This window comes from Zalophus californianus, chromosome 2, assembly GCF_009762305.2.
Source record: "Zalophus californianus isolate mZalCal1 chromosome 2, mZalCal1.pri.v2, whole genome shotgun sequence".
Taxonomy (NCBI): Eukaryota; Metazoa; Chordata; class Mammalia; order Carnivora; family Otariidae; genus Zalophus; species Zalophus californianus.
This window is the reverse complement of record NC_045596.1, coordinates 68145889-68217977: the sequence shown is the minus strand read 5'-3', so window position 1 is coordinate 68217977 and position 72089 is coordinate 68145889. Positions and strand designations below refer to the sequence as shown.

Below are 72089 nucleotides of genomic sequence, written 5' to 3'. Positions count from 1 at the left end.
GTAGGTCGGTACCCCAAGCCGCTGGCCGAGCTGCCCGGCCGGACGCCCATCTTCTGGCCAGGAGTTATGCAGAGCCCACCCTGGAGGGACGCCCGCCTGGCCTGCACTCCTCGTGAGTACGATCGCCTGAGTTGTGCGTGTTCTGCCCACTCTCGGGTCATGGCCCCTGGTGTGCATGGGGATCCGTGCACCCTCTTGGCCCCCCAGTAGGTTGGCAGCGCCAGAATCGCACGATTTGGGCTCTGCCAGGGCATTCATTGAGGGACTCTGGCTTCCCTGAGCTTGCGTCCAAGGCCCCCCTCCCCCCGCGCTCTCCAAGTCTTGGGCACGCCTCGAGGAGCGGGTGTGCATGAGTCCGCGTTAAAAACAACGCGGTGCTAGGCGTGGGTCTCACCCGAGGCCCCGGCTACTCTGGAGCAGCCTGACGACAATCTCAGGCCCTGCCTGGGTTAAAGAGGTGGGAAGGGCAGGAGAGGCCATTGAGACCCCGGCTACACACATTCTTTCCTGTCTCCCGCCTGTCGGCCAGGGCCCCACTCCACCTACGCCAGCCTAACTGGCCTCCCTGCGAACTGATGGGGAACGACCGCGGCAAGCCCTCGACAACCCCGGCCCGAGTGCGTGTATTTGCTAGTACGTCTCGGCCCAAGGTGTCCCTACCTAACCTCTTCCCCTTCGAGGAGCTCCCCCATCCTCCCCGCCCCAGTACAGTCGGGCCGGGTGAGCCCATTGAAGACAGGCCCGCGGCAGCCGCAGGAGCAAGCTCAGTCACTTCGGGCCACTCCCCTCCGCTGGGCTCTCACTTTCCCACCCGCCTCGGCCCCGGGAAGGGGGGGTGGGGGTGGCGAAGGGCCGGGACATCCTGGGCCTGGGAATGTTGAAAAGCATCGTGGCCCTCAACATCCTAACATGAAAATGAACCAGAGGAAGAACGAGGCGGCGACAGAAGGACCGGGGAATATGCACATCCCACCAAGACCTTGCTTGGAACCAATTGAGTTGCCCCGCGATCCGTCCAATCTTCTGGGTAGTTGGCCACCGCCGCGGAGGCTCCTAGTCTTCCAAGTGGGGTTCGAGGCCCAGCCCAGGTCTTTCTCTTGTTCGGTTCTTTGCTCTTGACCGAGTCCCCCAAGGCTCCATACCTCTTTCGTGTGGCTTAACGGCAGTAACTAAGGGAAGTTGCGGGAGCTAAGTAGAGGCTCCTTTGGGAAGCCTCAGGATGGAGGGCGGCCCGGGCGGGTGAGGGTGTCGGGGAGACGCTATTGTATTGGTTTTGATGGCCACGTAGGGACCTCCAACAAAGGCGGCACCCCCTCCCCCTCGGCCGCAGAGGCGTTAGACTTGGGGGCGATTTAGCTCTCTCGTGTGCAAAAAACAAGGCGCCCTTTGTTGTGCGGACACAGGTTAAGAAAGCGTTCAAGGAAAGGGAAAAAAAAAAAAGGAAAGAAAAAAAAAAAAAAAAAACTAGTCATCCTCAAGCAAAGTCTCCGGGGCCGAGCGAGCACTGACTGGACTGGGAGGCGAGAGGGGCCTTTTCCCGGCATTCCTCAATTTACTGGGGCCTGGTGATTCGGCCCCGGCAAACTTCAGTAATGCGCTCCCTCACTGACGTCTGTGTTCGGCAGAAGGTTACTTACTGCGGCTCCAAACACACCCGGCTTTTAAAAACAGGTGGGCGTAAAAAGGCCAAGGGAGGCGCGCGGTGGGACTGGAAGCGCCAGACACTTCTGATGTCTGCCGCGGAATAAGCTTTCCAAAAAACATCGTGTTTTGAGTTCGTTTCTGTTCAGTGGAGCCGCTTGTAACCGATTGTTTTTCCCCTTCCCTTTTTTATCCGTTCTCGCAGATCAAGGATCCATTTTGTTGGACAAAGACGGGAAGAGAAAACACACGAGACCCACGTTTTCTGGCCAGCAGATCTTCGCTCTGGAGAAGACTTTCGAACAAACGAAATACTTGGCGGGGCCCGAGAGGGCTCGCTTGGCCTATTCGTTGGGGATGACGGAGAGTCAGGTCAAGGTGAGTAGACTTTGCAAACCTCGAGGGATGGTCTCCCAATCCCCAGCGCGCGCGCGCGCACACAGACACGCACACACAAGGGCACGCGCGCGCGCACACACACACCCCTCTAACAAACAGCCGCTCGGGGGTGCGGATCTGAGGAGCCGGGGGAGAAGATGAAATCAGCGAAGGGGGTAGGAGTGGGGGTTACAAAGGCCCTTGGGGTCTCGAGGCGGGCGAACTGTTGATGAACAAAAGGAATCAAGCCCCCGCCTTTGAAATTAGGTTAATCTAGATAGCAGCATGTGCTGGGGGAACTCGCCATTATTGGAGAATAAAAGCATGACCGAAATATCAGCCCTTAGAATAGATCACGCCAGTTAGATAGCTTCTATTTATTCAATCTGTAAGGATATTCAAGCTTTTGTCAATGCAAGCTCCGCTAGTTATATAATTTCCTGATGTAGATCAGCCTTATAGTGCCACTAAATTAACTTGTAGGTTAAAAAAAAAAAGGTCCACAGGATCCAACTTCGCAGGACATGAATCTGCTTTTAGTTTACCTGAGGACCAAAACTTTGGAATAGCAATTTTCCAAATGAATTGACAAGATTATTACTGTATTATGAAAGAATTCTGTTTAAGTTCATCAACAGATGTACGATATTTTACTGTTTGTGACAATTTATAATTAAAATGTCACTTAGCTTATAATTGAGTTGTATAGTTTATTTCCAGGGAATCAAATTTGAGAAATCTTTCCCTGAAAAATAAAAGGATTGAACCAGTAGGTAAATTAAATCTAGTGGTTTCCATTATTTCTAGTATTCTTTTTTTGTGTCTCTTCTTCAATTTATTATATTTGGGTGTTTTTGGAGGGGAAGGAGTGTAAGTCTGTTTTCATTAGTAATCTTGTTGCTCCTTAACTTAAGTAGGAATAACTGTTAGCCACGTCTGCTGGTTAGAGTGTATTTCCTCCCCAGGCAAGCATCATAAAATGCATTTCAGGAGTGATTTTGTACGTGACCATTAGAATACCATCACAGTTAAAATTATTTTTGCAATGGTTGGTACAGAGCCTACCACAGTAATCTGGAAGTCTTCATTGTCACCGTAAATATGTCTGTGTGGCTAGAAGTGAATTATTATAGCTGTATAAGGAAAATAAAAATCACTTTCTTAACAATTCTGATTCTCTAGATAAATACATAACGGATGAGAAAATGGATGAGTAGCATAAAAAGAGGATAATATCTTTGGGAAATTGGTTGCTTATTGCTGATGCTTTAGGTTAAATTATGTGTATCAAACACGGTGTCAAACATCGTGAATAGCTTAAAATATTTGTTATATAAAATAAATGTCTTAGAGAAGAACAATATTAAAATAATATTTGAGAGACTAGGAATGCTAACAGTGGGAAATAATGTAATTGGCAAAATTTCACTTTAAAAAATAACTAATGAAAATTTCAGCTTGATTTTTGGTTTTATGAAAAACATTAAACCACAGAGAAAGACTCACACACAAACTACTGTGATGATTTTAGCTAACCTATTCAATATTTTCAAGCATTTATGTTGATTATTATTAGTGATTTGAGGTTTCTGTTTTGGCAAATCTTTTTCTTTTTTCTTTCTTTCTTTTTTTTTTTTTAACTTTACATGGTACATTACAAGTGTAAATGGGGAGGGGAGTGTTTACCTACCATGTTTGTGTGGATTCAGACTTGAGATCCGTGAAACAGACAAATATCCAAAATGAAAAGGAGAACGGAGGTAATTGGGGTAAATGCCGTACTTTCCCCCACAAATCACACTAAGAAGCAAGTACACTTCAAGATGTTTCAAAGTCTTAATCTAAGAAAGTAAACAACAAATAAAATCACAGTCATTATGAGGCAAACGTAGGAAGGTGAGAAGTTTTCTACTTCAAACTACAAAGTAGGAAAGCGGGCTCATTTTTAGGGAAACTTTAAGTTTCCAAGTTTGTTCTCTTCTTAGAGATAGCTCACTGACAACGTCTGTACTCTTGTGTTACTATCGCTATGGCAACGGCAGTCAGTTTCCTGGTGCCGGGTACTCGGAGGAAGCTGGGGCGTTGGAGACGGACTTTGACGGCCCGAACAAGGGAGGTCTCTGAGGGAGGGTGGCAGGCCGTCAGGGGCCCGCCCGCTGGAGCCACCTGGGGGCCTGGGAGAGGCAGCCTTGCCTGGATCCGCTCGCCTTCAATTCCTGTCCCCCTGGCTTCCCTCTCCTCCCCTTTCTTGGCCCTCAGGTCTGGTTCCAGAACCGCCGGACCAAGTGGAGGAAGAAGCACGCGGCCGAGATGGCCACGGCCAAGAAGAAGCAGGATTCGGAGACCGAGCGGCTCAAGGGGGCCTCGGAGAACGAGGAGGAGGACGACGACTACAACAAGCCTCTGGACCCCAACTCGGACGACGAGAAAATCACGCAGCTGCTGAAGAAGCACAAGTCCAGCAGCGGCGGCGGCGGCCTCCTGCTGCACGCGTCCGAGAACGAGAGCTCGTCCTGAGCGCCCGCCGCCCCCCCGCCCCCGGCGCCTGCCGGGCCTCCGGCCGCCGCCCCGGGGACCGCGCGCGCTCCGCCTGCCCGTCCCTCGGGGCCCGGAGGACCCGGCCCCAACTGCCGGGGCTCTTTGCTATTTTCTGAGATGTACATATCTATTTTTTTAACCTGGAAGTTGAGGGGGCCGGGGGAGAGAGAGAGAGAGAGAGAGACTCGGGGGTTGGATCAGAAGGCAGAAAAGACCTCGAAATGCACTGCATAGATAAGGCAACCGAAATTCGCAGCTGGGCCACCCTCCCGGCCCCGCTCGGTTCCCTAAACCCGTCCCCCCGCTGCGCGAGCCGCCGCGGTCCCCGCACCGGCCCCTCCCGCCTGGGCCCCCGCGGCCGGCCGGGGCGGGGCGCGGAGAGGGGTTCTTGAAGGCTCTACACCCACCGCAGGGACCTCGGAGCCACGCGGGCGGGCCACCGCCACAGATGGGAGGAGAGAGGGCGGCTTCTCCTCCCACAAACTGCTGTGCCGACTAAAGCAACCTGTTGAAGGCTCTTTGTAAATAAATCGTGAGTCACACTGACTAGAAGTTACTTTATTGTGAATATTTAAGATGTAAAATGCTTTTTTTGAATTTGGTATAAAAAGATGGCCCTCCTTCTTCCTTCACTCCGCCCCCCCCCCCTCCTTTTAAGAGTTACTCAAACCACACGTTTCCCTTTTATTTGGAACTTAATTTGAGAAGCGAGACAAGAATGTTCTCCACCCCCGCTCTTCGCCCGGGTTTGGGTTTGTTCAATCTCACTTTTCCCTTTGTCCCGTTGCTCGTCCCTGACCACCCCCTAGCCAGGCGTCCCGCTGCCACCTCCAGGACTCGAAGTAGAAGACGTGGAACCAGGGAAGGCCTCAGACCTGCCTCTCCGTCCCTCTCAGAAATTGCACAGTCGTTCGTTGCTATTTATTAGTGATTTAAAGAAAGTATGGGGGAGGGAGGGGCTACAATAGCTTGTATTTAATTTAATTCTTTTCTGATAAAAATGCGTGTTAAAGTAGATGGTGGGAATTGTTACAACTGCTCTGGGTCAGAAACATAAAAATTCATTTAGTTGCTGTAATTGAATTTGAAGTGTTTTGTATCATAAGAATACTATAGACTATGTATATTGTTTTCTTTTTTAAGCTAATAATGGTGATATATTAGCGTCTTTAACATTTATTAATTTATATAAGGAATTCGGTTTGTAAAGAGAAGAGAACCCCCCTTTGCAAGACCAGTTAAATGTAATGCACTTTCTGTTTCAAAGGATAAATCAAATTAAAAAACAGTTTGAAGACATCTGTTGCCTTGAATGGAAGGGTAGAGATCATCTGAGCTCACCAGAGATCTCAAAAGTCAAGACCACAGAATTACTATATTGGTTCCTTGGGTAAAATAGCTGCTATTTATTTATTTATTTATTTATTTAAGAGTAGGGTCACATCTCTAATTCTCTTGGATTAGGAAGATAAAAGAAATGTAGCCCCACTCGTGGGTCTTCTTGAAGAGACTTGTCTAACAGGCTGCTTCTGATGTCTGTGTTGTCTAATTTTTTCCTGATCGCTTTTTCCTTTTCAAAGAAGTCCCTGGAGGGTTTTGGGAAGGCCTCATTTCCATATATCCAAGATAGCTCCTTGGTGGAGCCCTAGCTCGCTTAGCCGAGAGGAGGCTGTGGAGCTTGCTGGTGCAGCAGCCCTGCTATTTGATGCTAATATTTACCCACACTCTGTAGTTTGTAAGACTGTAGAAGTTGTTGGAAAGACAGGAACCTTGATTTTGCTAACCATTACAATAAAGGATGAATTTAAAGAAAGCTTCTTCTAACTGATGCGAAAGTCTTTAGGGTTATGGAATCAATGTCACAGCTTCTGCAGCTAAATTTGCAGGGGGGAGAAAAAGGAATCCTACCTAGGGAGAGGGCTGTATCACTGTCTTGGGATCTTTTTGTTTTCAGACACTCAGTTATAGGGTTGGTGAAATATAGTTATCCCCTTAGTGTTTCAGGTTAATGAGCTTGTGTTCAAAGAGAGAAAAATCAATAGAATTCAGTAGATTCTTCAGGCTAGCCTTAGGTAAAGAAAGTGTGGGTCTGTTTTGTTCCCTTGAAAATTAAAAAAAAGAAAACAACAACTGAAAACTGGGAATATGATTGCCTGAGGAAATTATTATAGAATATATTCCTGATGGCATGGTGTAATGGAAAGAATGCAAATCTGCCCAATTTCTTTTCTCTAGTTTGTCTGTGAAATTCTCAATAAGTTTTAAACTTCTGAATTTTTGCATTCTTAGCAAGACTGAGGTGTGTATCCTATAGAGCGGCAGCTATTTCAAAAGAGGTTTTGCTGTGCTGGAGTGATGAAATTTGAGTCTTAGCTATAAATAATAAGAATTTCCTTCCTCCCTCCCTCCTTTCCTTTTTTCCTCCCTCCCTTCCTCCCTTCCTCTCTTCCTCCCCCTCTTTTTATGAAAGAACCTGGGGAGGGGGTATTGTGGAAAGTCTATTATCTGCACTTTATTATTTGTTAATTTGCAACGAGTGAAAGTGTCCTATCTACTTTATTAACTACTTTTTAACCTTTTTGACTTGAAAAGCCAAGCAACTTTTTAGTTATTCCTTCTTCCTAAGAAAACAAAAATTCACAAGTTAATTAGAAATGCTATTCTTGGAATATAATAATAACAACTATTGTTGTTGTTAGTAGTAGTAGTAATAGTAATATAGTAGTATCAATCATAGAAACTTGGAACCAAGACCGAAGCTTTCTCTCAAGAAGCAAATAGGGTTACAGTATTTATTCCAAGTTAGAAATGTGGAAAAACCTCTTCCAATTCCTTTAGGAAGCATTTCCTCTGAGCTCTTCGCCTTTACACTGAAAGCATCTGAGAAATGGGAGCTGGTGGCCTGGCCTCCACCATACAAGCAATTATGCAAAGGTCTTCCTGCTTGCACGTAAGTGCTCTGAGTTGTGTTGGGCTCTTCGGCCATGCTGCACTGGCATTCTTTCCTTTTTTCCAGTTGACTGCAACAGTGACTTGACGTTTCCAGTTAATTTACTTCCACCCAGGATTCCAGCTGGACACCAGTTGCAACTGGCCCCATAAAACTGGGAATGAGGGATAAGTGGGTGGGGGGACACTTTACTTAGGTGTTCCTTTATACTGGTTGGTTTGATTTGGTTCTGTGTATGTGCAACAAGAATTTTTTTAAAGAGCATGGTGGGGAAGCTGAGGAAACACCTCAAGCACAGCAGAGTAAGAATCATTTTCCATTTGGACTCGAAATTTTTATGGCATTAACCAGCCATAAACATCTGATTAAGGCTGCCACCCAGTTATTACAGCTAAAGGGGTCTGATTTAAAAAACAAAGTAACAGCAAGTGACCTGATGGACTACTTTTATTTTTAAAATGTTCCCACTTTTATTGAGATATAATTGGCATATAACATTGTATCCATTTAAGATACAATATGATTTGATATATGTATATATTGTGAAATGATCACCATAATAAGTCCAATTAACATCCATCATCTCACATAGTTAGTTTTCTTCCTTGTGATGAAAATTTTTAAGATCTACTTTCTTAACATCTTTGAAATATACAATATTGTTAACTATAGTCACCATCACATCACCAGATGTTTTCTACCTTTGACCACCATCACCCATTTCCCCCGCTGCAGTCAACCTCTACTTTTAAAAATGTTTGCAGGCGACAAAATGTCGACATGGAAACATGAGAAATGAGAAAAACAAGGATTTTTGTGAAAGGAAGGGTAAAACTGCTTTTTCATTTTTGTTTTATCATGTGTTTCTTTTTCTGAAAAGAGAGTCAGTGAGGTTGGGTGAGAGACACAGAATGGAAGGGAAGGGCCCTATATGGGTCTCTCAGATGTCCCAACAGCATTTACAATTCGCGGCTTCTACAAAGTTATTTTCCTAGTCTCCAAAGCCCAAGCTCAGTTCTCCATTGGTGGCTAAACTCTTCGGTTCACATTCAGAGGATTCTGTAACTTAGAGCTCTATGCCTTCTTTCCCAGAAGCTGTGGTATAGTGAGTGGCTTTCCAAGTTTGTGAGCACTTTAATCCACTTTTTCTTTCACTCCTTGGGAGACAGTGGGAAGGGGGAAACTGAAAACCACTCATTCTTTTCTGGAAAGATGTGCATTTCATCACTGCTTAGTTTGCAGGCAGTTTGGACTGGAGGCCAGCTCTTCTTCGAAATAATGTGCTAGGCAACAGAGTCTGAGGGTGCATTTGAAACCTTTTGGAGCCTAATGTCATATACATGAGTATGTTATTAGACCAGCATCAACTTGGCTAGATCTACACTGTTTTGTCCTGTAAGCTGGTCATCAGTGGACACACACACACACACACACACACACACACACACACACACACACTGGAGAGGTGAAATTCCACTTGGGAACTCCTAGCACTGAATAGCTTAAAGAGACAGTGGCTCCTTTGTTAATCATTGACAATACGATCATGTAATAACAACGGAGGTAAGCAGTAGATTTCATCTATAAACTCTATTTTAACCTGATTTGAACAGCTTTCTCCACACTAAATTTCCTTGCTCCTACCATATGCACAGATACGTGCACAAATACTCTTCTCCCCTCCTCAGTATGACTTTTAAAAAAGCCAGTTCCTCAGTACACTTCCTTTTTTGACAGGAAAGTCTGTATTTTGTTCTGCAGTATTTAGACTGCAAGCTTCACAGAGAAATACATTCTTCCTAACATAGCCCTTTTTCAGATCTGCAGAAAACACAGTCGTACAATACCTCCCCACTGTTAATGTAAAGTCTGACTAGGGAGCAGAGCAATGGTGTGAGGGGATGACAAAGGGATGGGCTATTTTCCCAAATTCTGGCCTTCAGGATTCCATAGATTGGCTTGGGGTTGCTCCACAAACTGGAAAGTTTATCTGAAAGCCTCAGTTCACTCTCAGCTCTTCCTCTTTCATCCAGCAGATCATTCACCCCAAAGATGAAATGTTTAGATATGCATCCCTTGTTTTCTGGCCCAGACAAAACGTGTTCTTTGAATACCACACTTGAAGACTTGAAAAAGTAGAGCATGATGTCTCTGTGGTGTTTAATATCTATTGGAGCCTGGCCAGGATCCTGAAACAGAAGCCTCATCCAGAGCTTCTATTTTCATGTATTTTGAATACTAAAGGCTAGTTTGAATGAAGATATATTCAAGGATGGATCCCTTCCTCATTCTAGGGAGAGAAAGAGTTTTTTTTCTACAGAATTGAAAGTAAGCATTATTTTTATAGAGGAGCCCTACCACTTCTCTAATGTTATTGCCTCTATCTATCTTGGTAAAGCCAAAGGAAAACTGATAATATAATTATCAAATATATTTGGTTATTACAAGGGAGACAGATATATCAAATTGAGAAAGAAAACCAGCACACCTCTGTAATACAGTTTTATTTTTGGATATGTAAAAATTATGAAAAAAACTATTAATCACCAGTAAATTGTTTGGGACCAATCTGCTTGTATAGATCACAGAAAGGCAAGGTTGCTGAAAAAATCTACTAACTTTATTACCAGACGGTCTAACCACCTTCAAATAAAGGCATCCAAGTTTTCATGCCTCCAATCTGAGCCTTCTCCATGCGTCCATGGTTTGTAGTAATTCCACTAGTCATCATGGGTAGCTTTGGTTCTTATGCTTGAGGCTATGGCTCAGCTCTATTTTTTTTTTTTTTTTTTTTTTTTATGGCTCAGCTCTTGAAGATAATTTTGTAAACCTTTTCTCTCTGCTCCTCCCCCCCCCCCACTGGATTTTTCCTCTTTCCTCTTTGAGCCCCTTACTTGGTTTGTAAGGGTTTGCCTAATTTTCTCCCAAATCCAGATGGTCCCAAGTGAATGAGAGGGTCTGAGAAATGTTCTACCTTTGCCACAATCAGATCACATAGTGGTTGAGAGTAGGACCGTGAAGCCAGATTATTTGATCTGAATTGCAGTTCTATCACTGACTGGTTGTGTGATCCTGGTCAAATGACTCTACCTCTTTATGCCTCAGTTTTCTCATCTGTAAGATGGAGATAACTGTATCTAATCCATAATATCGTTAGGGGAAGTAAATGGAGTAATATATAGAAGTTCTTGGGACAGTGCTCAGCAAATAGTAAGCTATGGAATTCTTAGCCATTATCACCACTATCATGATCATCATGAAAAGCCCAGTCTCTGGTTGCTCCTAGCTTGGACCCTGCTGTCTTGTGTAGGATAACTACTTAACTGAGGAAAGGTTATGAAAAGTGAAAGTGGGACGAGAAGGAAGCAAGGGATATTTTCTTTTTATGTGAAACTTAAAGGCTAACTGCTGGTAGTGGTTTCCAAATATTTCTAAAAATTGTTCGATGTTCCTTCCTTTTAAAGGTGGAGCCTAATCCCCCTCTTCTTGAGTGTGGCTGTATTTAATGACTTTAATGAACAGAGTATGGCAGAAATGATGGTGTGTGACTGGGTCATAAAGGCATTATGGCTCCCTCCTCTCTCTCTCTTTCTCTCTAAAACACTCACTCTGGGAGAAGTCAGCTGCCACATTGTGAGGACATTCAAGCAGCCCTATTGGGGGGGGGGTCCACTTGGTGGGGAACTGAGGCCTCTGCCAACAATCAGTCCTAATCTGCAAGGAGTATAAACAAACTCTGGAAGCTGGTCCTGCAGCCCAGTCAAGCCTTCACATGACTGCAGACTTGGCCAGCATCTTCTCTGCCACCTTATGAGCACCAAGGCAGAATCACTCATCTAGGCTCTTCACAATTCCTTACCCACCCTGTGAGATAATCAGTGTTTATTGTTTTAAGCCATTACATTTGAGGATAAGTTGTTATATAGCATAGATAACTAATACAATATCTAACAGACCTATGTCTGTTCTCTGAATAAAGAATAGCGTATTGAAGACAGACTCTTGAGGAAGGCATCTTTCATGATTACTTAAAGTCATTTGAAAATGCCACCAGAATGACCCCATGTGGTATGAAAGAAGCCTTTGGGTAACTTCATCAGGGTCAAAAAACTTGAGCCCTATTGCTAGTTTCTATTTCTTGATGGTAACTTGACCCCCAAAAAGTCACTTTACTTAAATAAGCTTCCATTTCCTTATCTATAAAATCATCTTAATAATAATTACTACCTCACAAAAAATGAAACAAGAGGAAACCAGAGAGAGAGACAAACCATTAAGAGACTCTTAATCTCAGGAAACAAACTGAGGGTTGCTGGAGTGGTGGGGGGTGGGAGGGATGGAGAGGCTGGGTGATGGACACTGGGGAGGGTATGTGCTATCGTGAGCGCTGTGTATTGTGTAACACTGATGAATCACAGACCTGTACCCCTGAAACAAATAATACATTATATGTTAATAAAAAAAGTAAAAAAAAATTATTGCCTCACAAAGTTGCAAAAGCAAAAGGGCTTCATAAAGTATAAAGTAGCACATAAATGTAAGAGGTGATGACTGTCCTGTAATAAAGATGTATAGTTTGGTTAAACATGTCATACTGTTGTTTCCCATAAAGGAATCTCAGACATGGAAAAAGCCTGAATCTGGCTTTGCAAGGCAGTATTATTTCTCTCCCCATGGAACATGACCCAGATACACTTTCAACTTTACTCAGACTGGTTGGATGCTGGGAAACCCAGGGCGGGAGGAGAGCTCAGGAAAAGAAAAAAAGGTGCAAAGAAGAGAAGGGACCCTGGGTTTCAAGTTAGGACTGAGGGTTTGGAATTGTCCCCTTTACCTTTCCTTTGAGAACTAGGGACATGACTCTTTCCAAGACGGCCCAGGTTGGGAGAAGGCAGTAGAGAGAGGGAGTGAGTGAAGCTGCTGCTGGTTACTTGGGGTTAAGGAACAGAGGCAGCAAGCCCCTAGGAAAACAAAGGAAACCTCCCCCACCACACCTGGCCCCAAAGTCAGGAGAGCTCTTGATTCAGAAGAAAGCTCCTGTAGACCTTGCTCCTTCCAGGTTGCTTGGACATCATTTGCCAATTGAAGTTAATGGGCACAAAGTTCCTCTTCTCTGCTTGCCTACTTGACTCCAGCACACCCGTTGCAACAGAGCAGCAGAGAGACATCAGTGCACCAGGGGAACAATAAAAACTGAAAGTACAGTTGAAGACTTGGGCTTCATTGCCTCTGGTGTAAGAAGCCATCCTGGTGCCTGTCTAGGTATTCTGTTAAAAGCAATTACAGAGAAAAGGGACTGCAAAGGCAAATATGAAATCAGCACCTTGTCGTTAACTTCCATGAGATAGAAAGTAAGGCAGAAGTGGATGACTTCAGGGACCTTGCTTTCAGCAGCCTTTAGATGACTGTATCAGCCAGGGACCCATGCTCTACCTGGAGATCATGATGGCTTTCAAGGTGGACAGTCTGCCTGCCACCCTTCCTCCCTCCCTCTCACCTTTCTCTCTCCCCTTTTCTTCTTCCTCTCCTTCTTCCTCTTCCTCCTCCCCTCTCCCTTCTCCTTCCGTACAGTATAGTGCAGTGCCATTTCACCCCAGGGGAAGAATGTGCCTCTGAGAGACGTGAAGACCAGAGTGGGTGACAGTTTGGAAGAGCTGTAACTGTACTACCTCTTGGAAAACTGAAACCCAGAATAGTCGGACTGCAAGGGCACAGGACTATACGATCCTTGCCTACTGTTGTATCCCCAGGACATTGCCTGGCACAAAGAGGGTGTTCAAGGAACATTTTTTGAGTGTCTGCACTCCTGCTTGAACACACACACATAAACACCCACACAATGAAGCCACCGGGAACTTTGCATTCTCGTGCAGGGTTTTGTTTTGTTTTGTTTCTCTCGTGAAGATTTTAAAGAAAATGATAGACCTGTAAGGTCACCCTTTCTCGTCTCCCAACCCGGAAGCAGAGAAATGATCTCCAAACTATCAGGAGTCTCTTTTAGCTGTGAGTATATATGTAAATATCTGACAAATTGCTGTAAAAATAAGCACGCACAGCTTAAGTAGCAAATGGGTGAGTTTAATGCAAAGATTTTCCTTGGGAAAAATGGAAGATCAAGTAAGGGTATTATAATACATTCATTTATCAGCTCACAACAGTGAGCTGATAAAATAAAATAAAATCTTCAGGACAATCATCATTTGTAGAAATATATGTCAATTTCCAAGGCACATGGGTTAAAATAATGCATAGAGCAATAAGTAAGAGGACTTATTGGCCATTTAAAATACACTTTGCAGTTGAGATTCATGTCTTTCACTGATCCCATCAGAGAGTAATACCAAACTTAGATTTTCAGCAATATTTTCCCTGAGACAAAAATTTAGGATGATATAAATTCATACAACTAACTCCTACATATTTTAACTAGGCTTCCCTCTCTCTAAGACTTGGAAGCATTTCTCTTGACCACCTTCTTCAATTTGTCTGTCTCATGTCCATCTTAGTACCTGAAAATTCTGGATGCACTGTGGAGACCTCGGCGTCTTTAGAGCCCCTGTTGTGGTGAACTGATTCTTAGAGGCTGTGTGAGGGCTAAGAAGCCTGAAGCAGAACTTGGGGCAGTTAGGTGGTGGTGCGGCTGGAGTCAACTTTCTCTTACCCTGTTGGCCAAGGTTACAATTAAGGCTGTTTTCTTTAGCTCACTCCCTTCCCTTTCCCCTAGAAAGGGAAATTAGGAGCTCCTGGTTTTTTGTTTACTCTTCCCAATTAGCCTCTGTATTGAAAGCCAACTTCCAATGACCACTTCTGTTTCCAAGGGGAAGGTTTAAAAAAAATCCCACTCCCCAGGTCATGAACAAATTTAGGGTCCAAGGAGGAGGAGAAATGAGTAAGTCCAGACCTCAGGTCTTTTAAATAAGACTATACAACCAGCAATACCTGCCACTCAACAGTTCCCCATCCCCACCCCCTCCCCAAAGGGGTTTGCATTCTTCACTTTTAAGGGCTTCATCATTCAACTCCTTTTTTTCAGTACATTTTCTGTGTAGCTGATGAGAGCAACAGCCCCCTCACTGTCCCCTAGAGGCCTGGGCAGCCTAGAAAAGACCTGTGTGGTGCCTTCGCTCCCTTCAAATCTGGGCATCCTTTACCTGGGGAGTGGCAGCACGGTTCTCAGGTTTCAGTTCTACAGCTGAAGTCTGGGCTCTCTTCCTTCACCTCATTCTATTCAGCTGGGCCGAAGACCTGCTTCCCTTTCAAGGAGCTATTTCCCGATCCCACCTTTCACCTGACACTGGCACAAATAAGGCTCTCTTTAAAGAGCCGGTCTATATACTAGCAGAGAATGAGGACACTTGGCTTCCCTAGGGCGGAAAGGGCCATATCTGGGGAGGAAAGACTTCCCAGACTGGGACATCTGTTCCTAAGGGTAAAGTCTGGAATGTGCTCAGCGGTCCCATCTATGGGCTGGGGCTGCAGTAATCTCCCCGAATGTCTGGCCCAGGCCTCCCTACACTTTCCTTCCAGGTGAGGGGAGGGGGAGCCCCCCGCCCCCCGCCCCAGGGCCTAAAGGCCCGGACCTCCCAGGGTCCTTCCGGTTCAAAAAGGGCCTGGAAGGAAAAGATGAGGAGTTTAAGGGTCTGAGGTTCCCTTTAAATCAGAATCCGTCCTGAGTAAATGGGAAGACAGCTTAAAAAACGCTGTTTGCCTGTGTCACGCCATTTGCTCTGAAAGCGGCTCCCCACGGGGGAATCCTATGCACAGGCTCAAGCCGGGTCCTCTCCTGTCTTTCTGATTTGCACACTCTGGGTTCCTGAGTCCACGATTGGAAAGGGAGGCAAGAGGGCAAGAGCGTTTCTGTAGGGTGCGGTTTAATGGTGGTACTCACTACGTGCATCATGCCGGGACATTGGCAATTAGGGACGCCTGAATGGGTTTGCCTCTCTAGTTTGTTTATTGACACCTTTAAGCTCAGAGGGTGGTGCCTCTGAGGACACTTGCATTGCACATCCCACTTGCCCAGGAAGTGCATGCCTACACGCAGAGGAACAGGCGCTGCAGATTCTGGATCCTTCCAGAAGATCCCCCCCCCACACACACACCTAGAACCAGAAAGGGCACCCGTGGCCGCTGCCTTCCGCCATCGAGCTGCCCCTTATTTTATACACCCCCTCTTCTCGTGTTCCCTTCTCTGCGGTTTGCATTGAGCTAAAATCCAGTCACTGGACAGCGGGTCTCAGGGAACTCATTTCCACACAGCTCCAGACACTTCCTACCACATTCTCTCTTTTGGGGATCACAAGGCGCAGGAAATTCGAGAGAATTCGGAAGTGGCAAACACCGTATTTCCCTTTCTGGTCCTGGTTCTGCCTTCGGCAAATTCCTTCCTGAGCCCGGACCCCTCAACCCTGGTCGCTGGGCACACGTCTGCGGGGGCCTGTGGGCTCCACTTGTTCTCGCCAGGTGTGCTCAGTCAGTTGGGGACCCCCCCCCAGGACGGCCTTCCCCCTGAAAAGAGAGGGTTTGAGCAGCCCCCCTGGGGACTCCCTAAAAGTCCTCTGGTACTATCAGCCCTTGATACTGCCTTCCCCAGGACGGACCCCATTCCTGCCAGGCACTTTACGGCGCGGCTTCACAGAGGAACCAAACCCGGGTGTCCAGGGCATAGCGGATCCTAGGCAGCTCCCGCGTTTGTTCCCACCTCGGGTTTTTAGCCCCAGCGTGGAGATGGGCGCTGAGCCTCGGAAGCCTGACCTTGGAAGCCCGCACGTCGGCCCACCGAGCCCAGGGCGCGCCCCCTGCAGGCCGGGCTGTTTGTTCCCGCGCTTCGGATCCGGGCCCAGGCAGTCCCCACAGAGGCCGAGCGCCCCAGGGTTGAACCCCCAGCGCCGTCTGCACCTTTCCTGCCCCCCACCCAGGGAAATGGTCGGCTTTTTTGGGCCTCCTGGGGTCACTGAGCTCCAGCCCGGGGCGGGTCCTGCAATTTGCAGACAAGTGTGGGCCTTCTTCCCCGAGCTCCTCGGCACCGAGACGCCCTGTTCTCGCTTCCGCGGAGTAGTTTTCTGTCTTCTCTCTCCCTTGCTTGGCTTTACGACAAAACCATAAAGGCCACCACGGCTATGCTGGACCTCACCATTTTAGAAACGTTATTAAACGATATATTTAAAGTGTGTGCACACGTGTGTACATCTAGCTTCACACATACATACACACACAAACCCGATTTCCTCTCATCATTCCTGCCTCCACCTCCCTCCCCTCACAGCTCCCAGCAGGTATGTTCTAGAACAGACACAGGTTACAGGTTGCCTGCGCCGTCTACCAGCTGTCCCGAACATCCGGTACAAATCTCCGCGAGGGACGAAAACATCTGTTCGGGCAGAGGCTGGAAGCCGTGGCGGCGGGTGCGGCGCTGCGGGACGCACCCCACCCCAGCGTGGCGCCAGGGGAGAGGGCCCCTGCCGGTCGCAAATGATTTTCGAGACCTCAGGTACCCCAAGCCGCAGGGCGCGGCGACACCGCCCGAAATGGGCGAGGTGGGGGTGTTCCGCTGTTTCTCAGATCCTATGCTACCCACCTTGGCCCTTTGTTCTTATTCCACCACCCACTAGGCTGCGGGTGGGGGCCTCTCCTCCTCCACTGTCCTCGTCCGCTCGAGGGGAAGGTTTGCACCCGCGCCCCGGGTCGCGAGCGCGCGGACCCGGTGCGGGTGGAAGGGCGCGGCGCGGTGGCGGGGCACTGTGGGCGCAGAGCTGGGGCGCTAACCCCCCGTGCCCCGCTCGGAAATCCCGCGAGCGAGCGCGTCCGCGCAGTCTCTTCAAAGTCAAGGAGGAAAGGCAGGGCCGCCTTCAGTTACAAATAAGTTTTACACTGTCTGCTTATACTTTACTAGGTAGTACACACACGATGAAAACAAATTTAAACAGGACAAAAGGACGCACATGCAAGCAGGTATTTGAATATATTCTCTTGGGTGTCTTATCTAAAGAGCGTCTGAGCTCTTGGATCTCTGGGCTCAGAAAGACTTGTCATGGGTCCGTCCATGTGCCCACAAAGCCGAGAGGATCATTTCCTGAATCTTCCACATCCACCGACAGTTTCTCGCTTGGTGGTTTCTCATCGCTTCTGCTCAGCAGCAGTTCGTCTTGCGGTTCCGGGGAGAGCCGCCGCTTTTCCTGCAGTATTCTAGGTGAGCAGAGCCAGCCCTCTGACTTACGAAGTGAGGGCTCCTGGTATCAAACGCTCATTATTGGCTAATGTGGGTGAGGGGTATATGGGGAAAGGGGCGGCTTCATTTTTCTTTTTTCATTGCCCCCGATCCCATTCACATTGAACATTACGAACGGTGAATAAAATGTAGTTTGCGACCATAATATGGGGACGGACTGGTCCCAATAAATGTCACAAGATATAAGACAAAAAAGTACCCTGCAACTGTATGCGGGACTGTATTGCTCTCAGTTTTGGCTACGGATGCACTAAAATAACCTGTTAACACACACCAAAGTGCATCCCTATAATAACCTCCTCAATCATTTATTAAAAGTCGTGTCAAGCAGGCCCGTATAATTCATTTCTATGCAAATACATCAATGTCAGGCCATTAGTGTATTGCTCAGGTTTTTATTAAAGTGCATTCTTTTTAATTCAGCCCCGTAAAATACGAGCCCCATTGCTCAAGAATTATAGCAACTATTAGAGTAACATATGGGCAACATGCACTCAGAAAATAAAAACCAACAGATAAAGTGGCAGGGTCACATCGCAGGAGCAAACACTTAACAAAATGGCAGTGGGGTAATAGATTTTTTTTTCTCCCAGGGCTTTTGGCGAAAGGGTGTCATGGGCACCCATACCTCGGAAAAGGCAAAAGGCTCGAGGTTACTTTGCCCTGTCCCAACCCCAGAACCAGCCCCGGATAGATATCCTCAGAGTTAGGAGAGGAAAAGCTTCCAGAGCTCCTCCGTACCTCGCCTCATCTTTCGGCACAAGGATTTCAACATTCACCAGAAAGAAATGTCAATGTAGGGTTTATGGCTGAAACCATTCTCTCCCTCCCCAAATCTCTCTCGCCTTCTCGCTCTCTCTCCCTCTCTCGCTCTCTCCATTGCCCCCAACGACGCTACTTCTTAGTCCACACAAACCGCACCGGGAGCCCCACCCCACCTCGAGTACTTTCTGAAATGCTCTTTCCTCCCTGTCACAAGATTGAGAAGGAGCAAAGGAGGCCCAAGAAGGCCCGGGGACTTGCTGGCAAATTTCCCCCTCGTGTGTAGAAGCCTGGGGAAAAACTTTCTATTGAAAAATAATTGCTGGCTAAATTATAAGAACATCTCCTTTCAGTTTCGACTCAGAAGAAACATAGGTGCCCCTCCGCCGGCTCCACCCCTTTCTCTCCCCCCGCCCCCTGTCCCCCCCACCTCTCCCCCGGCCGCGCGTTTCCTGGTTAGAGCGCTTTGCTATAAATTTTGCTAAACCAGGGAAAGCGCTAGGCTGATCCCGGAAGGACTTTGCTATTTTACGTACCGAGGACAGAGTGGGGGCGGCAGTGGTGCCCCGCATCCCTTCAGCCAACGCCTAGGTTTGAGGTGGAGAAAGCGCAAGGTGGGCGGGCATGGATCTGAAACAGCAGCTGACAAATCCCCTGGAGAAGTCAGCAGCATCAAATTCAGTTTGTTTTTTTTTTAATTTTTAATTGCCATTGGAACAATCAATTTCCAGAGGCCTAAAAATAAACCTCAAATCCAAAACACAACACAGCCCTCACAGAAAAATAGAGAAAAGGGGAAAAAACTAAGAACTATCTCCCAGATTTAATGAGAGAGTCGCCCACATCCTCATCACCCCAGCATGGTAATTGAGCAGATCTATTAACTTGTTACACTAGATTTGTTTAAAGAGACTATTACACAGTCATTTAATCAATTTGTTACACTGGAGGTCCTGACTTATGAGACACTTGCCTTATGATTCCTTAATGACTGAATTAATTTGTTTTAATAAAACCAACATTGTGTACAAGTACATTTCTAGAAATGTAATTTGGGAGACAGAACAGTCCAATGCTTCATCTGATTAGGTCCTTTCTATGGTTTATCAAAGTCTGTAGTTTCTGACATAGCTGCTTGTATGGAGTATTTTTCTTTTTTATAGCACCATTAATTTAATATGGATCATTAGTTCTTTATACACATGCATGTTCTGACAAATGTACCCAATGAATAATGCAGCTAATGTGCTTAGGCCCAAATGCATCACATCATAAACAGAGACCTCTGCAAAATAACAACAATGAAATAAAACACCACCTCTGGTCTCCGTGGTCATCATTAGAGTAACATTTTGAGTTTTAAGTCTTGTTTTGCAGAGCAAGACATGTTTGGCCCCACGATTGTATCAACATAGCAAACTGGGTCTAACTATGTAGTGAACACAAATAGATTTATGGTGAATTAAGGTTGTCTTGAGAGCAGATGCAGGACAAGAAAATCGGTTTTGCTCTTGATGGAAACTGACGTGTGTAGAATAAAATGTAAATAAACAGAAAGTCCCCAAGAAAAGGGACTTGATGTTATTGATTATGTAAAATAATTAGAACATTACAAATGATAATGCACTACAAATAGTTGGCATTTATGTCTAGATTTTTTGTAGGAAGAAACGATTTAGGCTCTGAAACACCACTTGAAAAATGGGGCATGATCTGAGGGGCAATAAAAAAATTAATAATGGAGGGATTGGAATGATCAGTTTGTAACCAATAACTGATATAAATGATAACTGAATGAGCCTGCTGCAGAGGTAAACATTTGGGCTTAGAGAAATACAAGGCGAATGATAGCCCTACATGATCACTGGAGGCATAAAGAGCTTCTGCATAATGTGAGTAACTATGCACAGATGCCAGATATTGACTAAATAGCTTAACAATTATTACAGGGAAGAGGGAGAAGCTGGGTATATTTCCAATAAGGTGATGCTTTCTTTACAAATCTTCCTTAACAATGCTGGACAGGCAGGCGTTTGAACTTGATTTCATTTTGAAAAGGACTCTAGACTGCACACATATTAACAGTATAGTTGAATGCTTTCATGTCCTCCTTTTGGTGTCCTTTTGAAATGTAAATGGACATTAAGGTGATGAATGGAATTTGTAAATAAAAAGATACGGCTACTTGTGCTGTATCAAGAGTAATTATGATTATTACATACGATGAAACTCAACTCAGAGTTTTACGAGTAGAAAGAAACCTGCTCTACGAATGGTGTGGGAAAAAACTCCCGCCAAGATTTCAATAAGAAGTACAAAAATCAGATGTGGTTGTATTTACTGGCTTTGGTCAAACAATGTATGTAATATTATTCATGGTTGGGATTCTCTTTTGAAACTAATTTTCCCAACGTGGTTCTGTTGATCAAAGAGGCTATTTTTGAGTCATTCATCCTAAAGCTTGTGGATAACATGGAGGATGCCACTAGAGTTTTGGTTTTTGAAGCATAAACATTTGTAAAACAAGAAAGAGTTTTAGAAATCATATAGTTCTGCAGTTTTGACATTTTCACAAGCTACATTTATCTTTTCCCTTTCATCATAGCTCAGTGATTTCTCTGCCTGAGACAGGAATGTTTATGATGATAAATCAGTGTTGTTTAATTAGATGCATCTTTACTTCATTTTAATGTTAGCTGGAAATGTATTTCTTTAGTTTATAAAAATGAATAATTTAATCACTTCCTGGTATAAAATAAGTGGCATGAGACCAAAAATCAATGTTGGATCCTTTTTGGAATTTTTTGATTTATTCTAAATCCTTATGTAATATCTTACTTGCTTTGACAAATGGATTTTATGCATTTCTTCCTATTTGTGAGCAGCTAATGCAAAATATATTTGCTATTTATTACAAAGTAAATGAATATGACCTTTTGCCCATTTCACCAGATGCTATTTCTGACCATCCCAAAAAGCCTGTTTTAAAGTCAACAACATGAAGCATTCGAGGTCACAAGACCAACTCAAGGTCATTTTAATACTGGTAAAAGGTTAATTAGATCACTGCATTAAAATAGGAATGGACTTTTACTCAACTTCATCTAAATAAGCATAGACAAGCTTGCCTTACCTTTTAAGGTTTCCTTAGAGATTCCAACTCATTTCTTAGTATGGTAAAAGTAACTTTTTGTAAATATAATTTTTAAGTTTTCTTTTCCCAAATTTTAGCAATATTTGTCATTTATTGGGTGCTCACTACATACCAGGCACTAAGTAACATACTGTATACATCTTCACATTCTTTACATCATTTCATGTAATCCTGTCAATAACCTGATGAAGTAGGTATTATTATGATGATGATGATCCCCATTTTACAGATGAGGATACCAAGCCTCAGAGAGGTTACTTACTTGAGGGAGATTAACAGAGGTATTACTCTGGAATCAAATTCAGGCTCTAAAGTAGTTAAAATGCCTTATGCTGCCTTCATGAAGCACATTCCACCTCACTTAAAACGCTTTCATTTGCAAACTCTTTCTCATCATTATAGACTCTTTCTTATCTTAATTTGCAGCTGTTGGCTTTCATATAGTTTAACTTGATAGGAGAAGGCCTAAGAAATGTACTTTGGTTCTAAGAAAAATAAGTTCTTGTACTTAACTCAGACAACACTTTAATAAACAAGTATTGAGTAGGATGATAAATCAGTGTTGTTTAATTAAAATTGTCCCGTAGGGTTGGGGCGCCTGAGTTGTTCAGTCAGTTGAGCCTCAGACTCGTTGTTTCAGCTCAGGTCAGGATCTCATGGGTGGTGAGATAGAGCCCCGCGTGGGGCTCTGCACTCAGTGGGGAGTCTGCTTGAAGACTCTCTCCTTCTTCCCCTCCCCCAATTTGCACCTGCATGCCCTGTCTCTCAAATAAATAAATAAATCTTAAAAAAACCCCAAAACTGTTCCATAGTGAGTATGACAATCAACACCACCAAATGTAAATGGCCTGCCCGATCTCTGCAGTTAGGAAGTTCTTTGAGGCAACCGAGATGTAGGAGTAGATTGCAGGAAGCCCCTTACTGCCAGGGTAAAGTAATTTGTTAAATGATTCCTTGTGGCTCCTGAAGAAAAAAGATGGGTACTTTCCAAGGGACAGTTTCTCATGGGACTCTGTCACTGCTAGAAACTTCTTTTGTTGTAAATTGACTGGCAGACTGTTAATTATATCAAATTAACTCACATGGGTGCCCCCAAAACAAAAAAAGTTAAGGTAACTTTCAGTGTAATTTAGAACATTTCAGATAAGTATCCTACTTCAGAGTTACTTTTCCTGGTGATTGGGAGGGCTTGTTCTTCAGACTTCACACCTCAGCACTGTATTGTTTTCTGTTTGTCTCAGCTGCTTATTAACCTGCTTTCCCCGTGTAGGCTGGACCCAATCTTTTGAAGGGAGAAATACACATTTGTTCTAGTCTTTCTTCATCCAGACTATTTTTCTACCTGGCCTCTGAAATGCAACTTTCTGGGACACTTGTAGGTCAATCTGCTCATATTTAGAATTAATTAGAAATATATTTGGAAATCGTTAGAAAATAGAAATATTTCTATTTCCAGATGCTCAATGTTAATTATACACTGTGGAAGATTTTTCAGTGGGATGAATTTGGGCTCAGAGCAATGGAAGTTTCCTGTTCTGCCTTCCAAACAGCCTTGGACCTTCTTTTAGTGCCTCTGAAGTTGGGCACTCTCTGGGACAGGGTTAAAAGTAAAAAAAAACTTAAGAGGAGACAAGCACCATCAGTTAGACACATAACTTAATTTCAGGGCCCAGCATAGAGTTTTCTTGTTCCTTTATGAATGACAAAATTAAGGTACTGCAATGAATATACCCATCACTCAGATTCTGGAATTATCCTGATTTCTAACACAGAACTTAAGTCTCATATATTAAATATGACAAAATCTAAAATCTGCTCTAAGGGCTGCCATATAAAATTTATGGCCTCCCAATCACTATTGACAGTTAGATGTTTCATCTCCTACATGATGGACCACAGAGGCAGCAAATCTTATTTCCAAATTCCATGTGTTCAGACTCCATTCAAGTGGCTCTTTGTTAGTGCTTTTCGGCTTTTGGTCACTTTTGGCAGACTGGTTGCCTTTGGTTTAGGTGAGTTCTAAGACAAGATGCTCCATCTGTGAGATCTGGCCATAAAATTATAAGGCAGAACTTGTACCTAAGAGTGAATCTGGATTCTCTTCTTAGGTTTTTTCCTGGTTCTACTTTGAGATCTGGGTCTACTCTTTTGCCTTTCCTTTGGGCCTCTTATGAGCCATCATGTCCCAACTTACAATTTTTAGACTGGACTGAGGCTCAAGACTGCATAGGAAAATGTAGCATCTTCTTGCTTTATGACTAATGGCATAACTAAATTAAGTGATATAATCTGTAATGTGCCTATAGTAATGCTTGGTACAAAGTAAGGATGCAAAAATTGGTAGCTGTTAGTATTATTATTGAAGATTTTATTTATTTATTTGCCAGGGAGAGAGAGAGAGAGAGAGAGAGCACAAGCAGGGGAAGCAGCTGACAGAGGGAGAGGGAGAAGCAGACTCTCCGCTGAGCAGGGAGCCTGATATGGGGCTTGATCCCAGGACCCTGGGATCATGACCTGAGCTGACAGCAGATGCTTAACCGACTGAGTCACCCAGGCGCCCTGGTAGCTGTTATTATTATTGATACTATTACTATGACTATCACTGTTACTATTTTTCTCCACCTTTATTGAGATATAATTGACACATAATATTATGTAAGTTTAAGGTATACGGTGTGATGATTTCATACACATATAACAATAAGATTAATTAGCACATCTTTCACCTCACATAATTACCATTTTTTGTTGTTATGGTGAGAACATTTAAGATTTACTGTCTTAGCAACTTTCAAGTATATAATGCAGTATTGTGAACTATAGTCACCATGCTGTGCATTAGATTAGACTTTATTCATCCTACAGCTGAAAGTTTGTACCGTTCAACCAATATCTCCCCATTTCCGCACCACCCAGCCCTTGGCAACCACCAATCTACTCTTTGTTTCCATGAGTTTGGCTTTTTTAGATTCCACTTATATTTGTCTTTCTCTAACTTATTTTACTTAGCATAATGTCTTCCAGGTCCATCTATGTTATTGCAAATGGCAGGATTTCCTTCTTTGTATGGCTGAATCATATTCCATTATAAAGTAAGAATATTTCACATTCATATTTCTATAAATATGTTTTTATAGATACAATTTATGACACATATATAACTTTTCTTCATTCATCCATTGATGGACACTTGTTTCCATGTTTTAGCTATTGTGAATAACACTGCAGTGAACACAGGAGTACAGGTATTGTTTGAGATCTTATCTTAATTTCCTCTGGACATATACCTAGGAGTGAAATTGTAGGATCATATGGTAGCTCTATTTTTAATTTTTTGAGGTACCGCCGAACTGTTTTCCATAGTGGCTGCACCAATTTACATCCTGACCAACAGTGAACAAGTGTCCCCTTTTACATCTTCACCAAACTTGTTCTCTCTTGCCTTTTTGATAATAGCCATTCTAGTAGGTATGAGGTGATATCTCGTGATTTTGATTTGCATTTCCCTGATGACTAGTGATGTTGAGCACCTTTTCATATGCCTGTTGGCCCTCTGTATGTCTTACTTGGAAAAATGTCTATTCAGATCCCCTGTCCATTTTCTAATTGGATTATTTATATTTTTACTATTGACTTGTATGAGTTTGCTGTTATTGTTAATAAGGCCAGGTTATAATAAGAACAACAATGATTATTATGATCCTAATCAACTTTGACTCCTGGCAGTGACTTCTGAATTCTGAAACACCTCCCTCTGAGTACAGTGGTAGGACGGACATTTTATTTTTGTTACTCCACAGGAGCAAAAGTCAGTTTGAAGATGGGTCTCCCCCCACCCCCATTTTATAGGATAGCAATAAACATGGCTGTATCTCATTAAATTTAATGAGTCTTCATAAAATAACCATTACATTCTGAAGGTAATGAAAGAATGGCTTTGATGGCTAGTAAATAAACTACCAAAGGCAGTTTCATCACATTCTAGGGCTTCACAGGATACAGGCAACATCAGGAAGGGGCTGTGGCATTTTTGTGGTAAGACCAAGCCAGGCTATGCCTGGCTTCACCGTATGAGAGTCCATGGAGCAATCTTCATTTCAGCTAGGTGTTTCTAGCTATGCCTTGGTTGTGAGATGTGATTAAATGGATTGGTTTAAAAATCTGCTAAAGGATTTTATGTATATCGTGTCACTGATATTGAATTTGAATACTATTGTAGTAGGTTAGACTAAATAATTTATCTTATAAACATAGAGGTAGAGCAGATTGAATAGAGTATGCAAATTTATGTAAATAACCCTACAAATTCAGACTCTTCTGATCCAAGAGCCCTGGTACTTTATAAACAGGGCTGTAACATTGTAAATCAGGAGTTATTAACCTGTGGTCCATGGCCCAGTAGGGTCCTGAATTTATATGCAAAATTGCATGCCTGTGTGTTTTTCTAGAGAGAGGGTCCACTGCTTTCATTATATTCTCAAAGGGGTTCAGCACACAAAGAGTCTAAGAACCATAATGTAGTATAAATATTCTAGTTGGTTCTATTAAATCAAATCACATTCATATTCTCTGCTTTTCAGAAAGTGTTACTTAATTAGAATAAATATCTGCTACTTATTTACGATCCAGCTAGAACTAAAAGTTCTTGACTTTTTAAAGAAATCCTTTAGTTTCCTTTGTAAGCATATGAATTTAAGAAATCCTACTGATTTATATACCTGCATTTTTCTACATTGCTTTCGACCCCATGTGACTCTTTCACCTTAAGTAGTTTCATAGTTTTAATTTTCAATCTCTATTTCTTTTTTTATTTTTCAAAGATTTTTTAAAAATTTATTTATTTGACACAGAGAGAGAGACAGCTAGAGAGGGAACACAAACAGGGGGAGCGGGAATGGGAGAAGTAGGCTCCTGGCTGAGCAGGGAGCCTGATGTGGGGCTCGATCCCAAGACCCTGGGATCATGACCTGAGCTGAAGGCAGACGCTTAACAACTGAGCCACCCAGGCGCCCTCAATCTTTATTTCTTGAAGTCATTTTTGATACCAAGCCACCCCAGGTTTTGGTCAAATGAAATGGGTCTGAAAAGAGACGAAACAGTAACAAAGAAAAATGGATCGCTATATAAATGATCCTTTCTGGTGCTCTGTGTTTTTTTCTTCCTAATGTTGTTTTGTCCACATTATAAGCATCCCAAATTAATCTAATAATTACCCAAATATTTCAGATTGACAAACGTAGCAGAAACACTTATGTCCCTGGATTATCCCTGTGAGATAAAGCACATATAAAATAGTTTTACAGTTGTGCCAAATGAGATCCAAGGAAATGTAGAGATGTGTTTAGGACCACAGGGGCCAGGTCTCCATAGGTATAGCAAAAGCAGAGAGTGATGATTTCAGAGTTGGAAGAGATCTTTGATATTACTGAGTCATTCTTTACCAAATTAGAAGACTTTGAGCTACAACTCGATTCTGCTAAACCCAACCTAGAGCTTATTTATGAAACTGTATCACCAAAGGTGATTGGCGTGTGTTTGGAATCGAAGTAAGCACAGAACTCACAATGCATACCAACTTAAAGATAATTTCCAATCTGACTGTTTCTTTTCCCCCTACGATTGTGTGTGTATGTGTGTATATGTGTGTGTGTACACATATCTGTACATATATATACAAATATAAGTACATAAAAGCCCAAATGTGTACAGTGCTATTTATGTACAGTTAGAGTGAATTATTTCCATTTCTTGTATCCCAACAAACTTCTCTATAAGCAAAATCATCTTTATTTAATAGCACCTAATTGCCCTCAAAATGAAGGCATTCTGGGTCAGGGATATTCTGAAAGTGTCACTGAAATTAGTCACAACTTTTTTATTGTTTTAAAAATAATAAACCGAGTGGCCACAGCAGAAGGACAGAGGGTCTATATAAATAGCCTTGCAATTTCATCACTTTGGGATATTTAACATCATAAATAGTGGATGCCTAGCCTCATACTGATGGATGGATGGCATTATTTGAGATAGTGTGTATGAAAGTATTTAGCAGCTGCATGTCTCTTAAACATAGATCATTACTCACTAATCTGAAAAATTTTTTTTCTCTCTTGATTAAACAAGTGTAAAAGAAACCCTAGTATCTTTTCTTTTATAAAGTGCCCGTGAAGTATGGTGAGAAAATCAGCAGCTTCCCCTCAGTTTATGGAGCCAGCAACATCCTCATCTCTTAGGGATCAGAGGGGATTCCAAATCCTGGAGCCTATGGATTTTTATTCCGCATATTTTCTCTTACTTCTTATAGCTCCTAATGAGCACATCTACTGGGAAGTTGAAGGCTGAGCATAATTTCTGATATTGCAGGGGGTCAGTTCTGATAAATGATCCTATTATAAAGAATTCTGAATGCCATGTGGAGAAAATGCTCAGATGCCTCCTTGTGGTTTGGGTTGCCTAATGAAGCTGTTGGAGACTTTTCATTTAATTTTTTAAAATAATTTTTTATTGTTATGTTAATCACCATACATTACATCATTAGTTTTTCATGTAGTGTTCCATGATTCATTGTTTGTGCATAACACCCAGTGCTCCACACAGAACGTGCCCTCTTTAATACCCATCACCAGGAAGACTTTTCATTTAATTTTTAATCTTTTTGTCTCTACATAGTTCCCTACCTTAAAAACAGTGCATTCATAAACTGTTAAGGAGGCTTGAATTGTGGGACAGTTCTAGAGTCCCAGGATATAGTTTGACTATTATGTGAGAAATTGGAATATAAAGGTAAGAATAGCTTTTTCTTAGTTCTTCTAATCTTAGAACCCTAATTAATGATAAAAAAAGGTGCTAAATGCTTATAAAAAGGAGATTCCTGGCTTGCCAATAAAATTTTTTCCACCAGTATTTCCATTTTTTAAAAAAATCTCTTTTCTATCTTTGGAAGAAGGCATAGAAATATGAACCCATTCACAAATATAGACTCACATCAACACCAGGAAGCAGAAACATGAAAAGCAGTGAATGACTTTAAAAGTGAACTATTGTGTGTGTGTGCTGCAAACTATTACTTACATATAAAATAATTATCATTATTTTATTGTAGCATGGTTTTAATTTTTGTTGCATTATAAATATCACAGATCCAATTTTTTTTTCTACTACCACAGCAGTTTCTAAAGACATGTAAACCCATAGTGTTATTACTCTCTAATCTAGTTGAGGTGATGAAATAGTGCCAAAACTCTCATTGCAATTTCATTAGCATATTCATGAGTCGCACTTTTGCAGTGTTGCAGAAACAACACAAATTGGTTTGTGGATTGTGAACTCCCCTTTCTTCTCCTCTCCAGAAGCACAGGCTGTGGATTAGCAAATCAAGTTGGCCCACAAACTTCTGAGCACCAAATTGCATAAGTTTTCTGCTCTGCCCTCTATTTCCATATTTTATGATTCTTGTGTTATTGAATGCCATATGAATGGACATACCGCCCAATAGAAGAACAAACATTGGGGCTCAAATGGCTTGGAAAAATGGAAGTTCTGGAAAAGCTAGACACTCAATTGCCCTGCTAGAAGAAAACATTTCTTTCTCTCTCTTTATTGTTCTTGATGTTTGTTTTCTTTCTTTTTTCTCGTGAATGGGGGTTAAAAGAGCATTTGTAGTTTGGCTGAAACTGGCTTGCAGTCTACCAAGTCAGTTTTCTTCCCTCTTCAGCACACAGATAGATCATGTTTTCCAGCCTCCCTTGCATTTGGTTGTGACCAGAGTACTGAGTTCAGGCCAATGGAATGTGGGCGGAAGTGATATATATCACTTCTAGGATTGACCCAGAAACATGTTCTCTGTGATGTTCCACTCTCCCTCTTGCTCCAACTACTGGCTAGATGTTTATCCTTAGGGCAGCACTGACAGCTAATAGTTGAAGATGACAGCCTTCATCAGCCTGGGTCCCTGAATGACTCCATGGAGTTTCTACTCTCCCTTCCTCCCTGAACCTTAAATGAGAAAGAAATATCCTTTGTGATAAGCCATTGAGATTTCAGATATTAAATGTTAAATCAGTTAGCATTTCTTGACTGATTGAATGGTATCTTTATTATCCAGATTTTGTGCTGTTTAAAAAACTCAGTTGCTGTTATTTAAATATTTATTTGACATGAGAAATGGAACCTTGAGGATTAAAACATATGGTTCATTTCTGCTGTTTGCTGTATTTTCATGCTATGATTATGTCTTTTGACTTCTTTGTAACCCATTTTTTACTAATTACATGCCCGAAAGAGACATTTTATACAATTAAATAAACCCAGTTCTTCAATCTCTCATAGTAAATTAAGCATCGAGGGAAATATTTGTGAACATGTTCAAGTACTAGATAGAACACAGGAGCCCACCTATTAGTTAACTAGAAAACTCAAAAAGCCAACTAATTCAGCATCCAACATATTTCAGAAGTTAAACACTTGGAATATTGATAACTTAAAAATTTATGTAGCACTTTTGGCTTTTCAAAGCACTTCCACATAATAATGTATAGAATAATGTATGTTTGCTCAGTTCTTTGAAAGATTTGGATAAGAAGATTTTTTTCTAAAGATGAATCATGCATTTTTAAATGAAAAATCTCTCTCATAGTAACAACAATCACACACTGCTAACACATTGAAAAATGGGTCTTATTCCTAACCTTATTAGGCGGCTAGGGAAAGTTACTCAAGGTGACCAGCTCTTCTTTGCTAACACTTACACTGCTTTTGATTTATTTGTTATGTTGTTGTGGTACTTTCAAAAAACGCAAAGCCATCCTAGGCTTTGTGTGGGTAAAGATGGGAGATACCAAGGCACAATGAGAAATGTATTATTGAAACTACAAGAGTTGATAATCAGGGTAAGGGTTGGTACTGACAAAAGATCACGGTTTCTGGACTTTTTCTAGCTTGTTTGAGAGGCTGTGTAGAAATCTGATGAAGTTTAAATATGTTATAAGATCTCTTTGGTATCTCTCACCCCAGCCAAGAATCCATTATATTTAGAATTTAGAAGTTTTTTTTGAACAGACGACAGGCAATGTATGAGATAGCCCAACCATGTTTATATACATCTGAATTATAAATACGCTTTGTTTAATTTTTCCATGGAAAGATTGCTGTGGACGCACATTGTTCACATGATATAATGCGACATAACTGATTTAATTAAAGCCCGTTTTCTTGGCCTGCCGTCTCTCTATATCGAAGGGATTGCCTCTTCCATGGGGAAAAAAACTATCAGTGGGTAACACGATTTAAGAGACAACTGCAGAATACATTCCCTTTGCTTTTTTTCAGGCTTCAATTCATTGTTCAATTTAAGTATGGAAATACTGCTTGTCAAATATTTCTTGACACATGAATTTTACAACAAAATATCCGTGCACCTACTGTTTGGATTTCTAACTCATTTATTGTACAATATACAGCTAATCCAATCTACTGCTGCAAACATGGTTTGTGAAGTTATGCTTGGCTACAGCACAACTGTTTTCTTTAAACTGGTGGGTTTTCTGAGATTTTATTTTCCTTCCTTGGGCAAAAAAACATAAATGAGACCTAGCTTACTTGATAAAAATGATGGCATTGAGTCCATAGTGTGGGAGAGTGGGGTTTGCAGAGCTGAGAAGCTCTTGTTGCCTTTGGGACCATGAAGACAGACCTTCTGAACCTTAAGTGGAGAATCTAAGGAAGTGTGGAGTAAGAGATGAGTCCTAACGAAATATCTGTAAAACTCTGGGAGAAAGATGCTGTAAAAGGAGAAGTTATTTTACTTGATCTGCAGCATTATTCGTGAGCTAAGTTAAAGTAGAGGAGAAACAAGTGTTTAGAATTTGCACTGAGCCCTGATTTGTGACCTAGAAAAAAGATAAGAAATGTAAAGGGAAAGGATCAGTTTGTATCTCCTCTTTTTATTATTTTTAATTGTAAGGATACTGTACGTTTATTGTGAGAAACTTATTCTCACTCCTTGGGGATAACCACTGTGAACTGTTTTAGTGTGTAGCCTGTCAGACCTTCTTCTTGGATATTTAAACACATTAATTAAATCATAAAGGATCATCCTAGACATATGGTCTCTCACCTGCTTTTAAAACATTCACCAATATATTTATGACAGGCTATCTTTGTTCATAGAATATAGTATATGTGGTAGGCAGAATTCTAAGAATAACCTACAATGGTCCTGGCCTTTTCATAAACCCCTTCCCTTTAAGTGTGGGTGGAATCTCTGATTATGATCAGATATCAGTCCCCTGTGTAGGTTACATTCTGTAGCAAAAGGGAGAGATTATCTGGGTTTTCCTTTAAAAGTAGAGTTTTTCTCTAGCCAATGAGCAGAAGTCAGAGATTCAAAGCGTGTGGGGGATTCACAGTGAGGAGGATCCTACTGCTGGCCATGAAGGGTTCTGCTGAGGAGATATTGTGAACTGCCTATGGAGGGGCCACATGGGAAGGAATATAGTCAGCTTCCAGGAGTTGAGAGCAGCCAGATGACAACCAGCAAGGACATGGAACCTTAGTTCTGCAATCATAAAGAACTGAAATCTGTCACAACCCTAATGGGCTTGGAAGACTTCCCTAGCGGAGCCTCCAGAGGAAAATACAGCCTGGCTGATAGCTTGATGTCAACACCACGGGCCTCTGAACAGAGGACCCAGATACATGGGGCCAGACTTCTGCCTTACAGAATCATGAGTGCACAAATGGGTGTGGTTTGTGATAATTTGTTACACAGCAACAGAAAATGAATGCGGTCTATGTGACTGCTCTCAGGCCTTCAGATTCCTCATCTGTACTGATTTCAGAGAAATATAAGGCCAAACAAAATGAACTTCAGGATTATAGAAATGTGATCTTCATTTATTCATTCAATTATTTTTAATGACCACTGCTATGTGCCCATCACTGTCCTAAGTGCTGAGGTACATCTGTGAACAAAAGTAGGCAAAAATATAGGCAGCTGACCTCTTTAGAAGGGTGTGCAGGATTCATTATGATAGCAAGAAGCCACATGCATTTACCATTTTCTGTATTACAAAGCATTTTTTCATACATGTTCTTATTCTGCTTCCCACTGGAGTTTTCCCTGGATGAGGCAAATATTATTATTATTATTGTCTTTTTACAGGTATGCAAACCGATGCTCTTGTCTCAGAGATGAAGGGACTCTACAAACTCAACTAGCTATTAAAGGAATAGCTGGGAGCCTTTGCTCTTTATATTACATGGATCTGTTGTTAGTAATAGCTAGTTTTTAAGAAGTGTTTGCCATGTGCTGGTATGGTGTTGAGTTCTTTACATGGATTACCTGATTTCATCTTTACAGCCACTCTGGAATGTTAACCCAATATCTATCCTCACTTCACAGATGGGGAAATTGAGAGTCATAAAGGCTTAACAACTTTTCCATGCTGAAGCTAAGATTCGAACCCTGGCAGGCTGACTCCATGATCCATACTCTTCATCACTAAGCTAACTGCCTTCCCAAGCGAACATTACTGTGTTGGCCCTCCAGGGAGATTGGCTGTCCATGCACACTTATGCTCTGCTGCATATCGCTTTAGGGCCTAGGTATGTCCTCAGTTTTTATGACTTTTTGTGTTTTTGCTAACGTTTCCTATTTTCTTGTAGGTTAATTTTTCAACTCACAAAATGCAGTCATAGGTGAACATAGAATTACAGTTTATATTCTTTATAGTTTTCATTAAGAATGTGTGACATAAGGAACACTATCATAGGGTCAAGCATCATCTGCTTCTCAGATTTTCATCTCTAACAGTGCCATCAAAAAAGTTTAGGAGATTAGATTTATACCCCAACATAACTCTGTTCACTTCGCAGCCTACTCTGAATTGTTAATCCATGAATGTACACTTCTTTCAGACAGATTATAAATCTTGAAGAGAAGGTCCATGTTTTAAACATTTCTGTCATATCTAGTATTGTTCTGGACACAATAACAGGTACATCTTCACTAAATTAAATCTCAACTTATCTCAAATTGCATTGAAATTAAACACACACACACACACACACACACACACACACACACACACACACACACACACATTTCCCCCAGCCTGTCTCATTTCTTGAAAGTAAGAATTTCCATGTGAGCTATCTTCCTTCTTTTGCTCTATAAAAACCTCTTTCCAATTTCAATTGGTACTCTGGTGTTCTAGGGTTTGATTAATGAGTTCATGTTTAAGCTGTCCGTTCCATTTAAAATGATAATAACTTTGATTGTATCCCCTTCGCCCTTTGTCACTAAAACTAAACAGTCTTACTTTAAAAAAGTTTAACCTGAAAGACTATGGCCTCGGGCTTGCTTTTCTGTGCTGTGGGGACCAGAATTTTGTGCATAATTTATAATTTTGTATGAAAGTGAGATACTGCCTCTTAATTTTATTTACCCTACCTCTTGGGGTGATGTTTAATATTTTTGTTCTCTTGACTGCCGCAGAATCCTGGAAAGGCTCACAATGACTTGTAGGTCCATTAACTGGGGAGTAACACTCTGCCCAGTATCTTTTATATATATATGGAAATTTTCTTAACATACTATTGTCATCCTATTATTTTATATTTGTTTAAAAACTACATTAGATTTTATATATAAATGCTATTTGAAAGTGCTTTTTTTCTAGAAGGGGTACACCCCTTTTAGTGAACAATTTCCAGTGTAAACTGATATTTTTGGAAGTCCAAGTCAGATTTTGCCTTAGGTTGCAATTTTATAGAATTTGACTGGATGATAGAATCTCAGAGATAATTCAATTCAAATTCCTCCTTTAATAGATGAAACAGTCCTAGAAAAGGCAAGTGACAGGATACAGGTGGGCCAGTTTCTTGAGCAGTGAAATTTGGGTAAGGAAACTTGAATCCATTAAATGAAAGAAGAAACAATTGGGTTAAATATAAGAACTTGTATTACACTGTTATGATTTTTTAGATTTTTGTTTCTTTTCCTTATAAAGTAGGAGAACTAAGAGTCAAAAGACAACCATTTTAATTACCTTTAAAAGTCCGAGCGTATGGGGCACCTGGGTGGCTCAGTCAGTTAAGAATCCGACTCTTGATTTCAGTTCAGGTCATGATCTTGGGGTTGTAGGATTGAGCGCCACATTGGGCTCCATGCCAGCCAGGAGTCTGCCTGAGATTCTCCCCCTCCCTCTCCCTTTGCCCCTCTGTTCCTCCCCTGACTCACAATGCTCTCTCTTTCTCTCAAATAAATAAATAAATCTTTTTAAAAAGTCAAGTGTAAATAACTGTTTTTTATTTTTTTTTTTGAAAAGGAAAAACAATAAGAATCAAAGAAAAAGGCACAAACATTTGTTATCAAAGTAGGTTGAGGTTTTAGAGCTCATGGACTTGGCTCTGGAAAGGCCTTGATTCCCAGATAATGACCTGAAATTAGGAAGGAAGGGTCTTCTCAATTCATGCATAAAGCCAGGTAGTTGACCACAGTTAAGAACTAATGTGTAAGTGCCAAATTGTATTTAGATATTGAATTTATCTAAATTTTAGGTATTATATATAACTTTCAAAATATTCTTTAATATCGTTATATTAACGTTTTGGTAAATAGTTACTTTTCTATTTAAAGGAGACAAAAAATGTGAGATGATGTTTTGGTTACCTGGTAATTGAAAGCTTGACTTCCGTGCATAAAATTGCTGTTACTCTTTAGATCAGGTTTACTCTAACTGTAAACAGAGTATTTAAGGAAAATAAGCAGCCTGTTGCATGTTCCATTGCTACATTTAAACGTGTGAAGTGATGATAGTGAATGTCTCACCATAGAGAAGCTTATCGTCCACTCTCACACTTTTGATTCATGCACTGATGATATCTTTCTAAAGTTTCTACACTTTCTACAGTTATTTATTTACTGTTTTATAATGCATAGTGTCTCAACAACTTGGATATTTGATCTTGTAGGAGCTTTCCTCCACTAACATTTTTCTAACTATTCCACTAAAGGCGTATTCACTTAACCCCACCCAATTTTTCCTTTTTCTTCTAAGTTTTTTATCCTTCTCTATTAATCTCATAGTGACTCAATTTTAATAACAATTTCCATGGGAATTTTCATGGGACTTTTGGGAATTTATTTTATTTTTTTTAAAGATTTTATTTATTTATTTGACACAGAGAGAGAGAGAGCACAAGCAGGCAGAGTGGCAGGCAGAGGGAGAGGGAGAAGCAGGCTCTCCACTGAGCAGGGAGCCCGATGTGGGGCTCGATTCGAGGACCCCAGGATCATGACTGAGCCGAAGGCAGCCGCTTAACCAACTGAGCCACCCAGGCGCCCCAAGACTTTTGGGAATTTAATGTCAAGATAACTCTTATGTACATTCCTTCCCCACAAAATGTATTAGCTTCTTGTTATAGATATCTTCTGATCATTTACATGGTGGTCTCAACCTCTATTGAACCTTCTCTATAATGCATTAGTTTTGCTCCTAATTGTTGATGTTGTCTGGAATGTTTGATTTCAGGAGTGGAAGGGAGCAGTAGAGTGTAGTGGTGGCCAGTAGGTTAAATCCCACTATTCTTTAGAATATTTTAAAATTTTGAATTAATTTCCAAAATTCATATGTTGGGGGATTTCACACAAAATATTTACATTTCTGAAATTTTTATCTTCTCTTGAACAATTAGAAGAGCTGAAAGCATTTGCTTTGCATCCCACATGTCAGTAGTCTGTTGGAACTCTTCAGATGGGCCATGTGTTACACAGTTTTCATCAATTCCCACCTTGTCCCTTCAACCTTCTAGGTTACCTGCCTGACCTAGATGAAAGCAAATATTAGAGGCTTAAATCCATATAAAGTAATTCTGAAATTCCCATCTCCTTATATGTATATGCCTTTAAACATCAATTTTAGTTCCCTCAGTCCCTGTTATTCAATAAAATGGACACAGAAAGCTAATCAGTAACTAAGAAAGGTGATTAGAGTTCAGAGTTTTTGAGTCTGCAGGTAAGAAGAGCCAATAACTTTCCTTTGCAATCGAGAGAGGATACTGTTACAAAAATTGCCTTGACTTGCTTTTTTGCACTCATGATTGTGATAGGAAAACCATATTAGATCCACTGTAAGGAGGTTATACAGATTTTTGTTTTTAAATATTTCTTTTATGCACATATTTATCTAAAGATGTATTAGGAATATTAAAATTTTGGAAAAGATATGCCAGCCAATTAAAGGACCTATTTATCCAAATTTAACAGAGCAAAAACTATCATGGCTCTGGCCATGATAGGACTTGCCATGGTGTGGAACTTGCCATAGACAAGTTCTCTTGTCTTTCTCACCATAGACAACTAAAAAATTGCAGAATTGAGACAACAGGCAATCCAGGACAGTGATCCCTTAGAAAAATATGAGCCCTGTGAATGCTCTGTCTCTAGAGGCAGTTTTCAAACAGTGGCAGAGGGAGAAGGAACTTAAGCATAGCACATGACACTTACTGATTTTAGGAGATAGAGATTGGGGGACTGAAGCAGCTTGAATTTGAAAACAGAGTACCAGAGAAGGAAAAACTTTGCAGAGCAAGAGAGCTTCATGTACCTGCATAGGGGGCCCCTAAAGTCTTTGAATGAATACTTATCAGTGCATTTGTTTATGAAGCTAGGAAAAGAACATGTGTCATAAGAGGGCTATAAAATAAAAAAATTCAATAGCTCACACAAGGCAGAGAGATGACCAAATTCCATCTAGCCAGATTAGAAAGATCTCATTGAACACTTGGGGCAATTAGTAGAAACCTCAGAAGGGTCATGCCTTAATAACCAGGTTAAATTAGTCTGAGAGTAAATTTCCTAAACCTGCCCTAACAAAGTTTAAACAAAAAATCTTAAAAGGAGTAAGCTGTAATTTATGATTATTAAGACAAATTTCAAAAACAAAATCATCCAGGGCGCCTGGGTGGCTCAGTTGGTTGAGTGACTGCCTTCGGCTCAGGTCATGATCCTGGAGTCCCGGGATCGAGTCCCGCATCGGGCTCCCTGCTCAGCAGGGAGTCTGCTTCTCCCTCTGACCCTCCCCCCCTCATGTGCTTTCTCTCTCTCACTCTCAAATAAATAAATAAAATCTTTAAAAAAACAAAACAAAATCATCCAACACTTAACAGTATAATATCCACAATGTCCAGCATCAAAATTACTAGATATGTGAAAAAACATGTGGGACCATAACCATGATTAGAAGATCAGTCGACAGAAGCAGGGCCAGAAATTGATAATGGAACTAGCAGACAAGGACTTTAACAGAGCTAGTATAAATATTTTTAAGAATTTAATAAAAAGCATGAACATGATGAGGACAGAAATGGACGATATAAAAAACAAAATGGAACTTTTGTACATTAAAAATACGTTGACCCTTGAAAAACAAGGTTTTGAACTCATGGATCCATGTATATGTGGATTTTTTCAATAAATTCAGTAGAGTACTGAAAATGTGCTTTCTCTTCCTTATGATTTTCTTAATAACATTTTTTCTCTAGTCATTTTATTGTAAGAATACAGTGTATAATACATATGACATACAAAACAATTGTTACTCGACTGTGTTATTGGTAAGGCTTCTGGTCAACAGTAGGCTGTTACAATTAAGTTTTTGGGGAGCTAAAAGTTACATGTGGATTTTTAACTGTGTAGGAGATTGGTACTCCTCAACCCCTGCATTGTTCAATGGTCAACTGTGGATTTAAAGTAAAAAATCTGCAGGATAGGTTTAGTAGGAGCTTAGGTGCTGCATGTGAAAAATTAGTGAGCTTGAGAACCTAGAAATATAAAATATTCAAGTTGAAAAACAGAGAGAAGAAAATATGAAAAAGAATACTGATTAGAGTTTCAGTGAGCTATGGAACAATATTAGGAAATTTAACATGCATGTAATTGGAGTCGAGGAAGAGAATGGAGCAGAAGAAAAATTTGGAGAAATAATGATAAAGAATTTTCCAGATTTGAGAAAATGTATAGACCCACAGATATAACATAGTCAATGAATGTTAAGTAAAATAAACATTAAGAAAACAATATCAAGGGGCGCCTGGGTGGCTCAGTTGGTTAAACCGCTGCCTTCAGCTCAGGTCATGATCCCAGGGTCTTGGGATGGAGCCCCACATCGGGCTCCCTGCTCATGCAGGGAGCCTGCTTCTCCCTCTGCCTGCCGCTCCCCCTGCTTGTGCTCTCTCCCTCTCTCTCTCTTGCTATCTCTCTCTGTGTGTCAAATAAATAAATAAAATCTTTAAAAAAAAGAAAAGAAAACAATATCAAGGCATACTATAATTAAAACTGGGGCACCTGGGGGCGCCTGGGTGGCTCAGTTGGTTAATCCACTGCCTTCGGCTCAGGTCATGATCCTGGAGTCCCGGGATCGAGTCCTGCATCAGGCTCCCTGCTCGGCAGGGAGGCTGCTTCTCCCTCTGACCCTCTCCCCTCTCATGCTCTCTCTCTCATTCTCTCTCTCTCAAATAAATAAATAAAATCTTTAAAAAAAAAACAAACTGGTGCACCTGGGTGGCACAGTTGGTTGATCAGGTCGTGATCTCAGGGCTGTGAGATGGAGCGCTGTGTCAGGCTCCATGCTCAGCACAGTCCGCTTGAGATTCTCTCTCTTTCTCTCTCTGCCCATCCTGCTTGTGCTCTCTCTCTTTCTCTCTCTCTCAAATAAAATATGGGATGCCTGGGTGACTCAGTTGGTTAAGCGTCTGCCTTTGGATCAGGTCATTGATCCTAAGGTCCTGAGATCGAGTCCTGCATCAGTCTCCTTGCTCAGCACGGAGCCTGCTTCTCTCTCTGCCTGTCGCTCTCCCTGCATGTGCTCGTTCTCTCTCTCTCTCTCTCTATGACAAATAAATAAAATCTTAAAAAAAATAAAATAAAATGTTGAATACCAGTGTCAAAAAGCAAACTTGAAGAGCAACTAGAGAGATCACGTTATATAGAATGAAACAAAGATAAAAAAGACCACGGTTACACACCATAACTAAGTGGGATCAAGTCCAGGTATACAAGGCTGATTCAACATTCAAAACCAATTAACATAATCTATCACATCAAGATACTAAAAAAGAAAAACTACATGATCACATCAATGGATACAGAAAAAGCATTTGACAAAATACAATACTCATTCATGATAAAAATTCTCAGCAACCTAGGAAGAGAGAGGAACTTCCTCAACTTGATAAAGAATATCCACAAAAAATCTACAGCTCACAACTTACTTAGGAATGAGAAACTAGAAGTTTTCCCACTAAGATCAGGTACAAAGAAAGGACGTTTCCTCCCAGCACTCCTTTTCTTTTTTATTTTTTTTAAAGATTTTATTTATTGGGGCACCTGAGTGGCTCAGTTGGTTAAGCGTCTGCCTTTGGCTTAGGTCATAATCCCAGAGTCCTAGGATCGAGTCCCGCATGGGGCTCCCTGCTCCGTGGGGAGCCTACTTCTCCCTCTCCCTCTGCCTGCTGCTCCCACTGTTTGTGCTCTCTCTGTCTCTGTCAAATAGATAAAATCTTAAAAGAAAGATTTTATTTATTTATTTGAGAAAGAGACAGAGAGCACAAGCAGTGGGGAGGGGCAGAGGGAGAAGTTAGACTCCTTGCTGAGCAGGGAGCCCCACTGGAGACTCAGGGATTGATCCCAGGACAATGAGATCGTGACCTGAGCCAAAGGCAGATGCTTAACCCACTGAGCCAGCCAGGCACCCCCCACACCACTGGAAATTCTAGCTAATGCAGTAAGACAAGCAAAGGAAATAAAAGATACACAGATTGCGAAGGAAGAAATAATACTGTCTTCATAGATGACATGATCATCTGTTTAGAAAATTTGAAAGAATTGACAAAAAAAAACTGGAATAAGTGGTTATAGCAAGGTTGCAGAATACAAGGTTAATATGCAAAAGTCAATTGCTTCCCCTATACTAGCAATGAACAAATGGAATTTGAAATTAAAAGCATAATGCCATTCACTTTAGTACCCCAAAAATGAAATACTTCAACATAAATTTAACAAAATATGTACAAGATTTATATGTGGAAAATTATAAAACTCTGATGAACAAAATCAGGGAACTAAAAAAATGAAGATACATTTTCATGTTCATGGATAGTAAGACTCAATATTGTGATGATATCAGTTTAACCCAACTTGATCTATAGATTCGATGCAACTCCAGTCAGATTCCCAGCAAGATATTTGTGGATATTGGCAGACTGATTCTAACATTTATATGGAGAAGTAAAACACCCAGATAGCCAAAGCAATAACGAAAGAGAAGAAGAAAGTCAAAGTGCTGACACTACCTAACTTCAAAACAAGAGCTCTTCCACCTCTGCTTGTCAGCAGGCTACCACCACGAGCCAGATAATTCTGGGTTAGAGAAAGGGTGCCAGCTCAGTGTTCTACACCCACATGAAGCACTGCCTGTCTGTGCACTGTGAACTTCACAGAGTGGTCAAGCTACATCAAGGGCATCATGAAGAACATCATCCATGACCCAGTCTGGGGTGTACTGCTCACTGAGGTAGTCTTCTGGGATCCATACTGGTTTAAGAAGAAGTGGAGGGAGCTGTTCATCGCTGCCAAGGGCATCCACACTAGCTAGTTTGTGTACGTGGCAAGAAGAACCAGTTCAACATAGGCAATGTGCTCCCAGTGGGCAGTATGCTGGAGGGCGTCATTGTATATTGCTGGAGGAGAAGACTGGTGACTGGGGCAAGTTGGCCCCTCTGGAAACTATACCACTCTCATCTCCTACAACCCTGAGGCCAAGAAGACCCAAGGAAAGCTGTCCTTTTGGTTCAAAGAAGGTCTTTTCTTCAGCCAACAGAGCTATGGTTGGTGTGGTGGCTGGATGTGGCTGCACTGACGAGCTCATTCTGAAGGCTGGTTGAGAGGAATTGCTGGCCATGAATGTGGGCTGTGGCTATGAATCCTGTGGAGTATCCCTTCAGAGGGGGCAACCACCAGCACATGGGTAAACCCTCTACTATCCACAGAGCTGCCCCTGCTAGCCACGAAGTGGGTCTTACTGCTGCCTGCCAGAATAGGGGTTTCTGGGAAACCAAGCCTGTGCAGAAGAAAGAAAACTCGGGTTGAGGGGCTCAATAAAGTCTTCTTTCTGCCACTAAACAAAAACAAACACAAAAACAAAACAAACTACAACAACAAAATCAACTTACCAGAAAGCTACAGTAATCAAGACAGTATGATATTGATAAAAGAATAGACAAATAGATCAATAGAACAAAATACAGAGCTTAGAAATAGACCCACATAAACACAGTCAACATCTTTAACTAAGGAGCAAAGGCTATACAATGGAGCAAAGACAGTCTTTTCAACAAACGGGGCTAGAACAACTGGATACCCACAAGAAAAAAAAAAAATGAATCCAGACACAGACCTTACACCACAAAAATTAGCTCAGAATCGGTCATAGGCCTAAATGTAAAATGCAAAACTATAAAACTTCCAAAAGATAGCATTAGAAAAAACCTAGATGACTTTGGGTATGATGAGGACTTTTTAGATGCAACACCAAAGGCATGATCTATGAAAGAAATAATTGATAAACTGGACTCCATTAAAATTAAAAATTTCTGCTCTGTGAAAGGCAATGTCGAGAGAATGAGAAGATAAATCATAGACTAGGGGGAAATACTTGCAAAGAATCCATCTGATAAAAGACCATTATCAAAAATACATGAAGAGGGGCACCTGGGTGGCTCAGTCATTAAGTGTCTGCCTTCGGCTCAGGTCATGATCCCAGGGTCCTGGGATCGAGTCCCTCATCGGGCTCCCTGCTCTGCTGGAAGCCTGCTTCTCCCTCTCCAACTTCCCCTGCTTGTGTTCCTTCTTTCACTGTGTATCTCTCTGTCAAATAAATAAATAAAATCTTAAAAAAATATGAAGAATTCTTAAAACTCAATAATAAGAAAACAAACAACTTGACTAAAAAATGGGGCAAAAACCTTAACAGACATTCACTAAAGATATACAGATAGTAAAGAAGCATATGAAAACATGTTCACCTCATACATCATCAGTGAAATGCAAATTAAAACAACACTGACATGCTATTACACATCTATCAGAATGGCCAAAATCCAGAACACTGACAACACCAAATGCTAACAAAGATGTGTAGCAATAGGAACTCTTCATTCATTGTTGGTGGGAATGCAAAATAGTACAGCCACTTTGGAAGACAGTTGGACAATTTCTTACAAAATTATATGTACTTTTACCATACGATCCAGCAATTGTGCTTTTTGATATTTGTCCAAAGGAGTTAAAAACTTATGTTTACACAAAAACCTGCACATGATGTTTATAGCTGCTTTATTCATTATTGCCAAAACATGGAAGCAACCAAGATGTCTTTTAGTAGGTAAAAGTATAAATGAATTATGGTATATCCAGATAATGGAATATTGTTCAGTGCCCCCCCTTCCCCAAATGAGCTATCAAGCAATGAAAAGACATGGAGGGAACTTAAGTGCATATTACTAAGTGAAAGAAGTCCATCTGAAAAGGCTGCATACTGTATGGTTGCACTTATGTCATTGTGGAAAAAACAAAACTGTGGAGACTGTAGAAGGATGAATGGTTTCTAGAAGTGAGGATGGAGGGAGGGATGAATAGACAGAGCACGGGGGGACTTTTAGGGCATTGAAAACGTTCTGTATAATACCACATAATAATGGATACATGTCATTATGCTGTTGTCTAAATGCATGGAATGTACAACACCAGGAGTGAGCTGTAATATAAACTATGGATGTTGGTTAATTAGAATGTGTAGGTTGATCATTCATAACAAATATACTACTTTTGATAACAAAGGAGGCTATGCATGTGTGTGGGCAGAGGACATATGGGAAATCTCTGTACCTCCCTCTCAGTTTTGCTATGAACCTAAAACTACTTAAAAAAAAAGTCATAAGGGACGCCTTGGTAGCTCCGTAGGTTAAGCCTCTGCCTTCAGCTCATGTCATGATCAGGGTCCTGGGACTGAGTCCCGCATCGGGCTCACTGCTTAGTGGGGAATGACTATGCTTCTCCCTCCCCATCTGCTCTCTCTCCCCCAGCTCATTCGTGCTCTCTCTCTGTCAAATAAATAAATAAAAAATTAAAAAAAAATGAAAAGGACAATAGACTTCTGGTTAATAACAGTGCAAGCCAGAGGAAAAATATCTTTAAAGTTCTGCTGTTAACTTAGAATTATATATCTAGAAAAGCTATCAACTGTAAAAGCAAAATACAGATTTCTTTTTTCAGACAAACAAAATGTGAGAGAATTTGTTTCCAGCAGATCTTCATTATAAGATATATTGAAAAAAGTTCTTCAGGTTCAAGGAAAATGATACCAGACGGAAACTTGGATCTACAGAAAGTAATGAAACAAATGGTAAATGTGTAGGTAAATATTAACAATTTTTTTCTTGTTTTAAATCTTTAAAAAATTATTTAAAACATAATTAACTTCAAAAATCTCCACTGTGACTAGAAATATGTATTTTTCCCTTTATTCTCTCATTTTTCATATATTTTACAGCTTTATTATGAAATGTATACACAGTTATGATTTTTTATGTCATCCCAATGAGCTAATCATTTTATCATTATTACATGATGCCTAAGACTGAACTAACTTGTGGACTAATTGCTAAGGGTCATGAGGGAACTTGTCGGAGTCATGGAAAAATGTTACATATCTAGATTATGGTGATGGTAAAACGAGTGTATATATTTTCAAAATTCATCAAGTTGTATACTTGAAATAGGTATTTTTTGTAAATTATAGCTCAATAAATATGATTTAAAAACTTCTGAACAACCTCTAAAGATATCAAGCAAAATAGAACATGGTAGGTATTAGAGGAATAGAGGTGAAAGAGATCTTACTCGCTTGCTTGGTTTGTGGAATGTTCTGGGATGAATTGTATTCAAGATGGGGAAGATGATAATAATCATATCTGGACTTAACAGTACGAGCAAAGACCGGGAGTCAAGAAAGTACAGGATACATTCAGGGAATAGTTTTGTGGTGGCCAAAGTATATGAAAGGGGACATTGAGAGGTTACAGGTAGTTAGATAGCTGGTTGACAGGGTTTTTATGCCACATGAGTGTTGACATGCTTGTAGATACAGGTTTCAAGTGTAAGGAAGTGAGGTGGCTAATGAAGGGGGTTTCTATAGATGGGGTGAGGGGACAGCGTCTTAAGATATGAGAAGGAGACTGCTCAGCATGAACCTACCTCTAGCACTTCTTGAGCTTCAGAGAAGAGAGGAGCAGACTGGAAAAAGCAGCTAAACTGAAGAATTCATGTGAAGAGGTCTTCAGCTTCTATATAAATTAAGTCGTTTATTACAACCCAGGAGACAAGAATGAGCCAAGAAATTTAGAGGTGGGAGGGCCTGGGTGGCTCGGTTGGTTAAGCACTTGCCTTCAGCTCAGGTCATGATCCCAGGGTCCTGGGATCGAGCCCCACATCGGGCTCCCCACTCATGCTCCCTGTCGCTATCTCTGTCTCTCTCTCTCTCAAATTAAAAAAAAAAAAATCTTAAAAAAAGAGAAATTTTAGAGTGGACATGTGTGATACTGTGATTTAAAATAATAAATAATGTATTTGGTCTATCTTTTCAGGCACAGAACTCCTAACACCTTTGGAATTTCCTAAAGTGTGGAGAGCCATACGGTGCCTTTTGTTACGTTAATGAAGTGACAATTGGAAAGCACCTAAGAATGGGGCTCAGCTGCCAGTGGGGACAACCCTGTGATAGAGGGTTGGAACTTTCACTCTCACACCCCCAACCTTCTGCAAGAGGAGAGGGGTTGCCGGTTGAATAACCAATGGCCAATCAGCTAACTGGTCACGCCTATGTAAGGAAGCTTCTATTAACACTCAAAAGAAGGGAGCCCGAAGAGCTTTGAAGAGCTTCAGGTTGGTGAACACATGGAGGTGCTGGGAGAGCTGTGTACTTGCAAAGGGCTTAGAAGCTCTGTGCCCTCACCCACCCTTTGCCCTATGCACCTCTTCCATCTGCTGTTCCTGAGTTACATCCTTTTGTAACAGATCAGTGACCTAGCAAGTAAATTGTTTCTCTGAGTTCTGTGAAATGCTTTAGCAAATTAGTTGAACACAGGGCTGAGGTCATGGGAACCTTCGATTTATAGCCAGTTGGTCAGAAGCACAGGTAACAACCTGGGCTTGCAACTGGCATCTAAAGTTGTGGGGGAGGTGGGCAGTCTTGTTAGGACTGAACTCTTAACCTGTAGAATTCGGTGCTATCTCTAGGTGGATAGTATCAGAATTGAGTTAAATTGTAGGACACCCAGCTGGTATCTGAGAATTGCTTGTTGGTGTGGCATCTAGGCCTCCCACCCAGTAATGAAATTGGTACCAGAACTGATTTAACCTGGTTCAGAACAGCTGTGTTAGGAGTTAATAAGGGATGAATTAATATATTCTCTCCCCAACTTGTTTCACACTATATAGAGATATGGTTGTACTGTGAAAAAGTGGTTCCTTAGGCAAAAATTTTGAGAAATGGTTCATATGTAATCCCTATCTGGAAATCCCCACTGTATGCCTGGCTCTACTAAGTTCTGCAGAAAAGAGCTTAACTTCATTCAAACCAGTGGTTTTCAAGCTTAAAGAACCATGGACCACCACCACCCACACCAAAGACTTGTCAACATATTCTGAGAGTGCTTTATAGAAGCCACTTTGCAAAATCTGCACTTAACTTTATTACTGAACTGTATAAAGGGCCTATCAAAGTTAGACAAGGCGGGTGTATGATAGACTCTGTAGGCGGGTGTATGATAGACTCTGTCAGCATCATTTTCTTATATTCCCTGGTAATATTCTGCCATCCAGGAGTCAGAGAGGAGGAACACTGGGGTGGTCTAGTGTAAGCAATTCCCAAAGTAGGAATGGTCAACTGTAAAATGAAAGTGTCACTATCCCTTAGGGTCCATGGGATCAAATCAGGGTAGAGAGACAAAAGAAGCTAGGTAGTAATGGGAAGCAGGAAAACAGGGAGGCTGGTGGCCTTTATGAAGATGGAGAGCAGGTTTGGTAGGAAGGAGGGAGTGGGAAAGGTAGAAGGACATGGACAGAGAGGGAATTTTGAGAGTTTGAGATCACAAAGTAGTGACACCCTGAGTCCCATTCTTTAGAGTCCATTTGGGATTTTTAAAAGCGTAGAAGTTGTTTATTTTAATACGCTATCAAAAATCATTTCTGTTGTCATTTTTATAGGAATGACTAGAAGTTTGCTGCAGAGACAAATTAGGCGGTTTTCAATGTGTGTTCGTTTTCGCTGTATCTTTAGCAAAGACCAAAAGACATCTAGTCTGAGGAGGCTGACAGCCAACCTTAAATTATTTTGCAATGTAGGATCTGTGTATCTATAGACTGAGGACAATTGCTCATTACTCATATTGATTTATATTAGGCAGTGCAGTGAACATACAATTAATAGTTGACTTCATTGGCAGCCAGCTGTTAGTGCCATAATTTACTATGAGAATGGTTCGGCCCGGGGATGAACAAGAATTATACTGGGAACTGTATTTTTTAGCATTTTAAAGGTCAAACTCAACTCTTATTAATTTAGTCAGAGGTTTAGGTTGATTAAAAAAAAGATTTTTGCTGATGCATGTTCTCTCACATGCTAATGTGAGACTAAGCTTAGGAAAAGTCTGTTTTATTCTTTGATTTAAAGTTGCCTTTGATTTTAATGGCTAATGAAAGCCAGATTTGGACTAGGTGCAAAATATCTGAAGATACTCATGTAGAAGGTTTCAGGGTCTCAGAAATTCTGAAGTCAGAACATAGCAGTCATTTGGCAACCATAAATATTGTTTGTTTCTTTTAAGAAACACTTAAATCTACATCAAAGAGATGATCATAGCACACGTGTGGCTCAAGTTAAAAATCACAAGCAGAGATTTTCTGTGACCATCTTAGTATTTTTTTTAAAAAACATATTTATTGTGTGCCTACTATATGCCAAGTTGCCAAGCCAAGTGCTCCACCTGCATGAACCCTTACAATTCTTAAAAACAGTTCTGTGAAGTGTTATTATTACTACTGTTTTAGATGGAAAGAAACTGAAGCTCATCAGGGCAAAATCATACTGCTCATGAATGGAAGAACATGAATTAGAATCTAGGCAGCCTCACTCTAGTATCCGTGCTCTCAAGTACTAAACGAGGCTGATCTTCTGCATGCAGAAGGAAGTTTGAGGAAGTAGGCATTTGGATGTTTATCAAGTATGGTTTCTGTATCAACTGAGAGGACCATGTGGTTCTTCTCCCTCCTCTCATTAATGTGTTCTATCACATTGATTGATTTGTGAATGTTGAACCACCCTTGCATCCAGGGGATAAATCCCACTTTGTCGTGGTGGATGATCCTTCTAATGTATTGTTGGATCCTATTAGCTAGGATTTTGTTGAGGATTTTGGAATCCATATTCATCAGGGATATCGGTCTGAAATTCTCCTTTTTGATGGGGTCTTTGCCTGGTTTGGGGATTAAGGTAATGCTGGCCTCATAGAATGAGTTTGGAAGTTTTCCTTCTGTTTCTATTTTTTGAAACAGCTTCAGTAGAATAGGTATTATTTCTTCTTTGAATGTTTGGTAGAATTCCCCAGGGAATCCATCAGGCCCTGGACTCTTGTTTTCTGGGAGGTTTTTGATCACTGCTTCAATCTCGTTACTGGTTATTGGCCTATTCAGGTTGTCAATTTCTTCTGTTTCAGTCTTGGCAGCTTATAGGTTTCCAGGAAGGCCTCCATTTCATCCAGATTGCTCAGTTTATTGGCATAGTTGTTGATAATAATTTCTAATAATTGTTTCTATTTCCTTGGTGTTAGTCGTGATCTCTCCCCTTTCATTCATAATTTTATTAATTTGGGTCCTTTCTCTTTTCTTTTGGATAAGTCTGGCCAGTGGTTTATCAATCTTATTAATTCTTTCAAAGAACCAACTTCTAGTTTCGTTGATCTGATCTACTGTGTTTCTGGTTTCTAATTCATTGATCTCTGATCTAATTTTAATTATTTCTCTTCTAATGCGTGGCTTAGGTTCATAGCAGCAATGTCCACAATAGCCAAACTGTGGAAAGAGCCGAGATGCCCTTCAACAGATGAATGGATAAAGAAGATGTGGTCCATATATACAATGGAATATTACTCAGCCATCAGAAAGGATGAATACCCAACTTTTACATCAACATGGATGGGACTGGAGGAGATTATGCTAAGTGAAATGAGTCAAGCAGAGAAAGTCAATTATCATATGGTTTCACATATTTGTGGAACATAAGGAATAACATGGAGGACATTAGGAGAAGGAAGGGAAAAATGAGGGGGTGGAAATCGGAGGGAGAGATGAACCATGAGAGACTGTGGACTCTGAGAAACAAACAGGGTTTTAGAGGGGAGGGGGGAGGGGGGATTGGTTAGCCCGGTAATGGGTATTAAGGAGGGCACGTACTGCATGGAGCACTGGGTGTTATACGAAAACAATGGATCATGGAACACTACATCAAAAACTAATGATGTATTGTATGGTGACTAACATAACATAATAAAATAAAAAAAAGAATAAAAGTTATATAACACTAAAAAAAAAGTATGGTTTCTGTCTACTCTTTAAGAATCTAAGACATAAGCATGGCTCAGAGGATAAAATCTCTGGAGGCAGATTACCTGGGCTCAAACCCCAGTTTTCCCATTTCTTGGCTGTTAACCCCTGTAAGGCTGAGTTTCCCCAGTTGTAAAATAGGCATTATAAAAATAATATCCATTTTATGTGTTTATTTTTTAAAGATTAAATGAGGTAGCACATGGACAGTCCTTAGCAATGTGCCTAGAACACAGTAAATTCTTAACAAATTTAGCCTATGATTTATTATTAATTTTTGTGAATGCACATCAATGACATATATAAGAAAGAACGCCAGATATACAGTCCACACAATAAATTCTTTCAAAGCTGGGATTGGACAGGGCATTTAATGAGGGCTCACTCACTATACCATTTTTGGGGATTTACTATTGTATAAAAGTATTATATGGCTCCTGCTGGGACAATCTGAGCATTTCAGTGATCATTATGACTTTTTACCCCTTGAATAAAACAGGTATTCATGAGACCACACTGATATAAACAAATGGGAAAAAGGAAAAACTTCATTAGAGTAGAATGCCAAATGATATGTATAAAAGGAATGATGGTTAGACAATCATCATTTGGCAAATGTCATGGTAATATTGATTCCTGCAAGAATCATCAATAAATGTTTGGTAAAAGTTTGATGAAGAACAGGATATTTATGTAGTCTTATAGTATCTTTCTACAAAGAACTTACTAACCTCGAAGGAAAAATAGCAAATTTACAGTAGAGAAACCAAGTGATGAAAGTTAATGTCACAGTAATGGTGCAGACAAACATCATACGCTGCTTGATATGATGCGCTGAAGTGAACACAACACTACTTTGATGTTAATACTGCCACATAATACAGCTTTAATCTAATCATGAGGAATTCTCAGATAAAACTGAATTGAAAGGCCTGTTCAAATTAACTTGCCAGCTTCATTAAAAATGGTCAAGGTAAAGAAAAAAATAGACTGAGGAACTATTTCAGATTTAATGAGACCAAGGAGACATGGCAGCTAAATGTAATGTGTGATACTTGATCAGAGCTTTTTTTCCCTATAAAGAGCACTATTGGGATAATTGGTAAAATATGAATAACTTCTGCAGAATTCATAGTAGCATTGAATCAATATTATTTTCCGGGTTTTGATAACTGGTTATGCTAGAGAATGTCTTGGTTCTTAGGAAATACACACCAAAGTGATTATTTGAAAGGGACAATAAGTTACATTTAAGACCCATGTCTAAGTTACAATGTTACTTGGGAATTGGATAAATAGATCTTGAACTTCGGAGGAAGCTCCAACGTAGACTTTGGAGTCATTGGGATATAGGTGGTTTGAAACCATAGAAATGGATGAGATTTCCTGGGTAGCAAGAATAGTGTGTAAAGAAAGTAAAATTGGGAATTTCATTGCCCCAAAGTTTTGCTAACTAGGTACATTTTGTGCTTCTATACTTCCTTTTCTCCATTTTAGGCTCTGAGGATTATTTAACAGGAGAAACCGGTTGTCAGACTGGAGGAAGTCCAGCCTCCCAAACTGGAGTTGTGTGTCTGCTCGGATTTTGGTTTTAGAAACAGTAGTAGTTACTATGAAGACAACCAGAATGGTATTCTGTTTCTTGTTTTCAGATTGGGAGGTGCCACGATCAGGCAAGAAAAGATCAGAGCTTTTAAAATTTTACTACATTGAGAAGAGACAAGCTATTTTTATTGAGTAGGTGGAAGAATCACATGAGAAAACAGAATGATCCACACTGTGGTGTAAAAATCGCCATTAACCAAAAGCCTAACAACAGTCTGGCTCAGCAAGAAGAGAAGGGGGCCAAGACAAATACCACCATCCCCTTGCTTTCTCTTCCAAGTGTAGGAGGACTCAGGAAAAGAAGGTGAATATGTACGGAAAGGAAAACTCTGTTTTTACTTATCCAGAAATAGTTATGATCCCAGGCAACAGTAAGATATTTAAAATTCCATCAGTTTAGAATTGCAAATCCCTTCATTGTTCGACTGAGACTGCCTTTCCATTACATTGCCCCTCAGGCACTTTTGATACCTGGCCGAAGGGAAGTTGAAACAGGAAATCATTTAGTTTAAATGTAATGGGATACACATTGAGATTCAGAGTAACTTCCATGCATAGTTAAGTTATTCCTAGAAGTCCTGTGATAGGAGAGGATTCCAGGGATACTCCTGCAGCCTATTACATGAACATCTACTTGGTGATGGGAAGGTGCAAGGCCAGAGATCCTATGTCAGGATGAACACATCCTACAGATCCTGCCTCAAGAAATATGTGGGTAGTGAGGGAGAAAGAAGAGTTAAAATGTGCAGAACCAGAAGCCAGTTTATGGAAATTCTTCCATCATCAGTTATGTAAAAGTCTTAGTGGGAATCTGGTTCTCATCAATGCCCAATCAAAGCGGAAGTTCTTCCTTGTCAGAACTGTATTCAGTATTACAGTGCTTACAATTATAAACACATCCTGATACATATTTTTTCTTTGTGATGGGAATTGTGAAAAATAGTTTTTCACAGAATTCTTGTGTTACGCAGATAGAAACTGCAGCAGAATTGCAGGCAGCAGGTAGCTATGTGTGTGAAGTAGCATGTTTTATGCACCTGCCATTGATTGGATCATGTCTTAGCATATGTCACGCATCTTGTTCTGACAAAGTCTGTTGGTTCCAGATTAAATGGCACACAAAATAGGTACCAGTAAAATAGCTTGATGCTTTTAAAATATTGTCTCAATAAAAATATACAGTTTTCAAAAAAAGAGGTCCAGCAGTTTTTATTAGTGTGATTCCTAGATGTTTTATACTTCGGGTTCCTGTGTATGTGTGGGTTTGTAAACTGGCCCCCCTATACAGAAGGCAAGGAGGGACGGAGGGAAGAGGCAGATCACTCCAGTTTGGTAGGTGGCAGGTTTAATGTGCAAGGGAACTTACTTACAGGGCTTGTTTGGGGTGGCAGCAAGACAAACAGATCTCTGCACCCGCCTGCCAGAATCGTAAATGTTTATCCAGAGGCCTGAACCAGTGGTTCAGTCACGTATACTGTACAGATGGTCTGAGCAACACATTACTCTCTCAAGGCTGCATCCTTGGAAACAGTCTCCACTGTGGGAATGGTGGGCAGAACAGACATTCCAAGGACAGGGGATGCGGTGAGGAGACTCTGACTGCCCAGGTCCAGCTTGAGGGTCAACCAGTGGTTACGTCTTCTCCATGACCTCCTCAATCAGTACCATCATGTCTTTTTTTCCATTAGACAGTTGTCTCCCCTTACCCATGGTTTCAGCTTTGCCTTCCACACTTTCGGTGAGCCGCTGTCAACCCTGGCAGGAAGCAGATGATTCTGACGAATCAGCTGAAAGCCAATTGTAGCCTAACTCTGCGTCAGGATGATACGTCATTCTCCTCCCGTAGATGTTTTTTCGTCTCCGGTCAGCCCAAGAAGGGTGAGTACCACAACATATTTTGAGAGAACACATTCATATAACTTTTATTACAGTATATTGTTTTTTTTTTTAAAGATTTTATTTATTTATTTGACAGAGAGAGACACAGAGAGAGAGAGGGAACACAAGCAGGGGCAGAGGGAGAGGGAGAAGCAGGCTTCCCGCGGAGCAGGGAGCCCGATGCGGGGCTCGATCCCAGGACCCTGGGATCATGACCTGAGCCGAAGGCAGATGCTTAACGACTGAGCCACCCAGGCGCCCGTATTACAGTATATTGTTATAATTATTCTATTTTATTATTAGTTGTTGTTAATCTCTTCCTGTGCCTAATTTATCAATTAAACTTTATCATAGGTACGCTGTGCAGGAGAAAACATAGTATATCTATATGTTCGGCACTCTGTGGTTTCAGGCATCCACTGGGGATCTTGGAATGCATCCCCTGTGGATAAGGGGGACTACTGTAATTACCAGCTATTTATTGCTAGTACATAGGCAATACTAATTTTTTTTATATCGAGCTACTTTAACAAACTCTCATACTGATGTATCATTCTTTTCAACTGATTTTCTTAGGTTTTGTAAGTATTCACACTGTTGTTAAATTTGTAAATAGTAGTAATTTTGCTTTCCACCCCTGACTTTCAAATAGTTATAGTATTTAGTTCTCTTTCACACACAACTCAGTTATTGGTGGTGACAAGGGATAGTCTTACTTGGCTAAATGAAAGATAATTAAAATTTAAAACTAATTTTGGCCTAATTTGTAAAGTTTTCTACCAAAATCTCTTATAACAAATAAACAAGCAATTGATCATTTTGCCTTTAACCTCATTTTTTTTTTTTTTCTCAGCCTAAGATAGGGTTTTTTTCTTTAGAGTTTTGGACAGAAGTGATAGAGAGTTGGGATCAAATTCATATGGGGAGAGACAGAATCAGCAGTGCAGTGGCACTGTGCTTTTATCTCATAGCGCATATATTTTCTTTGTTGTATTGGAGTTTTTCATGAATATGTCTTCCTTTTCTTACCACACTGTGAGATTTTCAAAGACTAGAGCCATATCATGTTTATCTCCTATTTCCTGCTATGTCCTGCTAAACGTTTTTCACAAATAATGGGTTTATCGAATGGACTTTGTTTTCTTCCAACTACTGCCATTCACCATGTTTTTCCTTCCTTGTCCCTTGCCATCTTGGCTAGATTGCATAGCTTTTTAAAAAATGTTTTCCATTTTTAATTTTAATTAATTTATTATTATTATTTTTTAATATTGTTCAATTTTAAGAACACTGATTTTTAGAAAACCTAGTCTGGTACACACTAGAACTTTCATTTCACATCCAGTCCAAAACTTGCCCATTTCTTTGTGCTCAGGCCTGGTTTGTGGCATAGGCACCTGCGTGAGGAAGGGAGACTGGCATATTCTTTCACTGTGCGTCCTGGCCCTGTCACTCCATCTCTCATCCTGGTGCTGCTACTGCTGCTTCTGGGGTTGGATGGGGAGAAGGGAAGAAAGATAAAAGGAGCAGAGGCATGGGTAAGGGTTTGGTGGTATAATTTTGTCTTGGTGTCCTGGAGTGCCTGGGTCTCTCCAGGAGTGCATCATGGGCTCTTTGGAAGCCTTCTGTGGGGTATCTACCCATTTCTCTGCTGGGAACTAAGTACTTCCAGGTATATTTCATGTGGCTTTCCCTTCAATTACTGCTCCCCAGTTCAACACCTGCAGGAGCCTTTTCTGGAATCTGCTCACCCAAGGAGGCCATGCATACACCCAACTTCCTTTGATGGCATCCACTTGGCTTATAGGAAATAGAATACTTTTGTCATGTAAATCCCTAGGAGTATAGTTTGTCCAATGGCTGCTTCCCTTCCTTTCCCTGCTATAGTTGGCGTGTGTTGATTACTTTAAGGGAGAAAGTAACAGATACCAGTCTAAATTTGCAATTCCTTAAGCACGCTGATTTCTCCTTAGGACTTTCTCTGTGGACTTTCTTTTACTCCTGTGTCACTGCTGCAGGCTAACAATTTTGTCCCTGGTAAACGTCTCTCTGAGTGAGAGTAGGTTGTTCTAGTGATAGGGATTCACAGTACTGGTTGATAGCAGCCTTCTAGTAATGCTGGCCTTGATATGATTGCTTCCTCTTTTTGGATATGAGGGTACTTATTGCCAATTCTTTTTAACTTTGGGGCTTCGGTTGAATTTCATGACTACAGAGATTAATCTCTTGAATGTTCTCCTATATACAATATTCACTCAATCAATATTTGTTGTTTAATTATTGGTTGATTGTGAATCAAAAGGAAACATCTGTAGACAAATTGTGGTAGTATCGAAATTAAAACTGAAGTTATGCTATGGAATTTGATTTTTCTTGAGTAATAAGTCCATGTCTTTTGTACACTTCATTTTTATTAGAAAACTGTAAGTGACTTCTTAAGGGACTTCAGTTCTGTATCGAGGACAGTAAAAGGTAAATCGAGGCATATTAACTTTTTTTTTGAGTTTATTTGAATATACATCAGTTCAAATTGGGTAGTACCAAACCAAAGGTGGTTAGGAGCACTCCACTAAGAGGAACTAGGGGAAGCAAAGCAAGAAAATTACTTCGCTTGGCTATAGCTTAAGTGATCATTTTATTTGGGAAAGCCTGGTTGGCTGTTTGTGACTGGTTGTTCTTAGGTTTCATTTTCTTGAATTGGAGTGCGTTGATTCTGGCTTAAGTTTTGGTTTGCTTATGTGGACTACCAAAGCATCAGAGCCACCTCAATCCAATGACTTCCTTGTTTAATTATTTAATAAAAATCTACACATGGGAAAACAAGCTGAGAATAAAGCTGCACTGAATCTCATGGTCTACACAAGCTAAGTGAGTTGCTGCACCTTACTGCCTCAACAAAGTTTGATTCAAGTGCTTGCTTTAGCAAAACTTTAAATCATTATAGATTTTAGACTGGTGACAGTTCTATAAAAAATAGTCAAAACCACAACTATCAAAGTCACTAATGTTAAAGTGAATTATTTGGTGAGTCTACTTTTTATTAACCTTATATTAGAAAAACACAGGAAACATTTAATCTTAATTTAAAATTCTTTCAAAAAGACAGTGTAGTGTACCATTTATTACATTGTAATTTGCAGTGTTTAGAAAACAGAGATTTGCCTTAATTAAACTCCTCCTCAAACAATCCTATATTTTATCTTAATATGAATAGCCAGTTGGTCAAAAATTGTAAGGAAAATGCAGGTGATTTTGAAAGGTTGTTAGCAATGAATCCAATGAAATGTTAGAACAGTCCTGGAAGGAATTTTTTTTTTTTAAGATTTTATTTATTTATTTATTTATTTATTTAGAGAGTGTGAGTGGTGGGGAGGGTTAGAGGGAGAGGGAGAGAGAGAATTTCAAGGAGACACCACATGGAGCCTGATGTGGGGCTCAATCTCAAGACCCTGAGATCATGACCTGAGCTGAAATCAAGAGTTGGATGCTCAACCGACTGAGCCACCCAGGTGCCCATGGAAGGAAATGTTTAGATATGTCTTTTTAACATTCTTCAAATCATATTAAGTTGTCATGGGCTGTATGGGTTTTTCTGTTCCTTGGGATCTTCAGGCAAGAGACTATATATATTTTTGTGTTTAAAACTATTGTTTTCTTTTTAGAAGAGTTATTTATTTATTTTAGGGGGGAGGGTCGGGGGAGAGGGAGAGAGAGAATCTCAAGCAGACTCCCCACTGAGCATGGAGCTCAACATGGGAATTGATCCCATGACCCTGAGATCATGACCTGAGCCAAAATCAAGAGTCTGGTGGTGCTCAGTTGTTAAGTGTCTGCCTTCGGCTCAGGTCTGGGACTGAGCCCCACGTCGGGCTCCCTGCTCAGTGGAGAGCCTGCTTCTCCCTCTCTCACTGTCTCTGTCTGTCAAATAAACTTAAAAAAATTAAAAAACAAAACAAAAACAAAATCAACAGTTGGATACTTAACCGACTGAGCCACCCAGTTGCCCCTAAAACTCTTGTTTTTTAAAGTAGCTCAAAATTCAGTTGTTTTCTCCATGGGAATTTTGCCCACGGATAACGCCTGACTGTCATTAGGTCAAGAGAACTCCAAATACAATAGAAAATAAAGATCTTATGAATCAAATCTAATTCTTAAGGAGGTTTGGCTCTTTAGGCCTTTTATTCAACAAATTAAACATTTATTGAGTGCTTATAAATATTAGTATTTTTATCAATTCCTGGGACAGAGCATGGATATCACCTTGATTCACTGCTAGGATTATCCTATTTTATAATTTGGGAAGAAGACTTTTTCAACCTTACATGCTGATTTTCCAAAATTATCCACTTGTCAGCCAAAGTTTCCATTGGCCTGACTGAAATTCTCCCCAGTTGTTCCTGCAAAAAAAGAACAGCCATTGCCTTCTTCAGTCACTCTCTCATTTCCTTTTTGATATCATGTTTTCAGCCCCTCAATTTCATTGCGGGGCTTCAAATATTTCTAAATTAACAGGTGAAAACAAAAAATTAGGACTTTAGTTTTGAGGCTGATGGCCATGTACTCCAACCACTAGGAGGAGCTCCATATTCCCAACATTTTACACACACACACACACACACACACACACACACACACACACTGGGTCAGAAGAAATGCAGTTAGGCAGTTAGTTGGAATAAAAGTATTATAAATAAAATTGAAAGCAGGCTGTGCCCTCTCCTTGGACCTCTCTGTGAAATTCTCTTTTCTCTTAGCCCAAGGAAACTTGTGGGTTAAGGTAGAGCTTCCAGGCATCTTTTACTTGGGGAATGCCTCCACTCTTGGAAGGCTAAACTAGGCCAGTCTGGGGCTCAGAGAGAAGGACACATTGAGAAGAAGCTTTGGCATTTTTCCACACTAGACCTTTGGAAAAAGGGATGGTGCTGTTTTGTTCACCTACCTTCTTATAATGTTACAGGTGGGTGGCCAAGATAAGCTATGTGGGTATGGGTGAAATTGGGCAAGAAGATGGTTCTTTGTTCTGTTTCTGGTCTAGGTCTTAAGCTAAAGTAACTGAATAAATCTGCAGGCTCCTACATGGTTCAGCCCAGTTCATCCTAATAGGAGCTCCAAAGGCTTTGGTCCAAGGTTCTAGCTAGTAATAAATATCATGCACATACTTAGATGACCTTTTGTGCTTTACATCTCTCCTCAGCCTACTCTAGTGGAAGACAACTCTTCAGTTCTAGAGTGTTCTATCCTAGCATCTCCTTTTGTTAGGACACCCAAATAACAGACCTTTGTGCATTCATTTGAGCAATGATGTTCAATCATACAGGTATATATGGATAGCTAGTCTACTTTATGTTAGCAATATGACATCAGGATATAAAGAGGATAAAAAGTATATAATAAATAATAATAAATGCCTGATAAGCACATAATGATTAAACCCTGGGGCTTACTCCTTTATAATTTATTCTACTTGCGAAGGTAAAAATGCTGCTGTAAATAATTTAGACAATTTAGAAATGTTATAAAAAAGTAAATGACCTCCATAATTTTAATTTTCACAAAGATAAACATTATTCACAATTTGATATATGTATACATATATATTAAATATATATTATATATATGAAATAAATAACAATGTTAATAATATATCTTGAACATCTTTTCATATCAGTACACATGGTCCTGCATCATTCTTTCTAATAAATGCAGAGTATTCCATGATATGTAATTTATTTTCTATTCATTATTTTAAAAACATTTTTATTGCAAACTTTGCTGTATTGAGTATCATTACATATATATTTATGCACAAATATTTAAGTATATTTATATGATTAACTACTAGAAGTAAAATCACTGGGAGGTCAAAGGGTTAGCATATTTAAAATTTTAATAGATTTCACTAAATTTCTTTCCAAAAGGAAATGTAAAAATGTTTAATTTTTCTAACCCACAACTACATGGTCAATTTATTTTTGACAAAGCAGGAAAGAATATCTAATGGGAAAAAGATAGTCTCTTCGACAAATGGTGTTGGGAAAACTGGACAGCAACATGCAAAAGAATGAAACTGGACCACTTTCTTATACCATACACAAGAACAAATTCAAAATGAATTAAAGACCTAAATGTGAGACCTGAAACCACAAAAATCCTAGAGGAGAACACAGGCAGTAACCTCTCTGACGTCGACCATAGCAACTTCCTTCTAGATATGTCTCCTGAGGCAAGGGAAACAAAAGCAAAAATAAACTATTGGGACTACATCAAAATAAAAAGCTTCTGCACAGCAAAGGGAACAATCAACAAAACTAAAAGGTGACCTAATGAATGGGAGAAGATATTTGCAAATGACATATCCAATAAAGAGTTAGTATCCAAAATATATGAAGAACTTTTCAAACTCAACACCCCAAAACCAAATAATCCAATTAAAAATGGGGAAAAAAAAAAACAACAAAAAAGGGCAGAAGACACGAACAGACATACAGATGGCCAACAGACACATGAAAAGATGGTGGGAATTTAAACTGATGCAGCCACTCTGGAAAAAAGTATGGAGGTTCTTCAAAAAGTTAAAAATAGAACTACCTTACAATCCAGCAATTGTACTACTAGGTGTTTATCCAAAGAATACAAAAATACTAACTCAACAGGATACATGCACCCTGATCTTTCTAGCAACATTATCTACAATAACCAAATTATGGAAACAGCTCAAGTGTCCATCAATTGACGAATGGATAAAGAAAATGTGGTATATATACAATGGAGTATTACTCATCCATAAAAAAAAGTGAAATCTTGCTCTTTGCAATGACATGGATGAAGCTAGAGAATATTATGCTAAGTGAAATAAGTCAGAGAAAGACAAATACCATGTGATTTCACTCATATATGGAATTTTAAGAAACAAAACACATGAACAAAGGGAAAAAAAAAAGAAGCAAACCAAGAAACAGACTCTTAACTATAGAGAACAAACTGATGGTTATCAGAGGGGAGATGGGTGGGAGGTTGGGTTGAACAAGTGATGGGGATTAGGAGGGCACTTATTATGATGAGCACTGGGTGTTGTATGGAAGTGTTCAATCACTATATTATATACCTGAAACTAATATTACACTGGATGTTAACTAACTGGAATTGAAATAAAAACTTAAAAATAAAACCAAAAATGTGTATTTTTTTCTGAAAGCAAATGACCATTTTCTCATACCTTTAGACATTTTAAAGCTTTAAAAATTTAAAAATAATTTTAAATAAAAACTCAAGTATTTGTTTTAATTTACATTTTAAGTAAGGTTGAGCCATTTAATTGATTGTAGGATTTCTCTCTGACGTTCCTGGTTATGTCCTTTGCCTATTTACCCATTTTGTTTTATCTTATTTTTGTTGCTTTGTATTAGGAAGTTTACTCTTTGATGTGTGTATTAAATATTTTTCTCCAAATTGTCATTTATCTTTTGGCTTTGCTTATTTTGTTATTGTCATTGTTGTTATTTTGTTATCAATTTAAGAATTTTACTCTGTTCTTAAGTCTGTCAGTCTTTTATCATTTTATGATAAATATGTCAGTCTTTTATTATTTTTAACTTTCATGAAATATGTATAAAAAGGCTTTCCTTATCACCTTAAGATTATAAAAGAGCTTACTCATATTCTATCCTATTCTTTTTATGATTTCATTTTTTGCATTTCATTCTTTGATTCAGTCCAGAGAGCAAGTTCCAGCAGGGCAGTACTCTTGTTTCTTTTGTTTGCCTCTCTATCTCTAGTACCTAGTTGTCAAGTGGCACATGAATTTTAGTGGAAAAACAAATTAGATGGGCTTTTGTAAAATGAACTTTATGGAAATATGGAAGGTTTAGAAAAGTTCTACTTTTATATTTCTGAAAAATATTTTTTTATGTGATCAAAAAATGTAGTCTTTAAGGAGTACAGAAAAGAGGATAAATTATTGGTAGCTTGAGAGGGAGGGACATCAACACAGACATTGTACTTCACTGAGGGACTGTGTACAGGTTCTGAAATCTTATGATTTCTTAATCACAGGACTCAAGACTCTTCCTGAGGTATTCTTTGATGGCTATGTAAATGGTGAGGATATCACCACTGGTTTGAAAATAGGGCTGCTATTCTTTTTTCCTAAGATTATGGCTCATTCTTTGGAGGTACATTAGTGTAAAGTATTTGTGTAGTGAAATACGAACCAAAAGCTGAAGTTTGACTACTCATGCTTTAGTCTTTCATATGGGAGATTAGATCACTTCTGTGGGAATTAGCCTGTTTCCTCTGTGGATAATGCTTACTTTGAGTAATTTAGGCATATTTGTATGCCTCCAGGGGAAAATGTGGGCCACATCCCCTAGTTTCCTAGTGAGAGCTGGATATTGGTATCTGTCATACAAATGGATTTTAAGAACTTGGGATATCAGTTAGTAACAAAAGTCAAGGTGTAGTTGTTAATTTTATTATCCATTCCATCCATACTGAAATTAGAAGGACCCAAGACCTGGACAGTATACTTGATAGAGCTATAGCTGGCCGGAACAAACAGGAACACTTTCCTTCTCTGCCTGTTTTCTTTAGTTTTGCTGGTATTCCAGGAGTTGAACAATAATCTTTTTTTTTGCCGACATTTCTCTCTCTCTCTTTTGTTGTTGTTGTAGATCCCATAGTTTTTATTTCTCCTGATTTTTCATAAAAGTAAACTTCTTCACAATGTTCTTTGCATCTTCTTTCCCCCAAAAAAACAACCCCCCAAAAACGATCTCTACCTATCTCCCTGCATTCATTTTAATTGTCTTTATCTTCATAGGAGGAAACATTGCCTCTTCAATGGGACATGGGTGGCAGGAGGATGAGGTGGCTTAGGAGGATGAGCTAGGCTGGAGGACCTCTTGGCTCTCATAAATCAGAGGGCAAACAATTGGCCCCAAAGGAGTGAACAGAGCTAGAGTGGATTAAGTTAAGTATAGACAGTAAGAGATTCAACTGGGGGAAATCAACTAAGTTGGAAAGGCCATTCCAAAGTTGTAGGTCTTAGGGTCCAGGAGATCAGAGTTTCAAAAGTAGTGATGCCTGTCTTCTCTCTCAAATCTTCCTGTACTCATTCTTTCACACCATTTGAGTTTCAGCTGGGAGACCTCCCTGACCACTTATTTAAAACAGCTCTCCTCATCTCCCACATTCTAAATCCTCTTACCTTGCTTTATTTTTCTAATTATCGCTGCTCACTACCAGAAAGCGCTTAATTAATTGATTTGCTAACTTATTCAATGACCCACTAAATATAAGATACATGAAAGTAGCAACTTTGTTTTGTTCACTGCTGTTGCCACAACATGTACAATTGTGCCTACTCAGAATAGACATTAGATGAATGTTTGTTGAATGTGTGAATGAGTGAATGAGGGAGTGAATAAAATGCAATCCTGTTTGTTTTCTTATAAAGGAAGTTGTCTAATTTGTGATAACCTGTACTACATGTTATCTTGAAGGTAGAGTACACTAATTATTATTTATTTCATTTTTTACAGTGTTATATAAGTTTCAGGTGTATAATATAATGATTCAACAGTTCCATACCACACCCAGTGCTCATCACAACAAGTGCACTCCTTAATCCCCATTACCTATTTAACGTAACCTCCCACCCACCTTCCCTCTGGTAACCATCAGTTCTCTATAATTAAGAGTCTGTTTCTTGGTTTCTCTCTCTCTTTTTTACCTTTGCTCATTTGTTTTGTTTCTTAAATTCCATATATGAGTGAAATCATATGGTATTTGTCTTTGACTGACTTACTTTCCTTAGCATTATACTCTCTAGCTCCATCCATGTCATTACAAATAGCAAGATTTCATTCTTTTTTAGGACTAATATTCTATTGTATATATATATATATATATATATATATATATATATATATATATATATATACTATATCTTCTTTATCCACTCATCAGTTGATGGACACTTGGGCTGCTTCCATATTGTGGCTATTGTAAATAATGCTGCTATAAACATCGAGGTGCATGTATCTCTTTAAATTAGTGTTTTTGTATTATTTGAGTAAATACTTAGTGCAATTGCTAGATTGTGGGGTAGTTCTATTTTTAATTTTTCAGTAACTTCCATACTCCTTTCCAGAGTGGCTGCACCAGTTTAAATTCCCACCAACAGTTCAGGAGAGTTCCCCTTTCTCCATATCCTCTCCAACACCTGTTGTTTCTTGTGTTGTTGATTTTAGCCCTTCTGACAGGTGTGAAGTGATATCTCATTGTAGTTTTGATTCCCATTTCCCTGATGGTAAGTGATGATGAACATCTTTTCATGTGTCTGTTGGCTATCTGTATGTCTTCTTTGGAGAAATGTCTGTTCATGTCTTCTGCCCTTTTTTGTTTTTTTGCCCATTTTTAATTGGATTATTTGGTTTTGGGGTGTTGAACTTGAAAAGTTCTTTTTTTTTTTTTAAAGATTTTATTTATTTATTTGACAGAGAGAGAGACAGTAAGAGAGGGAACACAATCAGGGGAATGGGAGAAGGAGAAGCAGGCTCTCCACTGAGCAGGGAGCCCGACATGGGGTTTGATCCCAGGATCCTGGGATCATGACCTGAGCCAAAGGCAGACACTTAACAAGTGAGCCACCCAGGTGCCCCGAAAAGTTCTTTATATATTTTGGATACTAACTCTTTATTGGATATGTCATTTGCAAATATCTTCTCCCATTCATTAGGTCACCTTTTAGTTTTGTTGATTGTTCCCTTTGCTGTGCAGAAGCTTTTTATTTTAATGTAGTCCCAATAGTTTATTTTTGCTTTTGTTTCCCTTGCCTCAGGAGACATATCTAGAAGGAAGTTGCTATGGTCGACGTCAGAGAGGTTACTGCCTGTGTTCTCCTCTAGGATTTTTGTGGTTTCAGGTCTCACATTTAGGTCTTTAATTCATTTTGAATTTGTTCTTGTGTATGGTATAAGAAAGTGGTCCAGTTTCATTCTTTTGCATGTTGCTGTCCAGTTTTCCCAACACCATTTGTCGAAGAGACTATCTTTTTCCCATTAGATATTTTTTCCTGCTTTGTCAAAGACAAATTGACCATACAGTTGTGGTTTTATTTCTAGGGTTTCTATTCTGTTCCATTGAACTATGTGTCTATTTTTGTACCAGTACCATACTGTTTTGATTACTACAGCTTTGTAGTATAACTTGAAGTCTAGAATCATAGTGCCTCCAGCCTTGCTTTTTTTTTTTTTTTTTTTTTTCAAGATTGCATTAGCTGTTCAGGATCGTTTGTGGTTCCATACACATTTTAGGATTGTTTGTTCTAGCTCTGTGAAAAATACCATTGGTATTTTGATAGGGATTTCATTAAATGTGTAGATTGCTTTGGGTTACTAATTATTTTTAAAAGTAGGCTTAATGGACCACAGCTTTTTGTATTCAGTATAATTATTCTATCCTGTTGGTCATAGACTGGTGGAAAGGTGAGAATGGATGATACAAATTTTGGAGTCCTTCATGCTGAGGAAGCCCCTAGAGTTATCTGGGAATGATTAAACAGTTAAGCCAAAGAAGTTTCTTTTGAATTGACTGGAAAAAGCCTTACATGAGTAGGTCCATAATGTCTTGGTGGATAACCTGCAAATGGGAAAGTGCATGAAAGAAAGGCTCTTGAGCTAGCTGACAATTGGAAGAAATAATTTTCTCTGGGAGGGATTATGGGTAGTTTCCTGTGCATCACCATAGATGCCCTCTGGTAATACCTCAGTCTGAGTAATACGATGAAAAGCAGCTTAATGGCTGGGAAAAAACACTTGAAGTGGAATCAGAAGATTGATCTCCTAATTCCAATTTTGCTCTGTAGCAGCTTTGTAACTTTGGGCAAATTAAACTCCTCTTGCCTCAGGTTCTTCATTTTAAAATGTGAAAAAAATCATTTCTTTCTCATGGGATTGTGAGGACTAAATGAGTTATTCTAACTCATTTATTGAAATTCTTAGGGAATTTCAATAAATGCTGTGATTATATATCACTTGGGAGAACTTGGGTTGTCATTTCACTTCTCTGAGCCCACAGCTGTCCCTCTTCCTTTTTTTCTTCAAAAAATTGTGTTTCTTATTTATTTTTTGTTTATTTATAAAAGTAATATGTTTTGGCTATAAGGAATTTGAAAGTATAGAAATACATAAAGGAAAAAATAAAAACCACTGAAAAATAAGTACTCTTAATTTTGGTTTATTTCTTTTTAGCTCTTTCTCTGGATATATTATATATATATATATATATACACACACACACACACACACACTTACTTTTTAACACACTTGAAATTTTTTTACTACTATTGGAGGAGGTAATCAAGAGGACATGACCGCCAATTGACCTGTGAGCTGGACCCAGGCAGAGGTTCCTCACTCCCTCCCCTTTTCTTGGAATGTGTGTTCTACATGTCTTCCCCATGCCAGAAGCTGCTCCAGGGACACAGTCTTGAGAGAGCAATGTGTTGTTGAGACCATCTGGACAATATATGTGACTAAACACTATTAAGGCCCCTATATAAACTTCTAAGATTCTGGCAGACGGGTGCAGAAATCTACTTGTCTTGCAACTGCCTAAGGGAAGCCTTGTAAGTAAGTTCCCTTGCCTATTAACCTGCTACCTACCAATCTGGAGTGGTCTGCCTCTTTCTTTTGTCTCCCTGCCTTCCATGGTTGGGGGCCAATTTAAGAACCAACAGGTACATATATAGATTTTTAACTTTATTGCTTCTAGGAGTATTATGTCATTACCACTTCTTGATGTTGTTAAGTTTTCTTTGAACAAAATCAGTTTTAATGCCTACATAATATTTCACCACACAAACATACCATAATTTATTTAGGCAGTCCCCTATTTGGGGGGATTTAAATTTTCAATATTTTACTTTTTCAGTAATACTTCAGTGTATAGCCTGTACATAAATCTCTTAGCCATTTCTAATTATTTCCTTAGGATAAATTGTGGAATTACTAGGGCAAAGGGAATAAACATTTTAAATTCATTCAAAAGTTTTTCTCCATAATGTCTTCAGCTGAAAATAAAGGATAACAATAACTGTCCTGTTGACTTAACTGATGTTGCCAGATGGTTTAAACTAATGTATGTAAAAGTGCTTTGTAAAACATATGGTGCTGTGCAAATACCAAGTATGTTTTTTTATTGTAATGTATATAGGTGTTGCTCTCAGAAGTACCATAAAACACTTTTTTGGAGGCTAGGCATATTTGGATTATGTGGAGAAAAAGAGTATATTTTCATTTAGGTATGTAACTGTGAAATAGGAAAGTATGGATATTTTATTCAAAGTGTCAAAATGTTGATAGTGTGTTATGTGATGATGTTCTAAAGTGTACACCTCATCCAGAATTCTTTCTCTCATTTCCTCTTTTTAGTGCATCTGTACCAGATTGTAGGCTTCCCTGAAGGTCTTAATGAGTGAATCACTGTCTATTTGGCAGGCATTTTGAAAGCTCTGGAATAAAGGGGTGTGGAATTGCCAAAATGAGCCGATTGTAGTCAATGTTCTGTAATTAATGCAGGGACATGTTTCCCCATTCTTTTTGGTATTGATGGGGGATCATGCTTAGTAATTGGAGAGATGGATGAACCTCTTTAGGTGATTCTCTTGGTGGTGTCGTAGATATTTCTAATTTCTGGTTATGCCCCTGTCTTTACATAGCAACACATCCCTGAAGTTTTCACCATTAGGTGACTAAGCAAAATGAAGAATTCTGCCTCTGGTTTAAGAGGCAGAGGTTTAAGACTGCCTCTTCAACCAAAATTAAGAGTACTTATTTTTCAGTGGTTGATTTTTATTTCTTCCTTTATGTATTTCTATACTTTCAAATTCCCTATAGCCAACACATATTACTTTTATAAATAAACAAAAAATAAACAAGAAACACAAAAGCAAAGTGGCAGCAAAATTCTTCACTTTGCTAAATTGTACCACCACTATCTCATGACAGTACTTAAGAGCCACCCTTAGTCTTCTCTGTTTCGGGCACTCATATTATACATCTCCAACTCTTATCAGCTCTACTTCCAAAACCTGGAATCCATCTACTTCTTCTTACTGCACTGCCATCACCCTAATCAAAATAGCCTCATTTCCCACCTGGGCATTGCTGTAACCTTGTCTTGTCTTCCTGATTCCACACTCATTCCCTTATATCCATCCTCTACTCATTTGTGACTGATCTTTTAAAAACATAAAACAGATCACATCCTCCTCCTGCTTAAAGCCTTCAGTGATTTCCCATTACTCTTCAGATGAAACCAAACCTTATAAAATGGCCTGCAAGATCATGAATGCTCTGGCTCCAGTCTCCCTCTATAACCTTATTTTACACCTCTTTTTGCCTTTCTCACTACACCCCAAGCCACACTGGCCTCTCTTCTAGTCTTCTGATCCACCTGGCTCCTTTTTTTTTTTTTTAAGATTTTATTTATTTATTTGAGAGAGAGAATGAGAGACAGAGAGAGAGCGCATGAGAGGGGGAAGGGTCAGAGGGAGAAGCAGACTCCCTGCCGAGCAGGGAGCCCGATGCGGGACTCGATCCCGGATTCCAGGATCATGACCTGAGCTGAAGGCAGTCGCTTAACTGACTGAGCCACCCAGGCGCCCCACCTGGCCCTTTTGTGCCATTAGACTTTCCTGCATGCTATTCCCTTGGCCTGCAACACTCTTTTCCAGCTTGTTGTATGTTTGTTTATCTTGACACGTCACTTTATGATGACTTTGTGATGATTGGGAAAGGATTGGTACATTATATATAAAACCAAGTCCCAAATATTCGTTGCCCATTCTTTGCTAGATCTTTCATTATCTCATATCTATTAATGTTTCCCCTGGGCTAATAAATTCTTAGATTACTAACATTAGCTATAATGCTAATTATAATGTTAATTAGAAGCATCTTAGAGTCTCAAAGCAAGCTTTAGTCTCCAGATTAGATCTCAACATAATCAGTGACTTAATTCTGTTGCTCCCACTCTATGAAAGATGAAATTGAGGCAAAGAGAAGGAATATGACTTTGTCATGTCCTTGCCCTTATATAGTGGGAGACAAGAAGTTAGAGCCACCAGGCCCTTAGGTGACTGGGTTGCTCTTATCAGACTTCAGATATTTTATACTTATACAGTGAGGAATTGATTGTTTTACCAGGGAAGACTATTGATTTAGATTTGTGGTCAGGACCAGGAGATGGAGTAGGAGAAGGCGTGGGCAATGGTGTGTTGCTTCAATCATCCATGATTAATCTTGGAGACATAAGAGTCCAGAGGGAATTGTTAAAGAAGAAGTAGAGGAGGATGAAATAAGGCTTGAGGGGTGCATGAGAGTCCTTCTTAACAGCTTTGGGATTTCTGGGCTGTAGTATAAAAGGCTGTACATGCTTGCACCCACTCAAATGCACATATTCCCTTCTGAACCCTTCAAGGGTTTCTTTTCCTGTTCTTGACTCATTTCAGTATGTTTTTGCCTCCTTAGCTAGTTGATGTGTACCCGGTGTCGGGGGGGATCCTATGCTAGTCATGATGTAGATGTCAAATACATGGTGTACTCTAGAAAGGATAAAAGTCCCTCAATGGGCCCAAGACTACAATACTTTTTCCTGGGTCCTTTGGAGATAACACAGCCAGCTTAAATAACTTGATCTGTTTAAGGAAAACCTACCTCACAGCATTACCATGGCTATTAATAAAAAAACAAAACAAAACAGAAAATAACAAGTGTTGGTGAGGATGTGGAGAAATTGGAACCCTTGTGCACTGCTGTGGGAATGTAAAATGGTGCAGAGGCTATGGAAAATGGTATGGTGGTTTCTCAAAAAATTAAAAATGGCATTGCCTTATGACCTAACAATTCCACTGCTGGGTATATGACTCCAAGAATTGAAAACAGGGAATTTAATCAAGGAGACAAAAAATCTGTATACTGAAAACTGTAAGACATTGATTAGAGATATTGAAGACATAAATAAATAGAAAGATATTCTGTGTTCATTGATTGGAAGAATTAATATTGTTAAAATACTACCCAAAGTGATCCACAGAGTCAATGCAATGACATTTTAAAAAATAGAAATAGAAAAAATAATCCTAAAATTTGTATGGAACCACAAAACACCATGAGTAGCCAGATCAGTCTGGAGAAAGAACAAATTTAGATGCATCACATTTCCTGGTCTCAAACTATATCATGAAACGACAATAATCAAAACCAGTATGATATTCATAAAAACAGACATAGATCAATAGAACAGAATATAGAGTCCAGAAATAAACTCATGCGTATATGGTCAATTAATTTAAGACAGAGGAGCCCACAATATGCAATGGGGAAAAGATAGTTTCTTCAGCAAATCGTGTCAGGAAAACTGGACAGCAAAAGAATGAAACTGGACCACTATCTTACACCAAAAATTAATTGAGAATGGATAAAAAATGAATGTAATACCTGAAAACACATGAAACTTGTAGAAGAAAACATAGAGGTTAAATTCCTTGATATCTGTCTTGGCAATAATTTTTTGGATTTCACAGCGAAAGTAAAGGCAACAAAAGCAAAAATAAACAAGTGAGACTACATAAAAAAATTTCTGCACGGTGAAGGAAACCATCAACAAAATTGAAAGGCAACCTATGGAACGGGAGAAAATGTTTGCAAACCACATATCTAATAAAGGGCTAATATCCGAAGTATACAAGGAACTCATACAAATCAGGAGCAAAAAGCCCCAAAAGACCTGAGTAGACTTTTTTCCAAAGAAAACATGCAAATGGCTAACAAGTACATGAAAAGGTCTCAACATCACTAATTATGAGTGAAATGCAAATCAAAAACAACGAAATATCACCTCATACCTGTTAGGATGTCTGTTTTCAAAAAGACAAGAAATAACAAATGTTGGCAAGGATGTGGAGAAAAGGAAACTCCTGTGCATTGTTGATGGGAATGTAAATTGATATAGCCGCTATGGAAAACAGTATGGGGGTTCCTCAAGAAATTAAAAATAGAACTACTATGTGATCCAGAAATCCCACTTCTGGGTATATATCCAAAAGAAACAAAATCATCTTGAAGAGAGATCTGTATTCCAATGTTTGTTGCAGCATTATTCACAATAGGCAAGATACAGAAACAACCTAAGTGTCTGTTGATGGATGAATAGAAAAAGAAAATATGATTATAAATAGGTATGTGTATACATATATATATATAATGAAATATTAAGCCTTGAAAAAAAGAAATTCCTGTTATTTGTGACAACATGGGTGAACCCGGAGGGCATTATGCTAGGTGAAATAACCCAGACAGAGAAAGGCAAATACTGCATGTATCACTTATATGTGGAATCTTAAAAAAAAAAGTTTAACTCAGAAACAGAGAGTAGAAAAGGGGTTGCTGGGAGCAGGAGGGTAAGGGAAATAGAGGTTAGTAAAAGGGTATAAACTTTCAGCTATAATATAAGTAAGGTCTGAGGTTCTAGTGTATAACATGGTGACTAGAGTTGATAATGCTTTATTGGATAACAAATTTGTTAGAGTAGCTGTAAACGTTCTCCACTACCCCCCAACCCCTGCTGCCAAAAAAGGGGTAACTGTGTGAGGTGATTGATGTGTTAATTAACTTGATGAGGGGAATCCTTTTACAATGTGTATGTATATTAAATCATCACCTTGTACACTTTAAATATCTTCAGCTTTGTCAGTTATACCCTAATCAAGCTGAAAAAAAGAACTGAAAGCAGGGATTTAAGTAGGTATTTGTATATACCCATCTTCAGAGCAGCATTATTCACAGTAGTCAAAAGGTGAAAGTAACCTGTCCATCAATGATGAATGGATAAACAAAATGTGATATATACATACGTACAATGGAGTATTATTGTTCAGCCTTAAATAGGAAGGAAATTCTGACACATGCAACAACATGGAGGAACCGTTGTGCTAAGTAAAAAGGAAAAATATTGAATGATTACACTAATGTGAGTTCCCTAGAGGTCAAATTCATAGAGATAAAAGTAAAATGGTTTCCCAGGGATGAGGATAGAAGGGGAACGAGGCGTTGTTCTATGGGTGTAGGCTTTCAGTTTTGAGGGATGAAAAGTTCTAGAAATGAATGGTGGTAATGATTGCATGACAATATGACTTAATGCCACCGAACTGTACACTTAAAATGGTTGAAATGGTAGATTTTATGTTATGTGCATTTTACCAAGTTAAAAAAAAGAGAAATTTAAAAAAAGAAAAAATTAAAAGGAGCTGGTGTGAGAGGGGCTGTTTACCTCTCCTTTTTAGGCTCCGCATCTGATTACCTTCATGGTAGCAAGGGACTGGCGTACTTCCTAGAGGGGTAACGATAAGTCTGTAAGAGGAGCCACACTTCGAGAACTGGTGTTACTCGTTTTTGTTTCTGAAGAGGGGGGATCTTGCTCTGGGCATTCAATTGTCATCCATGTTATGGTAAAAATCTCTCCCCAATGTGCTTAAAACTGATTATAACACTCAAACCCATCATGCTATCTATCACCCTCGCTCTGAGAAAATCTGCCTTTACACTATTATTAGAGAAAGTGGTGATTTTTTTAGATCTTTTGTTTCTTTGTTTCTTTCTTTCCCTCTTTCATTTGCCAACAAAAGAGTTGTCAAAAGTAATGTTTATAATAATTTAACGGATTATTTGCTTATTAGATATTAATCATTCTGCTGTGCCTAGGGCCCATGCTGGTGCTTTGCTACTAGAACAGTGATTCTGATCTCAATTAGATTATGTCTCTCTCCTTTACCTCCCCATAAATCATTCCGGCAAACTGAAATTAACAGCTACTGGAGCGCATTAATAATCTGCCTCACACATTGGAAAATGCATTAGCCGGAACCCTCCCATCGCTCTGACTGTTAAGCACATCATTTTGTTTATGAAATATAAACATTTCATGGAAGAGCTCCCCCACATTTTTCTGGGCCTGTGACAGCTAAAATGATTGCACACAATTGCCAGTCAGTCATGCGCCCAAATAAAGTTTGTTTAAAGTCATGGTTCTGTGACTGCCCCATTTTCTCAGGCATTTAAAAACCTACATTTAAAAAAAAAAATCCCCTGTGATCATGAAAATAATAATAAAAATACTTTAAAATTGATACCTCATATGTGTACGGTCCTTGGCATAGTTTACAAAGCGCTTTCAC

At 40.0% G+C, this 72089-nt stretch overlaps 1 protein-coding gene and 1 pseudogene across 1 annotated transcript in view; both read left to right on the top strand.

The window, feature by feature from the left end:
- NKX6-1 (NK6 homeobox 1) overlaps positions 1–5844 on the top strand; it is a 7018-nt gene extending 1174 nt beyond the window's left edge. The window contains exons 1-3 of the mRNA XM_027599341.2: positions 1–112; positions 1847–2019; positions 4279–5844. The exon at positions 1–112 is cut by the window's left edge and continues 1174 nt beyond it. Coding sequence (XP_027455142.1) covers positions 1–112; positions 1847–2019; positions 4279–4536 — 543 coding nt within the window. The 3' untranslated portion in view covers positions 4537–5844. The remainder of the gene's footprint in view (positions 113–1846; positions 2020–4278) is intronic.
- Positions 5845–19121: 13277 nt separating this feature from the next.
- Positions 19122–41800, top strand: LOC113925540 (annotated as a pseudogene).
- Positions 41801–72089: the final 30289 nt, after the last annotated feature.